Below are 72,089 nucleotides of genomic sequence, written 5' to 3'. Positions count from 1 at the left end.
TTAATAGAATCAGCCCATCTATATGTATACACAAGATTCTGCTCGATGACTGTTACAGCAATTCAGTAGAGCAACATAGGAGATTAAAACCTATCATGAAGGAAGTTGTAAAAAAGGAGATCATCAAATGACTAGATGTTGGGATCATATACCCGGTCTATGATAGTTCTTGGGTGAGCCTAGTACAATGTGTTCTAAACAAATGTGGAGTAACAATTGTAGCAAATGAGAAGAATGAACTTTTTCCCACAAGACCACAAGGAATAATCACTTCCCACTGCCATTTATAGATCAGATGCTGGACAAACTTGCTGGAAAACATTACTACTGCTTCTTATATTGGTATTTAGGCTACAACCAGATTGTTATATCATCGGAGGACTAAGAGAAAACCACATTCACCTGCCCTTATGAAATTTTTACTTTCAGAAAAATGTCATTTAGTCTATGCAATGCTCCAGTAACCTTCCAAAGGCGTATGATGTCCATCTTTTCAGATATGGTTGAGAAGACATTGGAAGTTTTCATGGATGATTTCTCAGTCTTTGGAGAGGCATATGAAAATTGTTTGCATAACTTAAAAGATGTGCTTAAAAAGTGTGAAGAGACAAACTTGGTACTCAATTGGCAAAAATGCCACTTTATGGTACAAGAAGGCATAGTTCTAGGTTATAGAGTGTTCAAGAATAGGATAGAGGTGGACAATGCAAAGATAGAGGTGATAGATAAATTGCCACCTCCAACTTCAGTCAAGGGTATTAGAAGTTTTATGGGACATGCTAGGTTCTACAGAAGGTTCATCAAAGACTTTTCCAAAATAGCTAAACATTTATGTATGTTGCTCGAGCATGATAGGCCTTTTAATTTTGATGAAGATTGTTTCAAAAGCCTTTAGTGAGTTAAAGAAAGCTCTAGTAACAGCACCAGTTGTTATAGTGCCAGATTAGAGTCTACCTTTTGAGTTGATGTGTGATTCTAGTAACTATTCTATTGGAGCAGTGCTGGGACAGAGAAAAAACATGATTTTTCGCTCCATTTACTATGCCAGCAAAACTCTTACTACTGCTCAGATCAACTACACCACTACTGAAAAAGAGTTACTAGCAGTGGTGTTTGCCTTTGATAAATTCAAAGCCTACTTGGTAGGCACCAAAGTAATAGTTTACACAGACCATGCAGCAATAAAATATCTGATTTCAAAGAAGGATGCCAAACCAAGATTGATAAGATGGATCCTATTATTACAAGAGTTTGATTTGGAGATCAAGGATAGAAAAAAGACTGAAAATTAAGTAGCATATCATCTCTCAAGGCTAGAAGTAGATGTTAGCACATTGACCAAACAAGACATCACTGAAACATTCCATGATAAGCAAGTGTTAATGCTACAGCATGCACAAATATTGCAGTAAGCTAGACTCCCATAGTATGCAGATTTTGCTAATTATTTGGTGAGTGGGTTGTTACCACCTGATTTCAATTATCAACAGAAGAAGAAATTTTTTCATGATGTTAAAAGCTACTAGTGGGATGATCCATATTTATACAAGTTATGGTCAGACCATATGATCTGAAGATGTGTGCCTGATGAAGAAATCTCACATATATTGCATTTATGCCATGTTGCAGCATATGGAGGACATTACAAAACAGCTGCAAAAGTTCTACAATCAAGCTATTACTGGCCCTCTATTTTTAAATATGCTTATGAGTTTGCTAAATGTTGTGACAGGTGCCAAAGAATAGGAAACATATCTCAAAGACATGAAATGCCATTAACAAGCATTTTGGAGGTGGAGATTTTTTATGTATAGAGGATAGACTTCATGGGCCCGTTCCCACCATCCTTTGGGAACTTATATATTTTAGTTGTTGTGGACTATGTGTCTAACTGGGTGAAGGCTGCAGCACTGACAACAAATGATGCCAAAGCAGTGGTGAACTTTCTTCAGAAAAATATCTTTTCATAGTTTGGAACTCCAAGAGCAATCATTAGTGATGAAGGTACTCACTTTTGCAATAAGATATTTGCTGCAGCATTGGCTAAGTATGGAATTAAGTATAAGATTGCTACAACATATCACTCACAATCCAATGGTCAAGAAGAAGTGTCCAGCGGAGGATTAAAAAGATTTTAGAGAAAGTGGTGAACCCCATCAGAAAGGACTGGTCATTGCATTTGTATGACTTTTTATAGGCCTACAGAACAGTATACAAGACACCAATTGACATGTCTCCATACAAAATCATTTATAGAAAAGCTTGTCACCTACCCCTTAAGCTAGAGCATAAAGCATATTGGGCATTAAAGCAACTAAACCTGGATATATATGCTGCAGCAGAACAGAGAAAACTTTAACTTTGTGAACTTGATGAATTAAGGTTGTTCTCCTATGAAAATGCAAGGATCTATAAGGAGAAAACAAAATAATGGCATGACAAGTACATTCAGTAAAAGAGCTTAATTCTAGGCCAACTAGTTTTGCTTTATAACTCAAGATTAAAGTTATTTCTACGTAAATTGAAATCTAAGTGGTCAGGACCTTTCAAGCTAGTTAGAATTCATCATCAAGGGGTTTTGGATCTTTTAGATGAAAGAACAGACCAAGATTCAAGGTTAATGGCCATAGAGTAAAACATTACATGGATTCTACTATAGACCACTCAAAAGAGGACTTGCTCCTCAAAGATTCCACATTGTGAGAAATCAAGGAAGGTCAGGCTGAAGGACCGAAAATCAAGCGTTGATTGGGAGGCAACCTAACAATTAGGGAAGTTATCTTGATTTCTTTTTCTTTTTCTTTAGACTTAGGTTATCGTGTTTTTCTTTATAATTTTCATGAATTTCTTTATTTTATTAACTAGTTTCCTTTTATGTCTATTAAAAAAAAAAGAGTAGTAAGAGGACATGAGACTCCCATGTTGATTGCTGCAGCATTGCACTTAACAAGACAGATAGATGGAGCTTTTCATTAAAATATGGAGTTTTACACCAGCATGTTGTAGCACGCAAGCTGATTGCTGCAGCACGCAAGCTGATTGCTGCAGCCCGCAAGCTGATTGCTGCAGCCTACTGATTACCGTTACAGTGATAAGGCGAGGGAAATTTCTTTTTACTGTTGAGGCTACAAAATGTTGACAGCTGGCGTGGTTAATATGGATCACGATTTTAAGGGATTACAATCCCTAAATTGTCGCATCACAATCCTTCTCCAATTCCAAATTAGAATTGTTTTAAATTTAAAATCCATATTTCGAAGTTTATCTCATTAAAATTGATTTCCTTCCTAAATTAATTTTTATAACATGTATAAATAAGAATTTCACTATGTAAATAAGGGACACCCTAATTTTATTTTATCTTTATCTTCCAGGAACCAAACCGATACTCTTACAACTCCTTGTAGCAACTGCACACTCATTCTCTTACAAGTACCTTCAACTTGCTCCAGCAATGCCTAAATACAATATCAAAGCACAACTTCTTAAGGACCCTTCCCACTTCCAGGGCTACAAGGCAGAAGGGAAATTTGAAGAACTTATAGAACCTAGAAAAATTTTGGAAGAAAAAGGCTTCTAATTTCCACTAAAGCCCTTAGGAATCGTTTAGACCATTCAAGCTATTGTAGCAAGACGAGGATGGGTAGACTTTTGTCAACATCGAATGGACCCTGTGGTGCCAATAGTGAAGGAATTCTATGCCAACATTCTAGGACAGGAACAAAAAACAATTTGGGTAAGTAACTCCCTCGTCCCTTTAGACCCACAAGTCAATAAAGCGTTTTACAACTTGCCCTTTGACGTAGAGTGTGAGTATTCCAAGCTGATTGCAAATATGACTGATAAAAGATGGAATAACATATTAAAAACCCTTACTGTAGAAGGGACATCATGGGCGAATGAGGAAGGTCGAGTGATCAATCGAATCGACTTAATCCTGTTGCTAAAGTGTGGGTCAAATTTTTAAAATCTAGATTATGTGATATTGGTGCTTTTATATGTCATTGTTCAGGGGCAACCAATTGATGTGGGAGCTATTATTGAAAGGGAAATTAGGGCTTGTGCCATGAAACAACATAAAACAGCAACCCTCTTGTTTCCATCTCTTATTACTAGCTTATGCTTAGTATTTGGGGTGTGGTCCACTGTTCAAGATAAGCACATTAAGAATGCAGGAGCTCTGAATGCTTGAACAATCAAAAAAATTATTGGAGAAACTACTGCAGCAAAACCAGAACCAGTTGATGTAACTAGTGCAAGAAGAGTTATTGGGGTGGAGAGAAGACTGCAAGAACTAAATGACAGTATTACCTAATGTGTTGCTATATAACAAAGAGAGAATAACATATTCTGGGCATACTTGATGCATTTGGAGAACAATCAGCATCAATTTTCTACATTTATGAAAAGCCAACACCTGGATTTGCCAGACTCTTTGTTACACAAGTTCAACTTTGGAGACCCAACAGCAGGGAGTGAGAAAGCTGTAACAGAACTAGATAATAAAGCTGAGCCAGACGAGGAAGGCCAGCCAGCACCAACAGAAGTAGAGGGTCTTGAGTCAGAAGCCCACAACTCACAAAAAATGAGAAAGCATGGGATTTAAGGGATAACAAAGTTGAGCCATCAAATATCACACCCCCAAGAAAAGAAGAAAGTATACCATTGGAGATGAGGATGATTTTGAAGCCGAGAAGGAACCACTAGTCCTAATCCCATCTTGTAAGGGTAAAGAAAAAGTCGAAAGTGAAGAGGACTCTGAGGATGTTTCAGCAGATATCAATGCAGAGTTAGAAGCAGCTGTTGAAAGGGTCACTCAAACACTTACAACAAAGAAGCGCCTCTTGCACATCATTGCTGAAATAACTACTAAGGAAGTTGCTGCAGCAAAATCTGCCTCAGCTGCAACCCTCTAACCTCCAACTCAATCTTCACCAAGACAACCAGCAAACATAGAGGGGCCACCTCTGGAGGTGTTGCAGCACCAAAAGAACCAGAGCACAAACGCACGAGATCCACTCAACCCACCTTTCTTGCTCCTACTTGTACTCCCTCAACCAGTCCAACGCCACGCCAAAAGAAATAGAAGTCTGCAGCCACACCTCAAGGTTCCTTTAAAGACTGTTTGAGGAATGCCACAAAAAAGAAGTGAATCTTATACTGCAGCAAAATAGATTACACCAGGGGAGTTCCCTTTACCAGCTCAATTTACTTTCTTTCCTGTCCAGAACTTCTCTTTTAGTTTTAATGCTTTTTACCACCATCTGCATGTGTAGTTTGATTGTTTTTGTGTGCATGTGAGGACATAACATCTTTCAAGTTTGAAGGGAGTTGTGCTAAGTTATATTATTGTGTTTAGAATATATTTTTGCAATGTGTGTGTAGTGTGGTATATAGCTCTGTTATCTAATTGTGAGTGGATCTAATAAAAGCCCAATGAGGATAACTTGAATGTTAATTTTAAAGTACCAAGTAGAACAATTCATGGACAAAGACTGAATTTTGTCATTACACATAAGCTTTGAGTAAGTCCTATGAGAATGTTGTAGCAAAAATCAGAGAACACAAAAAGGGCAGAAAAATCTCAAGTTTGGGGGAGGGGGAAGAAAAATAAACAAAATAGGTGCTTGCTGTTAAATAATTGTTGCTCTTATGGCTTAAGTTGTTGAGTAACCAGGGCTGAGTATGTACTCCATATGCATACTTGAGTCCAAAAGCAACAAGAGCTATGAGCATTGTTGTAGCAACTATAAAAAAATAAAAAGCCTTTTAGAGGAAGTCCTCTGTCTAAGATGTGGAAATAGTCAGGTCTATTCATGAGCCCCGTGTTTAGCCTTGAACTAAAGATGTCTATAAATATGACTATATTATACATATTGCTGCAGCAACTCTGATTTATGCATTTGTTAAGTAATTGAGTGTTATCATTACAACTGATTGATATTCACATGAAAAATCAATGATACATTGAAAAGAGTTTCTTGATAGATTAACATGTTTGCTAAATAGCACAGTTTGAGTTGACTTGTAACTATTGCCCCTAGATGTAAATATAATTTTGTTCTACCTCTGAATTTTATGCAATGTTTGTGTAATGTTATAGCACCTCTGAAATCTTATCAAAGTGGCACACATACACGCTGGACAGAATGAGACCTAAGTCTAGAACTTGAACTGCTATGGAAAATTTTGCATGATTAATAGTGTGATCTGAAGGTTGAAGAATCCTTACAAATTTGATGATAGAGCTAAGTTACTTATTGGATGATTGTGTGATTGTAGCGTTAGTGTTGTAGTCATTACTTGAGGACAAGTAATGGTTTAAGTTTAGGGGTGTGATAACTCTATGAAATGAGAGTTATCATGACATTTTTAGGCTTAAATCAAGACTACTTAGAGAGTAATTGATGTGTTTTAGTGCACTTTAATGATAGTTTGCATTACATTCATTTTAGTTTGAGTTTATTAAAGTTTATGTAATTTTTGAATAATTGTATGCCTAAAACATATGCTTAATTATAGGTAATTAGAAACTTAAATTTTATGGAAAGGATGTTGTTGCAATGGATTTATAAAGGACAAACAAACATGGCTATAGAAGAATTGGAGCAAGTCTGGAATAATAAAGATGTTGTAGCCATTGCTGTAGCAATCATCGAGCATTGACAGAAAAATTCGGGCAAGATATTCAGAATATTCTGATTTGTAGTTTTCTAATATGAAGATGTGCACCCTAAAGTTTTCAATTACCTTAATTTGCGATTATAAAAGGAGGCGTACATGAAAAAAAAAAGTCGTCAATCAAAATCAAAACAGAAAAGAGACAAAGAAGAAACAGAATTCCTTAGCAGAATCAATTGGAATTCGTTCTTTCTCATTCTTTTCTTGTTTAGTTGTATTTCATTGAGCATGAAGATGTATTCGATGGCTAAAACTTGGTTGTTTATTTACTTTTCATAAATTATGAACTAAATTTATTTGTGGTTGAGTGTTAAACTAGCTTGATGGTTAATTAACTGAATATCAATGTTACTGCATGTTTGCAATCACATTTTGCTTTGATAGTATTTATTTAAAGTCATTGTTTCGGCTGACCACCCATTTAATGATATAAGCTATGAAAGAGCCACAAAAGAGCCTATCATAGTAGAACATATCAAGGCAATACTTGGTCTTAAATTGAGTTTCCTCGATTAAGTTTAACTTGAGTCCTAAAAGGGTCATGCTTAATCTAAAATTAGTGATGAATTATAGGGATTCACCTTGTAGGGTAAAGAGAATTTGAACGTGTAATGTTATATCTTATATAGGTATAACAACTGGTCATTGTTAGGTTGCATAAAGATATAAGACATCCAACATGCTACCGTTGAGGATAAAGCTAGTTTCTGCCCAGTGCTGTAACAGATGATACAGCAATTGAGCTTAACATGCATAAAACAGTCAACACCATCAACAGAGTTTAAGCACTCAACTACTCAATTCCTAATGGTTTAACCTTTTTATTTAACGTGCAAATTCTATTCATTGCATTTTTATTGTGATTTTATTTTATTAAGTTATTTGGTCATATTAGTTGTATTGATTTAATTTAGAACATATATTGCACTGTTGAAATTTCTGTAGCAAGTCTGATAGCATCAATCCCTATGGATATAATTTTGATACTTATCCTTTTATTACTTGTTGTGTACACTTGCACATTGACACCATAGCAATTGAAGTAAAATCTACAACACCTAACAATGAAGCAGAGAAGAAAGAGATATATCAAGTACTGTATGCATCAACAATGACAAGTTTGATGTTCGCTATGATTTATACAAGACCAAACATTGCACAAAGCAGTGGAAGCGGTCAGTCAATTCATGGCAAATTCTAGTAGAGAGCATTGGAAAACTGTGAAAAGGATTTTGAGATACATCAGAGGAACCTTGGATATTGTATTTTGTTATGGAAGATAAGAATATATTGTCAAGGGCTGCGTGAATTCAAATTTTGTAGGAGACCTTAATAAAAGAAAATTCACTACTGGTTATGTGTTTACACTTGTAGAAGGAGTTATAAGCTAGGTTTCAAAATGATAGATTATTATGGCTTTATCTACCATAAAAGTAGAATACATGGCAGCTACACAAGCGTGCAAGGAAGCTATTTGTATACAAAGATTACTAGAAGAGCTTGGACACAAACAAAAGAAAATTTCTATGTTTTGTGATAGTCAGAGTGCCTTGAACATTGCAAGGAATCTAGCCTTTCATTTCAGGACAAAGCTTATAGTGGCACAATACCATTTCATTCAAGAAGTAGTGGAAAATAAAAGTGTGGATTTGCGGAAAATCCATACTAAGGAAAACCTAGCAGATGTTTTGACCAAGCTAATCAATGTTGACAATTTTATATAGCGTAGATCCTCGTGTGGCCTAGCAAAAACGTAAGTAATATGACAATGGTGAAACAGAAAGGATGGTGTGGAGATTGATTGATTCTCAATTAAATCTTCAAGTGGGAGAATTTTAGAGTAAAAAACAATAAAAAATAGTGTCTTTATGATCATGCGGCCTACCATTTTTAGTAGTGCCGCAATGTTTTAAAGAAAAAGAAAGAAAAAGATGGGCAGCCGCAATATTTGACTTTCAAGCAAATGTTTTTGCCTATAAATGCAAGCTCATTTAAGAGCTTTCCATTCAATTTGTGAGAGTGAGTTGAAAGTTTAAGAAATTTGAGAAATTATAAAGCTCTTGAGAGATTAGTGAGTGAAAGGTTGGGTGTATTGGGGTTCTAAATAGTGAGGCAAAAATATTACAATATTTGTAATTCTTATTTCACTAGTAAAGTTTAATCCCTTTGTCTTCGCTCGTGAAAGTAGGTTAAAAGTAAAACCACATAAATTTTGATGTCCTGTGTGATCATTATTTCCAATTTCACTTTAGTTGTATGTCTGCTTCACTAATTAATTTTCCTAACAAGAGAAAGGGTGGTAGAGAAAGTAAAGGCGCAAAAATTAAAAATTTGTAGGTGTAGTCGAAAAATGAAATCAAATGGGAAGGGGGGTTTAGGTGCCGTAACGATTGAGAATAAGATGAATACGTTGGATGAGCAGTAGCTGGAATAGTGCGTCCGTCTCTAGTTCTAAGACGTTGATAGCAAATTCATCCTAGTTCCATCACAGTTGGTAAGTGACTCGATGCTTTATAATGTCAATTCAAAACAATAAAGAATTTAAACTAGGATTTGAATGCTATTGCATTATTTAGTTCCATGTCTTTATATTTGATATTAAAGAGAAATTTGAATTTATGGTAAAATGGATATGATGGCAAGTAAAAGGCCTGAGCAAGAAGTTCATTATTTGTTGGTACCGATGATGTGAAGTAATCTCACATGCGACTTCAGCTGGTAGCATGGCACATGTAGCTCACATTCTAAACAACTATCAACTGGGACTTTGTCGTTGTGCATTTGGGATGTTGACAATTGGACAGTTGCCCGATTTTCTCTCAAACAGATTGATTGGGTTTGTGGGTGATGCGGTTGCAAGTTGCTTCATTGATTCTTTCTATTTTGATTTGGGAATTTACGGGGTTAAGGGTTTAATTATATTTGATTTTGATATAATTAAACGTCTAGTTAATAAAATTTTGGTTTAAAAATTTTTTATTTTATAATTTTTATATTTAAAAATTTATTTTATTTATATTTAACATATTAAATGTTGTCTACAAATACTCTTGTGATGTTATTAGAAATTAACAGTTGTTAATGGTAAAGTGGGTGGATTTCACACTTTATATTTGATAGGTAAAAAATTGAATAAATTTAAAATTTTATAATATTTTTAATAATGTAATAATCTTAAAGTAGACAACTGACAATATTCTTATAACAAAAAATAATCAACTTTACCAATTATATTTTTATTATATTTATATATTATGTGCACTATGCATTCGTATTATATATTTTTGGCATTTATTTAGGGTAAAATTGTAATTTTCTCATTTGGAGGCAAAAAAGTCATTTGCCCAATATTCTGTTAATTCTCTTAACAACGTATAGACAGAAGTGGATGGGTGCAAGATAATGTAATTTCAGGTGGAAATCAACCAAAAAGATATGTGTATTTTTGAAAAAAACATGAAAAATAGGTGGTCGGTGAATAATTGCCCATTCACTCATAAGTTATTAAAAGTATAAATCAATTAATATTTCCATAAATAAACAAATACAATAAATAAATGTTTATACATAATAAATAATCTATGTTGCTGTTGTCAGTATCGTCCGTCACCTGCATTAGAGATAGTCATCATCCACTCACATGATAGATACCATGTGGTCGATAATTTTGTGATCTACACAATGGTGATACTTACGTTGGCAATGAAGACTTCATTAAATAGCATGCACCGCCCAACAAAAACCTAGTTGAACAAAAACCTAGTTGTCGGACGCTGCTATGTGTAAAGGAAGTGGCAATGCCACTCCTTTGGCCTCCTTTTGATGGCAACGTTATGGTAGCCAGTGTATTTGAGGCGTGCGTGTTCTCCTCTGCCAACGACGACATAACTATTATGTAGGGAAGACAATTTGGAGTTTGATAGTGTCGGTGTTGTTGCTCTGGGAGTACTTTCGCTGGACGCTAGTGGCAACATTGGAGACGATGCCAACACCCGCGATGGCTGTGTTACTTGAGTTATTTTTTAAAAACTAAATTTCCAAATGTTAATAAATTACATTATCTAAGTGCATGGGTATTTTTAGAAATATGTTGTTACAATAAAAACAAAATTGGTAATACATATTATAATACCAGATTCTTCAAAATTTTGTTTTTTAAAACCTATTTCCAATAACTTCTAATGTTTATGAAATTCTAACTAAACAACCCAAGAAGGGGGTGAATTGAGTATTTAAAAAATATACAAATAAAATCACAAAACAATTAAAATCAACGCTTTAAGAAATTCAATGATAATAAATTTAAAAATACATAAATTTAAAGATATAAGAGAGAAGAAAACAAACACATGAATTTTTACGTGGTTCGGCAAAATTCGCCTACATCTATGGCTTGAGATTCCACTTTTTAAGCCTTCTAAGGCTTCAAGATTTTTACAATTGACTTCCAAAGTGTGAGTAAACCTTTACAAATAGAGATGAACACCCACACCTCTTTTCCCAAATGTTTTTTCACACTTACACTCACTCAATTTTGATATTGAAATGAAGTTTACAAGAATTACTCTCTACAAGAGTGTATAAACAAATGATAGCTCAATAATGACTCAATGTATGTAGATAATCAAAATGAAAGCTAAGGTATGTTCTATGAATTGGTTTTAGCTTATTTGAGATTGAAAAAGTTGTTAGATTTGAATTTGATTTGGGTTTTTATAGTTTAAACAATCAAATCAATCATTATTGAGTTTCTGGGGACTTGCCGGATCACCGCTAAAATGAGGCGGTTAGCCACTATGCTGATATGGCTAGTTATTGTTGCAAATTAGATTTGAAAATTTGGTCTAAGTGGTCCGCTAGTTTTTAGCTGGCTAGCCACTATCTATCTAGATAGGAAGCGGTTTGCCGCTTATTTTAAGTAGTTAGTCGCTACCTTCTGGTCTTCAAATGGTTAGCCGCTATTTGTGAAGTGGTTAGCCGCTACTATTTTGGATTTTATAGATTTACCTAAAAATTTTTAAAATTATACTATGACCCAAATTTGTTAAACATTTGTGAATAAGTCCATTTTTAGAATTTAAAAACAACACTTATTGATTTCAAAGTTCAAAACTTTTCAGTCTAGTCTAAGAATTTCAAAATCAATCAATTTGATAAAATGATTTATCTTTGTAAAAATAAAATCTTTAGTTTACAAAAAAGTGATAATTTGTTTAAAAACTACAATGGATATCGCGAGCTTTTAAAATGCTAGATTATACATAGATTAAATTATACTAGCTTTATAAGAATTATGCAATATAAATCACTTGAGCTAGTACCCTCATTGTTTGTCTTTGATCATACCGTTGTCCACTGAGTGTCTTGAGCTTGATTTCACTTGAATGATTTTTGCCCTTCAAGAACTTGTGAGATTGTGAACAATAAATTTATCATTTTATCCTTTTTACATATTGTTTGTTATCATCAAAATTAAAGATCGTATAGCCGTTTAGGGCAACAGTTTAGTATAAAAACAAATTATTTGAGAATTAAATTTTCAAACAATATATTTTAAAAAGCATTTACCGAGTGCTCGATTGTCAAATAAGTGATTATTTGACAAGTGAAGGCAATCCCAAACATGCTCAAAATCTAACATTAATTAAAAGAGTTTTAATTAGACTTTTATTTATTTACTTGAGTTATGAGAGTATAATTTTTCGGTTTCAATTGTATGTGCGTTGTTAGTTTTAGACAATGCGGAGGAGGTGGTCAAGTCACAGGAGATGTACCCATAATTTTTTTTCATTTCATTTTTTTCAAATAGATAATATCCAGAAGGATAGGCCTCCATTTTTCCTGCTTCATTAAGCTACATGTGTAAATAATATGCAAATAAAAATCGTCATCATCTAATCTTTCCAAAGAAATAGAAAGAGAGTTTCGAATGTTGCAGATCATCATTATGCTACACGTGGTAGCTCTTTGAATCGTTATAAATATATAAAATAGCAGAAGCATAATAAATAATTTCTCTTTGTTTGTTCAGTCTCATGCTCGATACTCTCGTGATGGATTCTTTGCGTCTGCGTGTGTTGGACTGCCCTTCTTCTTTCATCCATAATCGAATACAATTTAGGTTTCTTCACTTAAATAAATTATTTGTGAATCGAAGGATTTGTTCTCCTCTTCGTCATCAGCATTTAGGGCAATATCACAAACACTTATCCGGCGTCGTTTGTGGCGTTTCAACTGAAACAAGGTAATCGCTTTCTTTCTTTCTTTTCTTTTTTCTTCTTTTTTTTCCCTCAATATTTGATACGTGAGGCAGCTTCTTTTTTTTTTCTTTAAAAATCTGCATTAAATACGAAATAAATGTTTTAATTTCTTAATCTATAAGTATCCATTGAAATACTAAGTGAGTGAACATGCAAAATCTCAGTTAAGCTGATATCGTGTAGCTTTAGAAATTGGAAATTGGGATGATGAATTCTGTTCTATATGGAACAGTGAGGAAGAGAAGAAGAAGAAGAAAATGAAACCCAAGTCAGGACATGGTGGCAACGTGCGAATTAGTTTTCGTTTAGATCACCAAGTTGAGTTTGGTGAGCATGTCGTGATTTTAGGGTCAACAAAAGAATTGGGATCATGGAAGAAGAATGTGCCGATGAAATGGAGTGAGTGTGGATGGCTTTGTGATTTGGAGTTTAAAGGGGGCGAGTCTATTGAGTATAAGTTTGTGATCGTGAGGAATGACAAGAGTAAGGCGTGGGAAGCTGGGGCTAATCGCATCTTGAAACTGCCCAAAGGAGGGAGTTTTGAGATTGTTTGCCACTGGAATAAGACTGGGGAGGCTGTGGATCTTTTGCATTTGGAGGAGGATGATAATGGATCCGTAGTAACTGATGCTGCCCCAGATGCTCTTTTGGAAGTGGGGACAAGTCCATTTGTTGGGCAATGGCAAGGTAAATCTGCCTCATTTATGCGTGCAGATGACCATTGGAATCGGGAAATGGAAAGAAAATGGGATACATCTGGTCTTCAGGGGTTGACTCTAAAGTTAGTTGAAGGTGATCAGAGGGCACGAAATTGGTGGAGAAAGGTGATGCATTTGATTATGTTCTATCTTAAGAGAGATGGTAGTATGTAAGGTTGTTTTATTCTCTGTATTTGCATGGTTGCTAGATTTCATTGACTTCATGATCTGCAGCATTTAAATACTATTTTTTCGATGTTTTGCTTTTGTTACTCTGTGTGTAAAACAGAGGTTAAGTTCTTGCTTTGTTTGTCACTATAAAAAGTTGTAGCATATGTTTACCATGGTTTCATGGTAAAAGATGCAAGGTCAAAGAGGATGAAGAAGTGCATTGAACAATGCATAGGTGTGCTTTGGAAAGTAAGTGGTAATTTTATTTTGTTCTCTCATATTCTTCTCTGTCTGTCTCTATCAGAGTAACACTACATCTTTTTCATTTATATGTTTATTTTTCAACTTGGCAAAAGTTATACTTTCACATAAATTTCAGTGCCCTTCCTGGATTATGAGTTCATCTTTTGCTCAAAGCATACTTGCTCTATTTGTAGATAAACACAATGCTTATAGACCATTTTGTCAGCATACCCACTCTAGATTGGAGTTGCTGCTGACAAAGCATAATTTTGATGAGAACCTTGGGACACTTAGTCCTGGGAAACTATTTGAAAGCTTACAAGGTTGATTCTACAGGTGCTAAATGTTGGTACCCTTTGTATTCTAGTTGCATGCAATGTTCTAAGTTTCTGATCATTTTTGGAAGCAGAGCTCTTGATGATATTTCTGTGCATGTATAGTTCTTTTACTGGGCGTAGTGATGTTGGATACATGATTCATATTGTTTGTATTCTCTTCTATAATTTTAGATATTTTCCCTTTTGGTAACACATCAAGGGTTATCGTGGACTAGTTTGCATAGTGATGTTGGATATATGATTCGTGTTGTTTGCATTCTCTTCTATGGTTTTATATAGTTTCCCTTTTAGTAAGACATTACAGCTTATCGCGGACTATTTTGTTTTTCTCATTACTTAATTGACACGGTCCTATTTTTTTGGTGAAAGCTTGAAGTTGTGCGTGAGCTAATAGTCGAGAATCTGCAAAGTGATGAGCGGTTGGAGGCTCTCATATACTCTGCCATATACCTGAAGGTTTCTTGTCATCCTTTGTTTCTGCTTATTTTTGTAAACTCATTCTTCCATAGCCTCCTTAGATATTCTTCATGCAGTGGATTAACACTGGGAAAATTCCTTGCTTCGAAGACGGAGGTCATCATCGGCCAAACAGGCATGCTGAAATTTCAAGGCTTATATTCCGCGAATTGGAACGAATTTCCTGCAGGAAAGATGCTTCACCTCAGGTGTCTGCTGTTTTCATTGTCATGAATGGAAAAAAAACCATAATCTTCTAATTTTTTCTTCTCTCACTTCTTAAAACTCATATAACATTTCATTGAATCTTTTTTTTAGTATAAAAGTCTATTAGAGATGACACTATATGATATTGCATAAATTAGAGATTGCCAATTTCCCCCCTATTGAAATCAATATATACCACTTGCCCTCCCCATTTTCATAATATCCAATAACCCCTTTAGCACTATAATTTTACAAGTATTCCCCTTATTTTGAAATACACTTTTATTCATATTTATTATAAATTAATCAATCATATAAATTGAAATTAAAATTAAAAAATTTAAATACTAAAAATAAGAAAATACTTAATTTTAAATTAAAAAATAAGATTTTTTTGGGTACTTTTATTACCTTTTAAACATTCTTTCATATAATAAATGTATATTTTATATTTTTAAGATCAAATATCAAAAAATGACCCATATACCCCTCTTTTCCTTCAAATTTTTGTACTAAGGGTTATTGGGTATTATGAAAATAGTAAAGAGGTAAGTGATATATATTGATTTTAGTAAGGCTGAAACTGGCAATCTTCCTTAATTTAAATGAAACGCCACTTCAACCATGATACCATTGTGGTTACCACCTCAAGTGACCGAATCAGTTGAACTAAGTTTTATCCATAATGTTACATATCATTTGGGTTCCTGAGATTTCCCATGTTAAATTTTGTTTCTTATCAACGGTCTAGGAGCACAAATGAAATTTCTGATTCTAAGATTTAATGGAATAATAGCTCCCCCAATTTAATAATAAATGGGACAAAGAAACGGTAAGGACGATTTTATAAAGTACGATAAATTATGTTGTTGTTTAAAGAAATGTGGAAATCTCAGGGACCTAGATGATAAATTCTAACAGTTGACTTATCCTTCTTTTGGTTTACTTTCTTGTCGTTTCTTAATCTTAATCTTGAAGGTCTAACATGGTTCACTCTTTTGTGAGAGAGAGGATTTTGAGCTTCAACAATGTGTGAAGAACTGTATATTTTAAATTCTTCAAAACAAAATAATATATTAAAGTTTGAACTCCAATGTTTACTTTGAGACAAGTACACAGTTTAAGCATGCTTTGCTGGCGGGATTGACATGTTTTATTTGATCTGAAATTCATGATATGAATCAATGTTCAACAGGAAAACCAAAGCATCTGAAAATGTCATCTTAATATTAGGGCAAATTATGTTGACCTTTCATGCAGTATACCTAACTACATGTAGATCCTTGCTCTTTCAAAAGTTTCGATATCATCTCCTAAAGTAAGGCTTTTGTAGGACATTAAGAGCAATCGCAGGGGTTTCAGACAAATTTTGACATAAGAGGGCAATTTTTTTGTGATTTTTAAAACCGTGGTGTCCACTTACTGTCTGAAGGTCAGTGGGATTGCTGTAACATAATGGAGGAGAGAATTATGAAATGTCCAGATGTAAAGACAAGAAAACGTGAACAGAGGCATTAATTACAATATCTTAATTGTAACTTCAGATATTTTGTTATCTTGCACCTGTAATAATAAAGATTCATTCATGCTTTTCATAGAGATTGAAATAGAGGGATTTTTCTTTCATGCTTTCGTTTATGTTTTGATAACCTATTCTGTCATTTTTTCTCTTCTTTACTATGTTTATTTATGATGTTTAGGAAGTTCTTGTTATTCGAAAGATCCACCCATGTTTACCATCTTTTAAGGCTGAGTTTACTGCATCTGTTCCTCTAACTCGAATAAGAGATATTGCTCACCGGAATGATATCCCCCATGACCTGAAGGTAAATACCTCATAATGTCACTGTTATGAATTGTATTATTATTATTTTCGTAGGTTAAATGTAATCAGGTAAGGTAAGTGGTAACAGTTTTCTGTATTCCACAATCCAGCTAGAAATCAAGCATACAATACAGAACAAACTTCATCGAAATGCTGGGCCAGAAGACTTAGTTGCTACAGAAGCAATGCTTGCAAAAATTACCAAGAACCCAGGAGAATATAGTGAATCATTTGTGGAGCAATTCAAGATGTTCCATAGTGAACTCAAAGACTTTTTCAATGCTGGAAGGTCCGATTTATGACATTTTAAAACTTGTTTCATATTAGCGTTTTATCTTTTTGTCTTTTTTTGTTATTATTGTAGATCAATCTTCTCTCATTTTTATTATTTAAATGTTTTTTTCCCACTAATATGGGTGGTTAAATTTTTCGGAAGTTAGTTTCAGGTAATATGGTCGCTGACAGAGATATCTCTGCAATGCGAAGAAGCTTATATAACTTTTTACTCACTTTAAAATGATCTTTCTCAACAGCTCCATAAAATTGGAACATTACTAATTGAAGAACCAGTTAACATCCAGAACATTTGATTTGACTTAGTGAAGCAGCTTGACCTTTTTATGTCAGATTAAATTAAGCAGTGAAAAAATTGCCGGATAACTAAGGGAACAGCATAAATGAAGCTTCAAGTATTGAAGTCAACTTTGGTTTTTCTCTTGAAAGTGTTTCATCTTTGAAGCAACTTATGTTAGAAGCCAACCATGTTTCCCAAGAACTTATGCTAAAACCATAATGGACTACTGAACAACCTTAAACGACTATATTACTCTTCAAAGTAATTTTACTGCAGAATGATATACACTATCTAAACCACTTTGGTACTTTGGGTTTGATTTAACCAGTAGTTTCTGCTTCTGGATTTGTCAGAAAACTTTTCCTGAAGGTTAGAAGCCTACCTATTTTCATCTTCTGAACTTAGTATACCATTAGTGACAAGCATTTAAGATCTGGACTTGGAGAATTTTATTTAATTTCAAACTGCACTTGTTTGTGAGTAGGATATCTGGTGGAATAATTTCAATATCAGTTGATTATATATTTTGTGCTGTTGTAGCCTTGCTGAGCAACTTGATTCAATTAGAGAATCTCTGGATGAACAGGCTGCTTCAGCTCTCTCATCATTTTTGGAATGCAAAAAGGTAAGCCATTGCTTTTTGTTAGGCTGCATACAAGGCTTAAAAATGTGGCTTATGTGATTATGAATATTTAAGGTTAACTCTTAACTGAACTAGGCCTTGAAAAGCTAAAAGGTTTGGTAACTTTACAGATGCACAAGATTCCTAGCTTTTATATTGCTTTTTGATTGTTCTGCTGCTTTTGATTGTGACACATGAATTTTTTTTTTTTTTGATGTATTTCTTTTTCGTTCTTGATGTGACTTTCTTTAGACAAGAAATGTCTTGGTAGATTACTGCCATTTCAAGTAAGAATAATATTCAGGCTTCTGTGACTATGAGCTTAAAGGGTGTTGGTTAGCTATGGACTCCTGCCACTCTATTGTTTCTTGCTCAGAACCTGAATCTCCTTAACCAGCCAATTCGCTATTGCGTAATCCACTTTTGCAGTATATTGGAACATCCTTGAAGACTTTCTTTTTTGGTACATATTGATTGCAAAATATTCTCTGCACGACTCCAAATTTATCACATATTTCTTTATTCCTTTTGGTTTTGATTATCCATCTAAAGTAGCTTCGAAACAACTTTATGCTACTGTCCTACATAAGTTGTGAGAAATTAAATATTTGATGAATCATCTTAAACTTAACATACAGATAGGGATGATGTTTTATGTTGCAAATGTTAGGCCCCTGCATAGCATTGCTTTTGATAAGATCACATAAACTTCTTCACACAAACTTCTTCTATAATTTAGTATGTATAAAGTTTTGGATGGAACATTTGAAAAGTATATACTACTTGGTATAGAAATAATAGAATTTTAAGAGTACCCTCTAAATGATTTTATGGAATCTGACCATCAAAAGGATCACTGTCAAGTGTTCCCAAGGGAACAGCCCAACTAGTTTGGCCTTTTGTAATGGAAACTAGAAGTTAAGCATTGGAATCACCCTATACCCCAAATCCTTTGAAGGAGGATTAATTTAATCTAGGGTCTGGTGGGTGAGGTGATATGCATGGGTAACGTTAAAAGAAAAAAAAAGAAAAAAAAAAGAAAAAAGCCTAAAAGAATCGGCAGCAAAACTGTCGGTGCAATAACATGGTTTTTCTCACAACAGCAGTGGTGGTAGTAACAATGGTGACAGAAGCTCTAAACCTGACTGTGGCGCACTAAACATGTTGACATTGAATACCGACATTTCTAGTAGTATTGCTTATTGTCTTCGCATGCATGGTAAAATGAAATCTCAGTGGTTGACAGTGAGGTCATGACATTAAAGATCAGCAAGTTTTGGCTTGTTTGGCGTGAATGTTGTCTGATGTGCTTTTCTGCCATCGTTAGCAACAGCCATTGATGGCTATTGCCAACACTGCTCTTTTAGTAACTATTTGTAAATGATTAGTTAGTAAATATATGGGATCTACTGGAATGGTCCGATGGTGAATGAGACCTCTTCCAAAAAAAAAAGTATAAAATTTTAAAATATGCATATATTAGATGAATTAACATATAATAATAATTCAGTGTATAACTTCATTAATATTTGTATTCATAATATATAATGTTAAATAACCGTTGAATACAATATTAAATAAATTTAATGGTTATACATTATGAAACCTTATGATAAATATAATATTTTATAATATAAAATTACTTTTCTATTTTGATCATTACAAAACCAAATGCATATTTGCTGTTTTTAGGATGCCCAGCTTTTGAAGCAAAGTTAGGCAAAGATCCTTTTGATTTATTTGATAGTGATTGCTTTTATGGATAAGTGATTATTTAACCTACAATATTCCCTATTATCTCTTACATGACCATTGAATGTTCATCAAACTTCCAGTATTTGGTGGAATACTTCTATTATGTCAATGTCTATTGAATCATTTTTTTTTTTTTTGGGATAAGAAACTATAAATTGTATTAATGATGAAGAATTGTTACAAGGATGGAGCAGCTGTCCACTGAGAAAGCAGAATAATGTCAATTGAATCAATGTTATTAGCCGTAAATTTGAACTTTTTGGTATTTTCCGTTTCTTTGGATGATATATGGTTCAATTATTTGCTTCATTGGTTCTAACAGTGGCAGCTGCAGAATCTGCTGCTACGTTAGCCATTTTCTCAGTAGCGCAAGTTGGCACTCTGTTATTGTGTGACTTGTAAGGCATTCTGTAGACTGATCTAGTACTTTTAGTGCTGTACCAGGATGTATAGGAATCAATGATACTTAGGGGACATGTAACTATTCTTTCGGAAGCTATGATTGTTTCTTTTTATTTTATAATTTCAATATAAATTGACAAAAATTGAGTGCTCACCCTCAATAGCAGAGAAACCAAGTGCAAATTAATAAGAGAATAGTCCTCTTGTATGTGCAATGTTTGTGTAAAGATTATATGTAGTAGCTCATGTGTATGCTGACAGTTATATTTACAATCAGTTTTCTCATGGAACATACAACACAGTACATGAGATAATGTTATTGCTATTGAATTTTATGTTGTATGGGTATGGAACAGGGCGTTTTCATTTCCCATCTCATGGAAAACCCTTTTCGTTCTGCCTAGCACTATCCCTCCCTAGGGGAATACATATAAAAAAAGAAATATAGATTTTATTGCTCTTTCTTTTTTTTTTTTTAATTTTTTTCTTGGCCTTTTACTTTTCAAAGAGAAAAATGGCAGTAACATGGGATAATGTTATTGCCATAGAATATTATTTTCTTTTTCATTTTATTTTTGTTCTAAAAAAATCTGCATTAAATGATAATAATCATGTATATTTATTTCCAGTGTCTGGACAATTTAGAAGACTCAAGCAATATCTTGGAGTTAACTAAAACTATGCAATCTTTGGATGCTCTGAGGGAAGTAATCGTTAAGGGTCTTGAAAGTGGCCTTAGGAATGATGCTTCTGATGCTGCAATAGCCAGGCGACAAAAGGTGAGGTTATTTTGTACAAATATATATGTGTGCGTGTGAGTGTTTTATATTTTATTTGTGTTTTTTCCCACTTTTGACATCAGAGCTTCACATTGCACAAAGTCCTATTCTGCTGTTGGCAATTATGGTTTCGTTTCTTTTATTTTCTTTTTTTTAAAACTTTTTTATGGGTGGATTGTTCAACCAGTGGCGTCTTTGTGAGATTGGCCTTGAGGACTATTTGTTTGTGCTTCTAAGCAGGTATCTGTAATTCCTTGCATATCTTTGAGACTATTTGCTCTTGGGCCTGAATTGTTGTACGTCTAATAAAATTATCTTTAATTTTTTGGTGATTTTTTAAATGTATATCTCAGAAACTTTTAGATTTACTTCATTCCTTGGAAGCTTCGCAGAAAATTGTGTCATATGCTTTAGATAGAACTGGCTTATTATGTACAATCATATGGATACTGGTGAAGGAGTTCTTAATTTATATTTAAAAATAGCAGTTACAATTTGCTTGCAAAATTGCGGAAAGTTTTTGTATTTCCAAAACAATTACTATTATTATTTTTCATCAACTTGTTTTATGCTTCTCTATCTCCTAATGATTTTTATAATTGTTCTTTTAATCAACTTGTTTTGTGCTTCACACGTACGTAATAACTTATACAATGGTTCTCTTGTATGCATAACCTTATTTAGTTATTTCTCTGTCTTTTAGGCTGTCACTGATAGCCAGACTTCTTTTCCTCCTATTTTAGAATTTTATTTTTGGAATTAATTCATTGGTGTCATTTATTCTTAGATTCCTAAATGCACTTGAAACTAAGGGAGGGGCACATTGGCTTGCTGAGAATGTGGAATTGAAAAACATAAGTTCTTGGAATGACCCTCTTGGTATGTTAGTTGTGGGCATTCGTCATTTAGGTTTTTCTGCGTGGAAACCGGCAGAATGTGCTGCCATTGGAAATGAACTCTTTGCCTGGCAAGAGAAAGGTCTCTCTGAAAAAGAAGGTATCTTTGTCATAACTTTCACTGCAATAGTTGTCCAAACTTTCAAAGAATTAAAGGAATATCATTGCATGCATGGCCGTCTGTGTTCGTGATTTCCTGCTTTTTATAAAGGGAGTGAAGATGGCAAGATAATTTGGGCATTAAGGCTTAAAGCTACTCTAGACAGAGCAAGAAGGCTAACAGAGGAATACTCTGAAGCACTTCTGCAAATATTTCCCCAAAAAGTGCAGGTAAAATTAATTCTTTTTCTTTTTCTAGTGAAGGCCATGGTTCAATGTGCTGTGTGATAAAACTTGCATATAAGAGGTATACAGGGTACTGGACGGTAAGGATGTTGATAAAATTATTCTCTAGTGAAATGCTGGAATCCAAATTGACACAAATTAACTGGAATTCTGACAAAATGATTTTCTGGCTTCTCCAGCTGCTTGGTAAAGCTCTTGGAATTCCTGAGAACAGCGTAAGGACGTATACTGAAGCTGAGATTCGTGCTGGGTATGTTGCTCTTTTTTAAAAGTTTTGGAAATGTTAAATTCTGCTGAGGCCTTTTTTCTTTTTTTCTGTTTCTTTTTTTTTTTTAATGTTATCTGAAACAAGAATACTGATGAATGAATAATTCTTGTTCATACTTTCTCATTAACTTTGACAGAATATATACACTTAGAAAGCTAATTAAAAGGAAACTAAATAAAGAATCTCTAAATTATGTAAACTAATCCTACAATATCTCCCTAATATATGCTTTCTTGCTATGACTAAATCAAATAATAAAGGAAAAGATACACCCGAATATTTACAATTAATTGACTAAATCTCCAACACTCCCCCTCAAGCTTAGGAATAGATATTTTGCATTCCAAGCTTGCTGAGAAGCCTTTCATGAGTTGGTTTGGGTAGACTTTGGTGAGGATATCTGCTTCTTGTGCATGAGTAGAGATGTAGCATAAATCGATACCTCCTCCTTCGATTTCGTTCTTGATAAAACTTCGATCAATTCTGACATGTTTCATTCGATCATGTTGGACTGGATTGTTCACGATGCTGATGGCAGATTTGCTGTCACTATACAACTTAGTGGGAGAGCAAACTGTGATTTGCAAGTCCTGCATCAATCTTTCCAGCCATATAACCTCACACATTCCTTTTGCAATAGCTCGAAATTCAGCTTCGGCACTGCTCCTTGCCACAACTGTTTGTTTCTTACTCCTCCATGTAACCAAGTTACCCACCCCACAACTTGGTGCAATATCCTGAAGTTGACTTACAATCTTCACTTCCAGCCCAGTTTGCATCAACATATCCTTCGATACTCCTGCTCTCAGTTTTTAGAAACATTAGTCCTCTTCCTGGAGTTCCTTTGAGATACCTCAAAATATGATTTACAGCCTCTAGATGCTCTGGGTAGGTGAATGCATGTGTTGGCTCACCACACTCACAGCATATGCAATATCAGGCCGTGTGAAAGATAAGTAAATCAGTCTACCAACCAGGCGTTGGTATCTTCCTACATCCACTGAAGGCTCATTATCTTTAATCTTGCTTTTCCAATTCTTCTCGAGTGGAGTTCCTACTGGTTTGCACCCCAACTTCCCTGTTTCTTCTAGTAAGTTAAGAGTGTATTTTCTCTGAGAAATGAAAATACCCTCTTTACTTCTAGCAACCTCCATACCGAGGAAATATTTTAGAGGTCCTAGGTCTTTAACTTCAAATTCTTCCTTCAGTTGATTCTTGAGCTTGTGAATCTCAACATTATCATCACCTGTAAGTATGATGTCATCTACGTATACAATAAGAATGACCTTTTTTCCATTTTCTCCTTTCTTAACGAAGATAGTGTGATCAGCCTGCCCTTGAATGTACTTTAGCCGAGTGAGAGTTGGGCTAAATCTGGTGAACCATGCACGTGGGGATTGTTTCAAACCATATAATGATTTTTTCAATTTGCGAATTTATCTCGTTCTTTTTCAGACTGAAATCCTGGTGGAATCTTCATATACACTTCTTCATTAAGAGTTCCATTCAAGAAAGCATTCTTCACATCGAGTTAGTGTAGTTCCCAGTCTAGATTAACTACCAAGGACAAGAGGACCCGAATAGAGTTGAGTTTGGCCACTGGAGCAAATGTTTCTTCATAATCAATCCCATATGTTTGTGTTAGGGGTGGGCAATTTCGGATTTGGATCGGATTCGGATGAATCCGATCGGATTTCGGATAATTCAGATTGAAAAAAAATTCATCCGAATTCAATTCGGATTTTCATCCGATCCGAATCCGATCCGAATAATTCGGATCGGATGAAAATTCGGATTGAATTCGGATTCGGATTGGATCGGATGAGTTTGGATTTCGGATTCGGATTATATTTTGGATTCGGATTAATTCGGATTGAAATCGGATTTGGACCTTTGTCACAATTCCCACAAAAAAATTATGAAATCTATAATTAATGAAAACTTATTAACCATTAAAAAAAAAGAAAATGAAAACAAGCTAACAAACAACACAAAATAAACAATTAAACATTACTCCAAGTCTCCAAATAAATAAACAACACAAAATCACAAAATAAATATTATCATTATATCATCCAACAATAAAATAAACCAAAATAAAAATTATCATCCAAAACATTTAGATAGACTACAAGTTCCTCAAACCAAAAGTACAATAACATCAAATTAAACTCACAACACACTTTGATGAGTCCTTAACTTTTGCTTTCCTAACATAAGATCACAAACAATTATCATGTTACAATTGACTTAAAACCAAGCGTAAAACAATTATAAATATAATACCTTGAAACCAAAAGATTTATTAAATTTAAGAGTTACCTTACCTATTCAAATATCATGACGAATACTAGCACCCATCGTTATAACTTGTAATTGTTGAAGCTTGTGATTGTACATACTCTTTAAAATGAAAAAAAAAACATAATAACTTATAATTAGTGCATGAATAATATAAAAAATGTATTATAATAAATTTAAAAGGTATTCTATATAAAATGTAATATAAAAAAGTTACCCTCTTGTAACTCCATTTGATATATATGATCTTTCAACTCTTGGTTAAGGTCGTAGATAGGAATGGCAAAAAGTTTAGACTGCAACCAATTTTCAGTGCAAATCAATGCTTCAATCATAGTGGGAGTTAAAGAACTGCTATATTCATCAATGATACGACCCCCAGTGCTGAAGGCGGACTCCGAAGCCACAGTGGATATCGGAATTGCAAGGATATCACTTGCTATTTTCTGCAATATCGGATACTTCGACCCGTTCACCTTCCACCATAATAAAACATTTAGTTTATCATTACTAGGATCTTCAATCGGGTCAAGTAAGTATCTTTCCACCTCAGTCGTCACAAGCTTGCCCTCGTTTTCAATTAAAGCTTTCTTAGCATATCCAAGAAAAGGCCGAGCAACTCGTAAAGTATCATCACCATGTTCCATTATGTACCCTTGTTGCCGATCCGTGTCATCTATAAGGTGCGAAGAAGAACTAGAACCGCCACCACCACCACTGGCACTGCCACTACGAAAACTCTCACTAGGCAATGGTGGTGAGGAGTTCCATCCACTATATGCATTAAAAAGTGAATTCAACAAGCCTTTCATCACCGCGACCATTTCTTCAATCTTTGCACTATCATCGGAAAAAATCATACTAAAAATATGTTTAGTAAAATCCATTTTGCAGCGCGGATCAAGTATTGAGGCAATAATCAAGATTTTGTTGATTTTCTCCGTGCACTCCCAATATTTGTCATATTTTTCCCTCATACTAGAAGCCATCAAATGCACATAAACATCTTTGCTTTTTTCTAATGCACTCAATGAATTCTCGATTTAGCCAATTGTATCGTAACAAAGATTAGAAGTGACACTCAAAGAGGCTGAAAAAGTCAATGTAGCATCATAAAAGATCTTTAAAAACCTCACAATTCTTTCGGCATGTTCCCAATCTTGAAGCTCAGGTGGCCCCACCCTTTTTTTCCCGTTTTCTTCTTCTCTAAAGTATGCTTCATACGGTTTATCCACTTCCGCCATCCTCTCAAATGCCTCCCGAAATTTCAAAGCAGTCATCAACATCAAATAGGTGGAATTCCACCTAGTGATACAATCCAAAACCACAGTCCCATTAGGGCCTTTCACATGATCTACACATTGTTTAAATGCTTTTAATCTCGAAGTGGATGATCTTACATACTTCACAGCATTCCGAATACCGGCAACTGAGGCATGCAACTCTTTTAACCCCCCAGTGACAATCAAATTTAAAACATGTGCACAACAACGCACATGCATGTAATCACCCTGCAACACAAGTGCATCAACATTCTTCCACATAAGCATTTGGTTCTTCACATAATCAACAGCAACATCATTGCCCGACGCATTATCAACAGTTATTGCACACACCATCTCTATTCCCCATTCAAGCAAACAAGACTCAATCTTTTTGCCAATGGACTTCCCTTTATGGTCTTCAATCACGCTGAAACTAATAATCTTCCTATGTAAACACCAATCACTATCAATAAAGTGAGCTGTGATTACCATATAACTCATGTTCTGAACTAAAGTCCATATGTCAGTTGTAAGGGACACTCTATGCTTATTCTTACATATCAAACTCTTCAAAATTCCTTTTTCTTCCAAAAACATATCCATAACATCTCTACTAATAGTTCTCCGAGATGGCATAATAAATTGAGGAACAGCTACATTGCAAAAATGCCTAAACCCTTTGTTGTCAACAAAATTAAGCGGCAATTCGCCTAAGATAATCATTTTACTGACTGCCCTTCTACAAGCTTCTTGACTCCATCCTTTGGCTAAAACCATATTACTTGCATTTCCTTCACCACTCTTGGCTGCCAATTTTTGTTGTCTTTCATCTTGCTCTCGCTTCACGTTCAAGTATGCTTCACATACTTTTAAATGAGTTCCCATATTGCTAATCCCATCAAACCTAGGATGGCACTGATATATCTTGCCACAATAGTTGCACTTTGCTTTATATTGATTGTCCTCAAGTACAGTGTAATGATTCCATGTCTCAGATCTTTTCTTCATTGGTCGTCTCTGAGTTGGGTTCTTCCGCTTTGTATTTGTCTTTTCTGTGGGTACTTGTACACTTTCAACTTCATCATCATCATTGGAATTTGATTTTGAATGTCCAGTCATCTGAAAATACAAAAATCATATCAATCATCATTGTTCCGTAACTTCCGTTTATGAATTTTCAACTAAAAAATAAATAAAACTTTTGAGTTTTGACTATATATAATCTCTTCAGCCTAGCTTACTAGCTATACAAATTCATTTATCAAATTATTATTTGGAAATAAAGCAATTAATGACATTAACTTATCATAAAATAATTATATTACCACAATGTACGGTATGAAGTTGAATTTTTAATTTTAAAGAATTGATATTGTTCCTTAGTTTATTAATAATTAATAAACTAATGTTATAAATGAATAATCATACATTAAATATGATGTTTATTTAATAATTAAAAAATTTGAATTTTACATCAATATATATTCATGTCTTTCTCAACTAGTATTACAAATGAATAATCATACATTAGAAAAAATAAAAGGAAAAAACAGAATAATTCATGTCATGCTCACGGGTTTGGGGACAGCTAGCCGCTTGCTCTCGGGTTTGGGGGCATTTTGCAAGCAGCTAGTCGCTTGCCCCCAAGCGGCTAGCCACTTGCTCTCGGGTTTGGCTTTGGCTCCCACTAATTATAATATTGAGGTGTAATGACTTCAATTCTGCAGCTGCAACTCTTATGAAAAAATAAAAATACGGTTGTAGTCAAAGATAAGCAAAAGCAGTACCCTCTTCACATAATTCACAATCACCAATCAAAGTTTCCATTCATGGGTCGGGTTTAATTGCTTACCATGAATAAAGTTGCTACTTGCTAGGTGCTCGAGAAATAGTGGAAGTGGATTATCGGCGTTTGGCTTGGCAACTGGCCGGCGCTGGATGTGATCAGATTCAGTTCGGTGGTTGAAGAGGCAGTTGTCAGCTGGGTTTCAGCTGGGTTTCAGCTGGGTTTAAGTCGATTAATTGGGTTCTGTTCGCCTGGGTTTCAGTCGAAATCGGCTAGCTTCCAGTCGATTGGTGTCAGTGGGCCGGCGGGATCTGAGTTTTGGCGTGGTCATTACTCGGTAATGAGTTGAAGACAGATGACGGGATGAAGCATTGAAGCTGGTTTTGGCATTTTGCTTTTGCTCTGCTGCTCGTGCTCGTTGAGTCCTCTGTATTTTGTTAATGTCAGTTTGAGTGTTTGACAGTTTGAGACTTTGAGTTGGTGACTGTGCTCAGTGTGTTGTGAGCCTGTGACTGAGAGTGAGATGTAAGATCTGATCTGAGAGTGAACTAATTCGGATCATTTAGCACCCAAATGATTCATGACCCCATTTTAGCTTTTTTTTTTTTGTTGGATTTATACTACAGATCCGATCGGATGATTCGGATTGATCCGAATCCGATCCGATCCGAACCAAATCCGATCGGATCGCTCAAACTTCATCCAATCGGATTTGCCTTCAAATCCGAATCCGATCCGATGCCCACCCCTAGTTTGTGTGAAGCCTTGTGCCACTAACCGAGCTTTATATCTTTCTACCTCTCCATCTGCCTTATATTTCACTGTGAAAACCCATTTGCTTCCAACCACTTTCTTACCCTTTGGTAGGTCAACTACTTCCCAAATTCCATTATCATGCAGTGCTCTCATTTCCTCCTGCACAGCTTTCTCCCACTTTGGATCTTTGAAAGCCTCGTGGATATTCTTTGGAACTACCACACTATCGATCTTTGCTATAAAGACTCTAAATCCAGAAGATAACTTTGTGCAGGTTAGAAAATTGGAAATAGGATGTTTTGTGCATGTTCTTACCGCTTTCCGTATTGCAACCGGCAAGTCCAGGTCACTGCTCACTCCAGGATCTAGTTCTTGGTTCAATGATTGGTCTTGCTGAGAAGCTTTTGGCCTTCGAGAATAAACTTGAAGTGGTCTCTCATAAATTGCTTCTCTCTCTTGATCGTGATTTGAAATAGGACTAGGGATAGGAAATGGACTTGGACTTGAGTTTTCTGGAGGTGCTTGGACACTGACATTTCCTGGTTTTATTAGGGTAGAATTCATGGGCAAAAATGAGACATCTTGTGATATTGGAAGAGATATACTAGGATCCCAATGACCATCTTCATCAGAGTTCTCCCCCTGGAGATGGTTGTTGGGATAGAAGGGCTGATTTTCAAAAAACGTTACATCACATGAGACAAAAAATATTTTGAGAAAAGGAGAATAACATTTGTACCCTTTTTGGGATGGAGAATATCCGACAAATACACATTTAAGAGCCCTGGGATCAAGTTTGCTTTGGTTGGGTTGTTTATTATGGACAAACTGTGCAACCGAATATTTTTGGGGACACCGAGTTGAAAAAATTTATATTTGGAAAATGATCAAGAAGGACACTCAAAGGAGTTCTAAATTGAAGTGTTTTTTGGGGTAGACGATTAATTAAATATGTGGATGTGAGAATTGCCTCACCCCAATAGGAATTTGGAATAGAACTAGTGAACATTATTAATCAAGCAACTTCCAACAAATGTCGATTCTTTCTTTCGGCAACCCCATTTTGTTTTGGTGTGTTAACACAAGAACTTTGATGGTGTATCCCATTATTCCCCAAATATTGGCTAAATTCATTTGAGAAATACTCTCTTCCATTATCTGTTCTAAGGACATTTATATTGGATTGAAAAACATTTTGGACAAATTTGTGGAACTGTTGAAACCAGTAAAATGCCTCAGATTTATCTTTCATCAAGTACACCCAACACACCCTAGTATGGTCATCTATGAAAGTGACAAACCATTGAGTTCTAGTTAGATTGATTGTTCTGGATGGACCCCAAATATCACTATGAATCAACTGAAAAGGTCTTGAGGGTTTGTATACATGTGGCGGCTAATTGACTCTGGATTGTTTAGAAAGGACACAATGTTCCCATTGAAACGAAAAATGTTCTTTATTGACGAAAAGATTTGGATACAAAACTTTCATATAAGAAAAACTTGGATGCCCTAAGCGTTGATGCCATAACATAATATCAGAGTTTGAAACAACTGACATGGATATTTTATTTTGTGACTTAACTCTATTGGAATCCCCAACTCCCGAGAAGTAGTATAGACCATCTTTTTTCTCAGCAACGCCAATCATCTTCCCCGAAGAACGATCCTGAAATTCACAGCGAGAGGAGAAAAAAGTCACAACACAATTCATATCTTTTGTTAACTTACTAACTGACAAAAGATTATATGTCAATTTGGGCACATATAAAACTGATTTCAATATCATATTCGGTAAGCAAACCGTGCCCTTCCCAACTGTAGGTGACATTTTTCCATCCGCAACCCACACATTTATCCTGCTATTGCACTTGTCATAATCCTCAAGGACATTCATTGACCCAGTCATATGGTCAGAGGCCCCTGTATCTACAATCCAACAGCCCGCTGACTGTGACTTTGACAAGAAAGTTTGACTTATTTTACCTGTTTGTGCCATAGCTGCAGTAGGAATCTTTTGAGTTTTGACTCTCAGATCCCGTTGACACCTTAGTTTGATTGAGAAGCTGCCGTAGAATCTCCACTTGCTCTGTTGAGAAGTTAAATCCAGCAACTTTGCTTGAATCTGATTCCGCTATATTGGCTGATTTGGTTTGCTTGCGTTGCTTCTTCGGTTTCCAATCAGGTGGCTTGCCATGTAAGTCCCAACAAGTTTCACGAGTGTGATAGGGCTTCTTACAATAATCAGACTAGACCTTGTCTCTCGACTGAGATACATGGCCATCGTCTTGTTTGTTTGCTACAAGAGCCTCGCCTCGTGCTTCTAAGGAAGGAGTATCTTGGCTGGAAGGATTCATCATCACACGCTTCCTACTTTCTTCTCTCCTTACCTCAGCAAACGATTCTTGAAGGGTTGTAAAAGGCTTCATCCCGAGCAGTCTTCCACGTACTTCATCCAAATCCGGATTCAATCCCTGCAAAAAATCAAAAATACACTCTTTCTCAAGCAGTTTCTTATATTTTTCTGCATCAGTAGTACAGGACCATCCCATCTCATAAAAAAGATCAATTTCCTGCCACAACCCCATTAAGGAATTGTAATATTCAGTGACCATGGGACTTCCTTGTCTGGTGTTGCGAATCTTTGATCGAATCGCAAAACATTGAGATGTGTTTTCAAGATCGGAATAAATTTCTTGGACTGCCTCCCAAATCTTCTTTGCTGTCTTGTAAAACAGATAAGTTTGTCCAATACTTGGCTCCATAGAATTAATGAGCCAAGCTATGACAATCAAATTTTCTGCTTCCCAAGTGCTATAATTTGGTGCTGTGTCTGAAGGAGGTGTTATTGCCCCTGTCAAGTAGCCAACCTTCCCTCTACCCCTGATGACAAGAATAACGGATTGAAACCATTCTCGAAAATTCAGTCCGTTAAGCTTGTGCTGTGTAATTTGCAGAGAGTGGCTGTCAAAAGACGGTGTAGATGAGGATCAGGTTATGGATCCTACAGATGCTTGATCTGTTGCAGTGGAAGACACCTCTGAGGTCATATTTAGCAGTTCTCCAGAAAAAAAAATAATAATAAAATAAATAAATAAATAAAAAAACTGACTAGTTACCTAGCTCTGATACCATGAAACAAGAATACTGATGAATGAATAATTCTTGTTCATACTTTCTCATTAACTTTGACAGAATATATACACTTAGAAAGCTAATTAAAAAGGAAACTAAATAATCTCTAAATTATGTAAACTAATCCTACAATATCTCCCTAATATATGCTTTCTTGTTATGACTAAATCAAATAATAAAGGAAAATATACACCCACACCCAAATATTTACAATTAATTGACTAAATCTCCAACATTATCTATATCTTAAAAGTTTCTTTTTATTTATTTTTTAAATTGCTGAGGCTAATAGAAATTACATTAGAACTTTCTGATGTTGTAGACTTTATTTCTTTTTATATCGATAAAATATCTTGTTTCTTAAATGAAATATAAAGCTAAAATGTTTCGTGTCTAACTTTTGAATGGCGAATTTCGTCTGTAGGATAATTTTTCAGGTTTCAAAGCTTTGTACTCTTCTTCTGAAAGCTGTTAGAAGCACACTTGGCTCTCAGGGTTGGGATGTTCTTGTTCCAGGAGCTGCTGTTGGAAAGTTGGTTCAGGTACCTTAAATACTGTAGTATGGTTAATTTAATTTTTATCACCTTAGAGGTTACAAATGATTCAAGAGGAATGTAGTGGATCCAACCCAGAGTTATATCGAGGAATTGATATTAGCTGTCATATATGGATAATGATTTTATTCACGGATTTCTGCTGATGGTCTTTTTCGGTAAAGCTAATTGACAATCTTGGGTGAGAATTTATGTAAGTATCACTTTTGTTGGTGTAGAACCATTTTACAAAAAAGTAGGGGAAAACTCAGAGGAATCGGGGGCGGAAATCATTATCTTTATTTAGTAATCATCAAATGATTCAAGGTTTAATGGCCATGAACCCGAGAAAAGAGGAATAAGGAATTAGAAATCGTATTCCAACTCAAGCAAGGAAACGAAATTTAATAGAACTAGAATAAAGGAAAATAAAAGTAACTCCTAATTAATCCTAACTCATCTTACATCGGTTTTGTTGGAGAAAAATGGATAACTGTTTGAGAAATAGATCTTTATTCAAATTGCCAATAGATGAACCTGGATTCGTGGTAACTAAGCAGCTCTTCTGGGGTTGGAAGTTATCCTGTGACCTGCCTCTGACGGGACAGTTATTCTAATTGATTTTTAGGAATGGATTCTGGATCAGGTTTATATTCATGTCCCTATCCCAGAAAAAAAGCTGGAATGGGGACCCTACTTTGTGCCTTGAACGTGCCTAGATTTGATATAACTATGTTAATTTAATACTGTTTCATCCATTTTTATCTTTTTTAAAAACCACCAAACCCACACAACCAGCCTTACACATCTAACCTAAACATGTAGCTTTATCTCTTCTCTAAATTTCAGAGTTCATTTTGGGGTTTATGGTGAGTTTAAGTGTAATTTCAGAGTAGCTCTTTACTGAATTTTTTCATGTTGACACTAGCTTCTTCAAAATAATCATGTACGTGTGTGTGTCTGTTTTTTTTTTAATTCTTATATCTATTGGATTTTTTTTTTTTGTTTTATTAGTTTCATCCGTGGGTGTAAAGGTTTGATTGGAAATTTTTGAAATACAATTATATGAATTGAATTGAGAAAGTACTTGATTAATTAAATAAATTGATGATTTGGGTCCTTCTCTTTCTCCTGATATCTAATCAGCAATTTCTTCATGTTGGCGCAGTAGGATGAGATTCTTGACCCCCACCCTTTTAAAATGAAGAATGAGGATGGGGTGGCATCCTACTGTTAGAATATTGTGTTCTGATATTTCTAGCTTCTTTTCTCTTTGGAACTGCTTTCCGTTTTTTATTGCTGAATTTTCCCAGTGGCTGAAAAATGAAACAGTTTTTGTAATGAATTTTGAGAAACTGAGGCCATTTCTGTTGTGGATGCTTTATGCCCAAATGGTAAAAGTATTAATTATATATTTGTTGAAACATATAAATTGTTGGACATTATAAACCCTTTGTGAGACTCTTCATTTACTAAATTATTTTGACTTCATTTTGTCTGTTTTTATCCCCCACTCTGTTTTGTCCTCTGACTTCAGGTTGACAGAATTAGTCCTGGATCATTGTCGTCGTCTGGAGATGAACCTGTTATTCTTGCTGTTAGCAAGGCAGATGGAGATGAAGAGGTTCTGAACATCTACCAATAATATACCATAAGATTGTAAATATAAAAGTAAAGTACATGTGAATTTTAACAACTAATGATTGGCAGGTCGCAGCTGCTGGGAGTAACATATTGGGAGTTATACTTCTGCAAGAGCTGCCTCACTTATCTCACCTTGGTGTTAGGGCCCGGCAGGTAAGAATGTTCGTTCTGTGACATATCAAATAAGAATTTAATGTTGCAGTAGAAAAGTCTGTAAATACTGTTTTTTGAATGATTTCTTTGCAGGAGAAGGTTGTCTTTGTGACGTGTGAAGACGATGAAAAAGTGTCTGATATAGAAAGACTTGCTGGAAAATACGTGAGGTTATGATGTCTGTTATTTTCATGATATTGCATGAGATTTAGCTTCACTTTTATTCCATTCAGCAGTTCTCTGCCACCGTTAAATGTGTGTTTGTCTCTCTCCTTTTTTTTTTTGGGTTTTCATCTCTCCTTTTTTTCCCCTCCTCTCTTTCTTTTGGCTAAGAGATTGTGTATCATTTGATCTGATGTTTTGATAGTTAATGCTTTTGTAAAACTTTGCAGATTAGAAGCCTCCTCAACATGTGTGAACCTAAATCCATATATTACACATGGAAATGATGGCAATTTTGGTTTGAAAACTCTTTCTGGTAGCAGTTCATCAACTGTTCTAGATCGTGGAGTTCATGTCTCATCCTTCTCTGCTTCAAAAGCCCCTATGTTGAGTCAGGCACGAATTTTTTTCGCCCCATCTCTTTAGCTTTCTTCAATTCCAATTTTCCTCCCACTTCTTGTTATGCTCAATACTGAATATCTAAGTGATAAATGATGTTAGTTGCATCCAGGGTGTTTCCACTGGAGTTATACTGCTTGCAGATGCAGATGCAATGACTTCAGGTGCAAAGGCTGCAGCTTGTGGTCGTTTAGCTTCTTTATCAGCAGTTTCTGAAAAGGGTAAATCATTATTATCTTTTCTTTCCTATATGAAAATGTTATATTTTGATAAGATCTTTATTTGGAGTGCCAGAACATCACATTCATAAACTTGAACATTTGAACAATGACAATTATTTGCACCAGTGTTCGCACTCATAAAGACATGTATTGGTGTATATAGATATACTTTATGTGTAAAATTTATAAGATGCTAAGCACATTATTGGTATCTCTTTCAGAAGGTTACAAGATTTTAGCTGTTATACTGATTTGATTCTTCAGCCATTCAACAGAAACTGAGTCATATTTTATTAATGTTTCTGATTATTATATTGTATACACACAAACATAGAGCATACTCCTCTTGTCCCAAGTATTGTGAGTTGCTGTTGATACTTCCTGTTGTGTCAAACTGACACCATCCATATTTTTATACCAATAGTGTTTTAAGAATATTCATATTCATTAAAATGATTTGGCATCTTATCTTCCTTCTCTGTTACATGTGTAAAGAGTTGTCATGTCATCCACAGTGTTAATTCAACCGTGTCTTTTAAATTTTCATTTCTTTGAATTTTCAGTTTAGCTCCACCCAGTTTTTCTTAAGATCACACTTGATATGTCACAATATGTGCTTACTTAGGTTTCTGCTCTTCATTTATTAAGTTGGTTGGGAAACTGATTGAGCTAGAGCCAGATTTGTTTCTACCCCTTTATTATTAATATTATTATTATACATATATATGAACATATTGTGACATAACACATATACGACTATAATTCTGCAATGATATTTCCCCTTAACTGATGGCGCAGCTGGGCCATTAATTTATTTTTCTTCTCTTTTAGCTTGTTATTTTTCCTTTTATAGGATGATGTGTTTCTCTTTCAATTTAAGTGACCTAGTTATGATTAATGATTACATGCCATTGCACAGAAAGTTTGTGCCCATAATCTGAACTATTCAAACAAAATAGCAGCCCTCTAAAAAATGTGGAAAATTGGAAGTCTCATATGTAAATAACCTGGAAATTAATCCTATATAATGTATGGAGATGGCTTTGACTTAATGCTTGTGGAGGGTCACATATCTGAAATATGACAGTGACTAACACCAAGTTGTATATTAGAGTATAACTGAGGAAATAGCATAGATATTTGTAACACTGGGAGACTTATTTGGAAATAAGCTGGTGCATAGCAAATTCTATTGAATTGCCTTAATGTTGTTTTTGTAATTGATTTCTTGTGAATTTTGTTTTATTTCATGGCAGTGTACAGCGACCAAGGGGTGCCGGCTTCTTTTCTTGTACCTGCAGGAGTTGTTATACCTTTTGGTTCCATGCAGTTGGCTCTGGAGCAAAGCAAATGCATGGATACTTTTGTTTCTTTTCTAGAACAAATAGAAACAGCTGGACCAGAGGGTGGTGAGCTTGATAATCTTTGCTGTCAACTTCAGGAGCTGATATCTGCTCTTCAGCCTTCAGAAGACATTATTGAAAGCATAGAAAGAATATTTCCAGCCAACGCGCATTTGATTGTCCGTTCAAGTGCCAATGTTGAGGACTTGGCTGGAATGTCAGCTGCAGGACTTTATGAATCAATCCCTAATGTTAACCCTTCGAATCTAAGAGTTTTTCAAAATGCTGTTGCTCGAGTGTGGGCTTCGCTTTACACTCGCAGAGCAGTTTTAAGCCGTCGAGCTGCTGGTGTGTCTCAGAAAGATGCTACAATGGCAGTTCTTGTGCAAGAAATGCTTTCCCCAGATCTCTCATTTGTGCTTCATACCCTCAGCCCAACAGATCGTGACCATAACTCTGTAGAGGCTGAAATTGCCCCTGGACTTGGTGAAACTCTAGCTTCTGGTACCAGAGGCACACCGTGGCGTCTGTCTTCTGGGAAGTTTGATGGGCTGGTGAGGACACAGGCGTTTGCCAATTTCAGCGAAGAGATGCTTGTATCTGGTGCAGGTCCTGCTGATGGGGTAGTGATTCGCTTGACTGTAGATTATAGCAAGAAACCCTTAACAGTTGATCCAATTTTCCGTCGCCAGCTCGGTCAGCGCCTCTGTTCAGTTGGTTTCTTTCTTGAGAGGAAGTTTGGCTGCCCACAGGACGTAGAAGGATGCCTGGTTGGCAAGGATATCTATGCAGTCCAAACGCGTCCACAACCCCACTAAAATATTCACGCTTCCGAGACTGTTCTGTTCTAGTTTTTTCACTAGGGGCAGCGGCTTCGCTCAAACCAAGAGTCAGTGATCTTGTTAGTTGTTTGATTGTCAGATATTAATGGAGCTGGCTAAGTTACAGATACTGTAACATACAGATCCAACTTAGCCAGCTCCTGATTGGTTAGCTAGCTACCAAACAAAAACAATTGCATGCTTTTTCTCCATATGCAGGACAGGTGTGGTGCATGCATTGGGGGCGTATGTTACAGAATCTGTAACATAGCAACCTCCGATATTAATTAGTAAAAAGACATCCTGGCTTGTGCACCCTTTTTGCTGTTGCAGAAAAGTACGGCATGCAATTTATGTATTATTCACTTTGATGCGGCTTTTTGATGAAGAGCAAGAAACTGGAAGAAATCTTAATTGGATTAAAGTTTATAGGGTTAAGATAAGGGAAAAAAAATCTTACTAAAGACAATCTAAAATTTTATGTAAATTGAGTTATATGCATGAATCTATTTTGACTAAAAGTAAAAATATCATATATTTTGAATACGGTTTTAAGATTTTATCCATTCATCCATTCTAGTTTGAAAAACTTGTGGTATGTTTTTTAAAATCAATTGATATGACTTAACCATTCAAAGTGTCTTGCGGAACAATTTGAAATTGTTTGTGGAATTGACTCTTCATGTAATCTAATTCGTCAAAATTTACTAGTTTTTTTAATAGCTATCCCTTAAAGGATTATGATTTATTCTTTCTTGCTCTAGTAACAAAGAAGAGAAAAGGGTAAATGCAAGAAGTGAAAGGGATGTTGTCTCAGCAAAAATCGACTTTCAAAGTTTATTAAAATTAAATTTAAAAATATGCTGATAAAAATATTTTTTAAAACTTTTGACCCATGTCCAAAACGCCTTTTTTAACAGGATATCATTGGTAAAAAATGGCTAATGAAGACCATGTTTAAAAGAAGTTTTTAGGAATTGAGCAGAAACTTTTACCGAGTTTTTTCAAAACAAAAACTCATTTTCAAAAATTATTTTCCCTTGACCAATAACAAAAATCAGCCTTTTGTTGATGCTTTAAATATAAATTATACTTTTGTTAATTAGGCGAGATTTCTTAACTCAAAAGATAAATAAATAAAATTAAAAAAAAAAGAGAAAACGATTTATTTTTTAATTGCTTTTCGGTTGATATCTAAAATTTACTAAGTTTTTTATGTATGAAAGAGAATTTTTATTGCTCTTTTTTTCTTTTATGAATACAAAGGTAATCGTGTCAGCTTTTGCTTCACCATTAGAGTGTATAATATTTACTAAACTTCTCAAACTATTTCTATTTTTTTTAATTAAACTATCATGTATAATACATTTATAAACTCTTTGTATCTATCATTGCTTTAATGTGAACTATTTTTTTCTTCTTTTTTTAAATAATAACTCAACATCTATATTTATTAATTCACTGCTGGCTCTATTTGTTTATACCATTTTATCATCTTCTTGTTTACTATAATCTTTACACTTATTACAAAAGAATTTTTCAGTGTTTATTCTCTATATCCTAATTCAATTTTTTTAAATAAAAATAGTACAATTTTTACCAAAAATTGACGTAAAAGTTTCTAAACTATTTATTTCTATTTCTAACTGTGAGCTATCACTTGTTTTTTATTCACAACTATATTTGCTAAGAATACATATACTATCGTTATTTGATATTTTGTCTATATTAAATATTTCTTCTATGCCTGATACTTGTTCTTCTATATTGTAACTATTTATTTCTAATTGATTAACTCTTTTATTTTTTGGACAATATGGTTTAATATGTTCTTCTTTTCCACATAACAAATATTTACAAGTTTTATTACGTTTATATACTTTCTTCCCTTTTTCAAATACTTTCTTAATTTTTTGCTTATTATTTTTGTAATTTAAAAATATTTTCTTATAGAACTTTCCATTGTTTTGCCTATATGGTTGCTTATATTGTTTATAATGTTTCTTATCTATTTTACATTTTTTTATAGCTAAGATAATTTGGATAATTGTATCATAAAGTATCTACTTCATACATGTGTATACACATTTTTCTAAACTATTATTTTATTTGATTTCTATGTTTTTCTTATTCACAATATTCTCTAATTATTCCTATAACATATTTTATTACTAGTAGTAATGTAGCATACTAATTAACTCCTTCTGTTCTTTTTGTTTTAAACCAATTTATTAACTCGCGATGTAATCCTTCTCCTATTTTTTTTTTCAAGTAATTTACCTGCAAATTTTAGTAACAAATCTTAATAAAAAAGCCTTCCTATTTCATTCCAATATTTGTAAAAATAATTAGCGTATTCATCAAAGAATCTTAAGTCACAAATTTTTAATTGTTTTAATTTGCTTAATGATGTAAGATGGTCGTCCGTTTTGTACATATAATATACCACTTTAAAACTTTCGATAAGACGAACCAAACCTAAAAATTCCGCTTGTTTCCTATTTTTCCTATAGCTTTCAGGATTTTTATCTTTTTTTTTTTAGATATTGGATTTGAGTGTCATTTGTTTTGTATTCCTTATTTAAATTAGGAGAATTTTATTATAAAATAAAATTCCATTTGGCTAAATTGACGATATTTAGGGTTAGTATTAAAGCGTCCTAAAACCCTAATTCAATTCATTCGAACTTTTCAATAATATTTTTATTATTCAAAAACTTAGTTTCTCGTAATTATCATTCTTTTTATGTTTCTGCATCGTCACTGAATTACATCATCCTTTTCATCTACTCCTAATATTAGCTTGGTCATTAGGTCTATAATACTAATTATTGTAATGTTTGTGCCGAAGCTATATAATTTCTTCTTTTTTATTCATCTTCATCCAATCTCATCATCCTAAGTATGTTTGTTTTTCTCTCACTTCTAAAGTACTTTCTAAGTATATTAATTTATAATTTGGATCTACTATTAGTATTAAAGCTTCCATTAAATGTCTAAGTAAACTTCTTTGCCATTAATTTAAATATTTGTTTCTATTCTTCTGGCGCATGTCCTTCTAATTCTACTATTAATATGTCTTTATCTTATGGTAGTACTTTCCAATTTTTTTATTTTGTTTTAGCTTTAAAGACTCTTTCAGCTTTTATGTATTTTTCATTACTTTCTAGAACTCTTCGTTTTTCTAACTATTTTTCTACATTAGATGGTTCAACTATTGGTTCTAATATAGGTCTAGGATTGCTAGTTTCTCTTATCTAAGGTTTCATATCTTCTTCTCTTACTAATATTTCACGTTCTTGTCCTAAATAATAAATTTAGTCAATTCCTAAATTTGCAAAGTTTAAATTCTTTGTAAGTTCTATATCTACATGTAATCTGTTAATTTATCATTATTACATAATTCTTCAAATATTTCTTCTTTCAAATATTTTTTAGGATTATTGAATATTAATTTTATTATTTTATCTCTATTATTAATTAATGTTTCATGTTTGCCTATATCTAAATTTTCTACAATTGCCATATGTATCTCTATTTCCTCATTTTTCTCTAACTCTGGATTATTTATTCTTCTATAATTACTAAATCTCTATGTAACTTGATTATGTATATTTACTTATGTGTAACTAGTTTATGTTACTTCTAACATATTATCTTCTTTTAATCCATTCTAATCCATTTGATTCTCTTGTAATTAATTTCTTTAGTACTATCATTTCTACATATTGGCTTTTAAAACAATCTATTATATTTTACTTTCAAGTCTAAACTTTTTATGATATTTATTGTATAATTTTCCTAGAAAAAATGTTGTAATCCTAAGGTTCTTTTATTCAGCATTCATATTATATCCTATGGCTTGTACAGATAACTTAATGTGTTTATAAAATCCATTAATATTTATGTCTATATTAGGTATACAACTTATTGCTAATACTTTATTTTTAAATCTATTTATGTACTAGCTATTTGTGCTTGTTCATGGTCATAAAATCTACTATCATATAAGTACAAATGTTGTTTTGAATCTAAACCTTCTCTTGCTTGGCTAAGAATTCTAATTACTATTATACCGGTGTGTATATTTGTGTAGGTTTCCTTTCTAAGGTAATCTTTTCCTATTGGACTAATTAATGTTGATCATTCTTGTTGTGCAAATTTTAATGTACTCGCAAGCGCACGAATCTATTGTAGTATAGATCTATGGTGACGAGTGTCGATCCCACGAGGAGGTGGATTTTAATTGTGTATAGAATTAATTTAGTAAATGGGTTGTTGGATTTATGGTGGAAATGATTTGGTATATGCTAAAACTTAAATTAAAATGGCGAGAATAAATTCTAAAATTGGAATTGCAATGGCGAGAATAAATTGAAGATAATTCTATTGAAATGACGTACTTGGGTATCTGGATCCGTATCAACATGCATCATGGGCTAAATAATCCGTATTAATGCCAATTAAATCATGAGGGGGGAATCCACACCTCATGAACCACGCTCTAATCAATATGGTGCTAAGGGCTTATCGTGCCAAATAATAATAACCTTGTACCAGAGGGCCGGTGAAACCAAGGCGGTACTAGACAAGATTAGTATTATTTGTCGACGAGAAGTCAAAACATCCACAAAAACTAGAGGGGAAGAGAAAATAAATTTACCAAATTAAGCCCATGACACATGTTGAGACTTCACCTTCAACCCAAGCTTGAAAGAAAATTAGCCACTCATAATTGAACTAGGGGCAAAATGGGAATTTATTAAAATACAAAAAAAATACAAGATGGAGAGGGAATTACAAAAAATGGATCCCAAAAATGGATTCAGAGATATCAAATTAGGGGGGGGAGGCCCCCTTTTTATAGATACATGGAGTAAATCATGGCCATCGGATTAAAAACAGTTTGGACGCTCAGGATTGCGCCACGTCATCAGTCAACAGTCCACGGTTTGACCACGCGGATGAACAGTAACACGGTTTGACCCGACTTTGAACAGTAACGCGGTTTGACCCGGATGAACAGTAACGCGGTTTGGTTGAAAATAATCCTGTGTGATGCATGCACCGTACGCGAGATTTTTCGTCCACTGATATGCTGCCACGTCACCATCAACAGTACATAAGAATTTTAGTCCAACAGGATCGCGACACCTCATCAGTCAATGCCACATCATCGGTCAATGCCACGTCATCATCCGTCTATGTGAACAGTGTCGTGAATAGTAACGTATACAGTACCGTACACGTGAATAGTACCGTACATGTGAATAGTGCCATTTTTCCTTTTATGCTCCTCCTAAGGTTTTCGACCGTCCTGAGTTCAAAAGTGATGTCCGTTTTGCCGTCTGATCCTCCTTTATTGTGAAATGACTATAATGCCCCTAAAATACATAAAATACTTAATTAAAATAAAACACATGTAATTAAATCACAAGAAGGTTAAATATATAAAAGTAAGGGTTGTTAGTAAGACTTAAAATGTAAAATGACGGTTTTCTCCTTTATAAATATGCATTTTCTAACACTCAACAATTCTCATCTATTTACTACTACTAATTTAGCTTCATACATGTAGACGTATAGATTATTGTTCATCTTTCAAGTATGGTGAGAATAAGCAGCCTTAAGAAAAGTAGCAATGTGATAACCACCCCAAATATCAACAGGCAACATTTCAAAAGATGATGAGCTAGAAATTTTACTCAAAGAAAACGGTAATCTAGTTTGCTTAGCCAAAGGGAAAATTAAACAACTGTTGGTACTGTTCATGTTACTGTTCACTGATATTGTTAATTTGATACTATTAATGACATTGTTCATCCAATAGCAACTATGAAATTTCGTCAAGACGTGCGCGAAGCACTGTCCTTAAGACTAATTTCCACTCCTCTAGGAAGATTTTTCGATGTAAAAATGATAGAAATAATACAGATTGGGCTCAGGATTCAATAGCGGCATTATTGTGAGATTACACTATAAGCACAATAGTTTTGAACATAGAAAAAGAAATTAATGAAGAAAATATAAGATAGAAGGAGATGTAATTGTGGTTGTACTTTAAAAGACTTTGTATGTCTCCTTTATATAGAGAAACCTTCTATAATCCTTTTCCTAATTCAATTTGAATTAGTCACCCACTTTCCTTATTTTATTTGAATTAGTCATCTATGTGTCTTATAATTTAATTTAATTTTGAATAATCCAAATCACATCTAGATTTAACTTATTCAACTCTAATTTAAAATTAAATCAAATAGAAAAGTGATTGTTCTCACTTCCCTCTAATATAGGACATTAGTATTTTGAAATACTAAGAAAGTTCCAACAATCCCCTACATATTTCAAAACACTTCAATTTTCTTCATAAAGTTTAATGCATATAAATTGGTGCCTTTTAGGCTATCAACCGGCCATTGAACAACTAACCATGTCTCAGTGTTTTGTTATTTTGTGGTTTGGCACTTTAATGGCCTTATGTTTCTTAGAATAAATTTGTGCTCTAGAGATGGCCATCTAGCTCTCATAGAAACCGACCCAATTCCACACTCATGTAGGTGAACCTCTATCAAGTGTATCATATAGTTTATGTTAACATGTATATGTCTATAGTATTGATTTTGATGATAACAAACTATATATGTTTTTGATTAAAATGTTGGAGTTTTCATTGATAAACAATTTCTTAAAAGCTGTATAATATTTCTAAATATGTTCATGAAATATGGATAATTGTTAACTTAATCAGAAAATCATTCCCTGTAAAATTATGTTAAAATTGTGATTCTGAAAGCAAACGGTGAACCGTTAGCTTTGAAACAGTTAACCGATAATCTCTCTTCCCTTATCTTTTTACATTTTGGTTGATTTATTTATTATTATTTTAAATTCATTTAAAGATTTGCATTAAGTTTTGTTCAAGCATTGCATAATTTTTAGAAACCCAATTCACCCCCCTTTTGGGTTGCTTAGATAGTATTTCATTTTGTATCAGAACAAGGTTCTCTTGTTAGGACTTAACCGTCTAGAGTAAAAGATCCATGGCAACCCAAAATGACTCTACCCTTAGGGAAGGACAATCCACTTCTAGGCCACCATTCTTTGATGGTAATGACTACCCATATTGGAAAACTAGGATGAGAATTTATTTGTAAGCCTTAGATTATGAAATTTGGGAAGTTGTTTGTGATGGTCCATTCATGCCTATGACTAAAAATGAAGTAAAAGATGATATTCCAAGACCTTCAAGTCAACGGAGTGAGTTAGAAAAGAAAAAATGTCTTTAAACTCGAACGCAATGAACGCTTTGTTTTGTGCTCTTGATAAAAAAAAATTCATAAAGTATCTAGCTGTGAGAGTGCTTAAGAAATATGTAATAAACTTGAGGTTGTCTATGAAGCGACAAATCAAGTTAAAGAGTCTAAAATCGGTAGATACACTCGTCAATATGAAATGTTCGAAATAGAACAAAATGAAAGTGTGTATCCTATGTATACACGATTTACAGACATAGTCCACACCCTGGAGCCCTAGGAAAGTTTTTTTCAAATAGCAAGAAAGTTAAGAAAATCATTAGGTCACTTCCAAAAGAATGGAGACCTAAGAGGACTACTATTGAAGAAGCAAAAAATTTAAATACTCTACCTACTGATGATTTAATTGACTCTCTCATTTCATATGAAGAAGACTTGACATCAGAAAAAAGGGCATGAGGAGAATAAGAAAAATATTGCTCTCAATGCTTCAAAACATAAGAGTGGTGAGGAAAGGGTTTGGTCGCTAAACCCCGGTACGATGCTAACTAGAAGATTCAGAAAATTCTACAAGAAAACTAGTGAGTGGAGAAAGTTCAGAAACTTCAAGAATCAAAATGAGAAGAAGGAGCCAATTAATTGCTATGAATGCAAAAGGCCTGAACATATATGGTCAGAATGTCCTATTCTCAACAAGCTAAAAAAGAAAGCAATGGTAGTCATATAGGATGATAGCGATGAGGAAATAAGTGACGATGAAGAGCATTAAGAGATGGCAAATCTAGCTCTCATGGCAATTGGGGAAGAATCATTTGATGAACTTGATGAGGTAAGTGATCTTCCAACATATGATGAGTTACATAATGCTTTTAAAAAATTGTATGACGAATGGATAAAAATTGGTAAAAAGAATGCATGCCTTAAAAAGAAAATGGTAGAACTTACAAATGAAAAGGATGCCCTAGAAAAATGCAATGATTCTTTGAATGAGAAGATAAAATAATTAGAGTTAGAGAATAAAATGTTACCTGATAAGGTTGCATCTTTTAAAGGTAAACAAAGTACTTCATATGAGTATGAAAAATCAAATGTAGATGAATTGATAAAAGAGAATGAAGTGCTTACGAAGAAGAATAATGAGCTAAATGAAATTATGCTAAAATTCACAAATGGCAAAAGATGTTGGATAACTTGCTTAATTCACAAAACCGTATGTTTGACAAAAGAGGTATTGACTATAAGCCAAATTTGAAATAAAAGTATTATAAAAATTACTTTGAGAAGAGTACCTCCATTAACAATCATGTTGTATGTTATTATTGTAATCAAGATGGTCACATGAAAAATAGATGTCCAATGAAAATAAATGTATATTATGGTGTGAAATGTGTTTGGGTTCTAAAAGGAACCATTGCTAACACTTAAGGACCCAAGAAGTTTTAGGTACCTAAAATTTAGAAACTTTTTCTGCAGGGATCAAAGAAAAGGAAAAATAAGTGGTACTTGGACAATGGATGTTCAAGACACATGACAGGGAATTACTCTTGGTTTTTAAGTTTTACCAAGATCGAGTGGAAACATTTCCTTTGGAGATAATTCAAAAGGAAAGATCATTGGTATTGGAAATATCGGTAATGTATCCTCTACTTTTATTGAAAATGTGTGTTTAGTTGAAAACTTGAAACACAATTTGCTTAGCATTAGTCAATTATGTGATAAGAGTTATAAAGTTGTTTGATAAGACTAGATGTGTTATTGAGAATGCATGTGATGGCAAGATTTTATTTGTAGGAAATAGATGTGTTAATGTTTATACCATTGATATAGATTGTGCATTTACACATGATAAATGTTTTTCTGTATTACATGATGATGGTTGGTTATGGCATAGAAGACTAGGACATGCAAACATGGATTTAATTTCAAAGATTTCCAAAAATGATTTAATTAAAGGTCTTCCAAAAATCAGTTTTCAAAAAGACAGCATTTATGAGGAATTTCAATTTGGTAAACAAATCAAAACCTTTTTTAAAAGAAAAACTCATATTTCTACTTTAAAACCTCTTCAACTACTTCACATATACTTATTTGGACCTTCAAGGTATGCTAGCTTGAGTGGGAAGTATTATGCTTTTGTAATTGTTGATGATTTTTCAAGATATACATGGGTATTATTCTTAGCTAATAAGGATGATGCTCTTGATGCGTTTAAAGTGTTTTGTAAGAAAATTCAAAATGAAAAAGGGTATAGTATTCCATGCATTAAGAGTGATCATGGAGGAGAGTTTGAAAATCATGCATTTGAAACCTTTTGCAATAATTTAGGCATTGTGCATCAATTTTCATCACCTAGAACTCCACAACAAAATGGAGTTGTTGAGTGAAAGAATATGTTGATTCAAGAAATGGCTAGGACTATGTTGAATGAAAATTCTTTGCCTAACTATTTTTGGGCTGAGGCCGTCAATACTATTTGTTATGTTTCAAATTGTGTGTTAATTAGACCTCATCTTAATAAAACTCTCTATGAGCTTTGGAAAGGTAGAAAACCCAACATTGGTTATTTCAAAAGTTTTGGATGTAAATGTTTTATTTTGAACACAAAAGATAATCTTGGCAAATTTGATCCAAAATCTGATGTTGGCATCTTTCTTATGTATTCAAACTCAAGTAAAGCCTATAGAGTTTATAACAAAAGAACTCTAATTGTGGAAGAGTCTATACATGTTACATTTGATTAATCTAATCCCTCCTCTACGGAGAAAGTTGTTGTTGATAATGATGCAGATGAAGAACTACAAGAAAAGTCATCAAAGGATAACCAAAAGGATGCACCACATGGAAATCAAGAGGAGCAATATGAAGAAACAAATGCAGAGAAAAATGAATGTACTTGTCAATCGCTTCCCAATGAGTAAATGTATGTTTTTTCTCATCATGAAGTCTTAATCTTAGGAGATCCCTCACGAGAAGTAACAACTAGATCATCATTTAGAAATACTTGTGAACATGTTGCATTCATATCTCAAGTTGAACCAAAATTGTTTGCGGATGCGAAAAATGATGAATCTTGGATTTTGGCAATGCAAGAGGAGTTGAATCAATTTGAGAGAAACAATGTGTAGGAATTAGTTCCTAAACAGAACATAAATCCATTATAGGCACTAAATGGGTATTTAGAAAAAAAAATGGATGAATCCGGTGTGGTTGTAAAGAATAAAGCTAGATTAGTGGCTCAAGGTTACAACCAAGAAGAGGGAATTGATTTTAATGAAACATTTGCACCTCTAGTTAGACTAGAATCCATTAGGATGCTCTTAACCTTTGCATGTCATAAATATTTCATTTTATTTCAAATGGATGTCAAAAATACTTTTTTAAATGGTTATATTATAGAGAAGGGTATGTGAAACTATCCCCTGATTTTGAAAATGAAAAAATTTCAGATCATATTTATAAGTTGTCAAAAGCATTGTATGGATTAAAACAAACACCTAGAGTACGGTATGATAGGCTTAAAATTTTCTTATTAGATAATGGTTTTTCGATGGGTAAAACAAATACTACTCTCTTGTTAAGTATAAGAACCAAGATATACTTATTATTGAAATTTATATTGATGATATTATCTTTGGTTCTACTAATGAATTGTTGTGTAAAGAATTTTCATCTTGTATAAGTAAAGAATTTGAGATGAGTATGATGAGAGAGTTGAAGTACTTCCTTGGGCTGCAAATAAAACAAAATGAGGAAGGAATTATCATAAATCAAGTCAAGTATGTGAAAGACCTACTCGAGAGATTTGGCATTGATGACTTAAAGAACAAGAGCACTCCAATGAGCAGAACAATCAAGCTTGACAAAGATGAAAAAGGCAAACAAGTTGATATCAAAATGTATCGAGGTATGATCGGCTCTTTACTTTACTTAACCGCTATTAGACCTGATATCATGTTTAGTGTATGTTTGTGTGCAAGAATTCAATCATGTCCCAAGGAATTTCATTTACTTGCTGTGAAAAGAATTTTTCGTTATTTGAGTGGAACTATAGATCTTGGCCTTCAGTATCCTAGAGGAACTCATATAGATTTAACTTGTTATTCGGATGTAGATTTTGCCAGTTACAAAGTCGATAGGAAAAGTACTAGTGGAACTTGCCATTTACTAAGTCATTCACTTGTTTCGTGGTTTAGTAAGAAACTAAATTCAGTTGTACTCTTAACCACCGAGGCTGAATATATTGCCTTAAGTAGTTGTTGTGCACAAGCCCTTTGGATGAAACAAACACTTAGAGACTATAACATTAATCTTGAACAAATTCCTATCAAGTGTGATAAAAATGTGCTATAAATCTATCAAAGAATCTCATTCAACACTCTAGAACCAAGCATATAGAAATTAGTCATCATTTCTTGAGAGATCATGTTAAAAAATGAGATATTGCATCAGAGTTTATCTCTACGGAAAAACAACTTGCCGATATATTTAGAAAACCTCTTTGCAAAGATCAATTTTTAAAAATTCGGCATGAACTTGGGATGATGAAATTTTAACATTAATATCTCTAATCATGTTATTGAGACTATCAAGATTAATTGATTGATGATTTTTTATGTTTATTTAGTGTTTGAGCATGATATATAAGTGATGTTTTTGAATTATTAATTGTTGAATACTTATGAATTGATTGTTTGAAAACATGTGAGTTCATGCACCATGCATTAAACTGGCCCTTAAAACATTTTGGATCAATGAAATGATCTTGAAATGTATTATTTGTTGGCCAAAAATTAAAATAAATGTGCGAAATCATAGTCAAAATAAACGGCTAACCATTTTGCAATAAACAGGTTACCGTTTAATCCAGAAACTAGGAAATAATGTCTGCAAATTATCGACAAACCGTTTGTTGAAAACGGTACACCAATTAAAAACAGAGAGATCACTGGAATTTTACTCTTTCACTGTTCATGACTATCGGTTAACCATTTTCTATTAAGTGCTCTCTGGAATTTATTGGTTCGCTGATTCATGTGGAATTTTACAGAAAATTGTTCCAAGGATTTCTTCTTCAGCTTCATTTACCCTCTCATTGTTTTCTCCATAACCGAGAAAGCCAAGCTTTCTCTCTCTCAAATTCTTTATTTTTCTTGATTTTTCCTGTCAAATTACTCCGATATAAACATTTCTAAACATCATTAGACTACTTTTACCGATTCAAAACAACAAATCAAGGCCCAAATCTAAAATTCCCAAATCAAAACCCTAAGGACAACCAAACGAGTTTCTTCAATTTTGGCCGGATTTTTGTTCTCTTTTGACTAAATTGAGCCTCCCAATCATATCCTCTAATCTTAAATATATCTTTAATCAGTTCCATTCTCTTTATCTTCATTTTTTTTCAAAAATTCCCCATTTCCTCAAGAGTATCCATGGCGGAATCATCTAGACGGACTCAGAAGAGAAAAGGTGCTCCCAGTAGGAATCCAATACCACCACGGGAAACCTCTGAATTCGAAAGAATCCACTTTCTCACAGCTCCGATGACCAACCGCTTCATGGGACGAAAGGTACTCGATTCTTATTATATAGATTTGGAGGATTTTAGAGAGTTAATTTTATGCAGTAAAAGTTTAGAAACATGCTACTACCTTGGGAGTCTGCTATAGATTTTAATGACCGGGTATATTCTAATCTAGTCTGTGTTTTCTACTCGAACATGGAAATTTCCGCAACTAGATTAGATATGATAGTTACTCATGTTGGGGGTGCTCCTATTGAATTTGATGTTAAGGACTTAACCAATATCCTAGGAATTCTGAATGCTGATCATAAGATTTATAAATCTAGGGACGCCCTCTCGTTTGCTGACTTTGCTCATAATGATAGTGTTCAAAACATTTGTCGGCGTTGAGATCTTACATGTGATATTTGTGCTATTCCTTTCCGGTCACAATTATAGTGTTTGCAAGTTCGAATCCTCCACATTATTTTACAACATATTATCACTTATAGGAAGGGTCATTCGGATGAGGTAACGAGGTTGGATGTCGGGTTATTGGATAGTCTTATTACGGAGAGACCGATTAACCTTGGGTATGTCATTTTGAGGCACATGTTGAGTACTCCTGCGTTTAACCACCGTTTGCTCCCATATGATAATATTATTTCGAAGATACTACGACACTTTCAAGTGCCTCGTTGGGATACCGTTTATACGGAGACTAAACGGATTGGTCCAGAAGCTATGACGAGCATTGGCTTTTCTCGGAAGAACGGTGAATAGATCAAGACTTCAAATTCTAATAACCAAGACACTCTTGTTGCTTCAGAAGATGATCGCATGCTTAATGATGTTTATTCTCCCGATTAGTTTCCCGATTTTAGGCTAGGAGCTCATCCTTCACCTCATCTTCGTAGGTCTGTATCCCAGCCTCCAGCCTATTTTGACATTGAGGAGCGTGAGATGGACACTTATCACCCTCCAGTTCTAGAGCCGTCACCAGCTCCAGAGCAGCTACCAGCTTCGGATACCCTGCAGAAGTTGGTTGATGATGTTCGCAGACTTTCCGAGCAGCAGCAGATCCTCGACAAAATGGATACTCTCTCCATGCAACAATAGTAGCTCCAATCCCAATTTCAGACCTTTCAGCAGTAGTGTATAGACTAGCAATTCGAACTCATTGTTGGACAGTGACACATCCTTTGATATTTTGGATACGACCTTGGTAGTTCCTCTTTGCCGCCTCCTTCTTAGTTTCTGACTCTATTTTTCACATATACATTTCATGTTATGTTTATATGTGTGTTTTGACATATGTCTTACTTTTTGGATTACATAATTATTTCTTGATGATTTTGATGATGGATGGCTATATGTGTGTTGCTTAATGAATTGCATAAGTTGTTGGCTTGTGATAATTGTTTAAACTTATATAGAAGTGTTTTAACCATATTTTGTATTTGAGGATATGTTCATTTTCAAGGGGAGACTTTGTCGAAATTTTTGCTCGCACAAAATGGGTAATATCTTCGTCTCGCTATTTTTAATAATCATGTTCAAATTGTACTTTTCTACCTTTTCTTTTTTATGATGAAGGGGGAGATAAATATGATATGTTTTTGAAAAATTTATTTTGGCTAAAAATTGATTTGGTTAAAAATTTGATTGGCCATACATTTAGGGGGAGTAAAAATGTTGGAAAGTTTGTCATCATCAAAAAGGGGGAGATTGTTAACATATATGTCTATAGTATTGATTTTGATGATAACAAACTTTATATGTTTTTGATGAAAATGTTGGAGTTTTCATTGATAAACAATTTCTTAAAAGTCGTATAATATTTCTAAATATGTTCATGAAATATGGATAATTGTTAACTTTAATCGGAAAATCATTCCCTTCAAAATTCTATTAAAATTGTGATTCTGGAAGTAAACGGTGAACCATTAGCTTTCAAATGGTTAACCGATAATTTTCAGAGAGAGATAAATCCTTAAGCTTGAACCGTTGAGCAAAAACGGATAAGGCTAGTGTGTTTTGCAAGTTACTAGAATTAAACAGCGAATCGTTTATATCAATCGGTTAACCAATAATTTCCAGAATGGAATTTTGTGCTAGTCTTGAACCATTTTAACGAAAACAGATAAGCTTATTTTGTTTTGCAGGTTACTAAAAATAACCGGCGAACCGTTTACTTCAAATGACTAACCGATAATTTCCAGAATGTCATTCCATGCTAAGCTTAAACTGTTTAGTAAGAGCGAATAGCCAAATTTTATTTTTCAGGTCTCTAGAAATTAACGGCGAACCGATAGTGGCAAACAGTCAACCATTTATTTAAATTTCAGCTCAATGGTCACTTGGACCAGTAAAAACGATTAACCGATAACTGTTAACGGTGATCCGATTTCGGGCAGAAAGTCAATAACGGCTATTTTTAAGCTCCAACTATAAATAAGCTCAATCAAATTCAAACAAGGGTTGATCACAACGTTATCATTGAGCTTGTAATCGAGAATACAATATTCATTGAGCTTTAAATTTGTTCTTGTTTCATTTATTCACACATTGAGGATATATTTGTAATCATATATTTTGTGTGAGAGAAAAACACTTTTGTAATCTTTGTTTTGAATGATTGTAAGTTTGGGATACACTTGGGTAAAGAGATTGTGGATAATCTCTTGGTGTAAAGGTTGATTGACACCTATGAAGTCAATTGTAAGTGTTCTTGCAACCTTGGAGGCTTGACTAGTGGAATTCTCAAGCCTAGTGAGCTTAGAGGCGTGGACAAAGGCAAGGTTGGCCGAACCATGTAAAAATATATGTGTTTGAATCTCTCTTCCCTTATCTTTTTACATTTTGGTTGATTTATTTATTATTGTTTTAAATTCGTTTAAAGATTTGCATTAAATTTTGTTCAAGCATTGCATAATTTTTAGAAACTCAATTCACCCCCCTCTTAGATTGCTTAGATAGTAATTTAGTTTTGAGACACTACCATACAATATGTTGGCATTAAAAACTTAAATAAATAAATCAATAGTGCCATAAGACAACAAGTGACTTGTTATTGCCCTTATGAGCCTATATCATGGGAACTCTAATCACATAGGTAAGATTACCATCACTCTAGTCTTTTCTTTTAGACAGAAGTCTCATCCCCTTCAACGTAATTACACTAACCTTATATCTGGTTGTTTAGTAAATAAATTGGCCAAATTTGACTTTAACAGCACAATCTAGGCTAAGGACCTCATATTCGAGCAACTGCACAAGAATATTATATCTCAAATGAATTTATTTGCTTTTCCTATTTTATATCTTATCTTTTTCCCTTGATAATATCAGCTTGGCAATCACAATATAATCACACATAAATAGAAGGATAAACATTAATGGGAAGATTTACTAAGAAGTTTCTTAACCACTCAACCTGAGTATATACCTTCTCTTAGGCAACTAGCTCGGACTCCATGGTAGAACGAGCTAAACGCATTCGTTTGGAAGATTTCTAAGACACACTCCTCCATCAAGTGTAAATTTATAACCACTAGTGGGTTTGATTTCATCTTATCCTGAAATTGAATTTGCATTACTATACCCTTCTAGCACAGATGGAGATTTACTATAGTTAAGTCCAGAATAAATAGTGTGTCTTAAATATTTTATAAGTCTATCTATGGTAATCAAACATCAGGCATGTACTATTCATCAAGTATATTAGGCTACTAATGATTTTGACATATTTCAATTGATCAATACTATGTTCTAGGTTTTTCTTAAGGCCGATATTTGCATCATATCATGTAATGATTGATTTCCCATCATAATAACTAAACCTTCTCAACATAATGTTCTTGTGACAACATGCGACCATAACTAATCTTAGTGATTTTGATGCCTAATATAACATCAGCTTCTCCCATATTTTTCAAATCAAAATTAGAAGCCAACATCTTCTTAATCTCATTTGCATATCTATTTAATACTAATACTTTATCAAACTTCTCATGCCACTGTTTTGGTGCTTGTTTTAAGCCATATAATGACTTAAACCAATTTATATACCATTTGCTCAGTACATGGAACTACACAACCGTCTAGTTGACATTTGTAGATTTCCACATCTAGGTCTACTTTCAGATAAGCAGTTTTGACATCCATCTAATAAATGTGTCAATTCTTAATTGCAACTAGTGCAATCAAATCTCTAATGGATGCAATTTGTATTAAAAGAGCATAGGTATCAAAATAATTTATGTCTTTCTTTTATGAGAACCCTTTCACAACTTATATTGCCTTATATTTATCAATTGATCCATCAAATTTCAATTTTCTTTGAAAATTTTATTTCCACCCAAAACGTTCTGTATCTAAAAGCAAAACAACTAATTTTCATACATGACTGCTTATTTTGGAATCTAACTCACTGTTGATTGCCTCTCTCCATAGAGGTGCATCTCGAGAAGTCATACTTCTTTGAAAGCCTGAGGATCATTCTTGGTAAAGAAAAACATAGAAGTCTCCAGTAAAACTAGTGATCATTCTCATCTATTTACTTCTCCTATGTTCAAGATCTGAACACTCAAAAGGATCACTAATTGACTCTTTCCAGGATAAGTAACCAATGTTAGCTTTCTTAATAAAATAGATTTAAAGAATCAGCATTCTTGGACTTAATGATGGTATCTGCCTCAAATGAATGTCCTTCATTTTGAAGAACCAACATATAAGTAACACTATTATGGGCATAGACCCTTTAAGATTAGGTTTTAAGAACTTTGCAAGGCACCCCCACACTTTGATAATGATAAGTAAGATTTATAGCCTCTCCACAACTCATAAGATGTCTTCCTATTTTCTTATAGGATATTCTAGTTTCTTACAATAATAAAAGATCATAAGCAATATGTTTGCGTATTGTAATTGAAGCAATAATCAAAACTCATAAAATTGGTCTTAAGAATCTTGGAAACATGAACCAATATTACTTTCTGAAAGTCCAAAATAAGAATAGTAATTGTTGGTACTGTTCATGTCACTATTCATTAGTACTGTTCATCCAATACTATTTTGAAATAGGGAAAATATCCACCGTCCACCAATTTTTTCAAAAATACATAATTTTTTTTTCTGGAATCCACCTAAAGTTACATTTTGTTTCACTTTTCCACTTCAGTTTGGAATCCATTAAGAAAACTAACAGAAACTTTAAAAAATGACCATTTTACCCCCAAAACGAAAATTACAATTTCACCCTAAAAATGCCAAAAATAATAAGATTTAATGATGAATATCATTATTGGTACGTTAATGAAGTACAAAAAAATCTTAACTATTAGAGATTATAACTCAATGAATAATAAAACTCTACTTATCTTAAATTCAATTGATGGTTTGCGAGATTGAGCTATTTTTAATACTACTGTTATAATTTAGCATTCTAATTACAAACATATTTTTTAAAAAAACTCTGCATTTGATGGTTATGGAATTAATTTCTTTATTAACCGATGAGGAAAATAATTAGATTTATTTTTGGTAATTTTTAGGGTGAAATTATATTTTCGTTTTGGGGGGTAAAATGGTCATTTTTTTAAGTTTCTGTTAGTTTTCTTAACGGATTCCAAACAGAAGTGGAAAAATGAAACAAAATGTAACTTTAGGTGGACGATGGAACTTTAGCAAAAAAAGAAAAAGAAAAAGAATTGTGTATTTTTGAAAACTTTGGAAAAAATGGGTGGATGATGGATATTTTCCCTTTGAAATACCATTAAAATTTCAACAGGAAGTGATTAGTGTTAAAAATTATATGTTTATTAAGGAGTAAAAATGTTATTATGTGCTTATAATATAATTTACATTTGTAATTATGTAACATATTATGAACTTTTAATTGTTTTTCTAAATATTTGATTTTGTGTATTTTTGTGTGTTTATTAAGTAAAATTAATAATTTCACACAACTTAAGGCTCCAAATAAATGTACGGATGTCAAATTTAGATTTCGGAAGTCCGAGAAATTATATTATTGTGGAGGAGGATCCATCACTTTTGTTGTAAATTTATAAGTTTTTACCACTGTAAATATGGTAATTGTGAAATTATAAGTTTTTACTATGTTAGGTATTGTAATTGTTAGTGGAATGTGTTGGATGTGCTTGAGTGGATTAGGTTAGATTTATATTTTGTTAGTGAGACAAATGTAAGGCTAAGATGTAATTTTTTTATTTATTCGCGCGGTGTGGATTAATCTTGTATTAGTATAAATAGAGAGGGAAACACACCTCTCCACACATTTTCTTCTATTCTTTCCCCTCAAATTCTTCTTCTCATCTCTCTTTGTAATATATTTTTAATAAATAAAATTAGTTTTATTTCAATTTTCAAATACTATTTTTTATGTATTTTTTAATTTTAATAATTTCCTTTATTTCAAATATGTTTAGGTAAATACTAATAGTTAAGGGAAGGTGAAACTCTAAATAAAAAAATATGACTTAATCAAATTCTATTTTTAATTATATAAAATAAATTATTTTCTATTTAATTTTATCCATATTTTACATTTTGAAATTTTGATTTATTGTAGACAAACATAAGAGTTTGGCACAATGAATTCTTTATATCTTAGTATAAAGTATGGTAAAATGATATTTTGATTTATTGTAGACAAGTTAAGTTTTGTCACATTAAGTACTTAATCCATAATAAAATTAATGGAAAAATAATTGTAATTTATACAATTAATCTTTTAAGTAATAAAATAAAAATAAAAAGAATTTATTAAATTATATTTATTACTAACAGTGGGTCCATAACCCTAACTAATTTAATTTCATAATTTTCTCAAATTAAAATTCATATATTTAAATTTTTATTTTTTTCATTTTTTTAGATAAACTCAAATAAACAAATTAAATTCATTTTCTGTGAATCGACCTTGCACTCACCGAGTTATAGTATAATTAGGCACTCTTATATTTGTGAGTAAATTGAACACTTTTAAGTCGTGCCAAGTTTTTGGCGCCGTTGCCGGGGAGAAATATTTATTTTATTTTATTTTATCTTTTTTTTAAACTTTTTGTGTGAATTTTCATTTACCCCCTTTTTCTTTTCTTAAAGTTTGTTCTACTCTTCAAATCATTCAGAATTTCAATTTCACCCCAAAGATCTTTGCTTCAAGCCCATTCTTCTCATAATTACAGTTTGACCACAAAATTACAAAAGGTTTTTGAATAGGTCCCAAGCCAATATTTCCCATAATTCTCAAATTCGGACCTACAATTTGAACTTCTTTGGACCTTATTTGGACTTAATAAAAAGAATATTGACTTTATAAATTACTACGAATGCCCATTAGTTTGAATTAATCACTTAATTGGTTGGTAATTTTTAAAATTTGAAAAAAAAAAGTTTACACTTTGAGATAATTATTTATTTTCTTTCTTTCTTTCTTTCCTTTTTTTTTATTTCTACAATTTAATTTTCTCATTTATTTTATTTTGCTTTTTGGCATTTACTTTGTTTATATGTTTATTTTAATATTTATTTAGTTATTTTAATTTCAGTTAGTTAATTTTCAGTTTATTTATTTTTATTTTGCATTTTTTTCTTATACATTTATCTTGTTTAATTTTCATTTTTTTCAATTTGTGCAATTTTTTTTATGTTATTCATTTGTTTGTATGTCATCTTTAGAACATAATTTCACACACTCACATCATCATCATCATTATTGCATGAGACGTTGGTCTCGAGTTTTAAGTGGCAGGTTAATTCGTAGATTTCAATCACCGCCACCAATCATAGACGAGATCCAAGACGAAAACATTTTGGGCCAACTTAATCCTCTAATTGATCAGGGAGACAATCAATCTCAACATGATCAGAATCAACCAAGAACTTTGAGAGACTACATGAATCCAATGAGAACTGGAGCACCATCGTGTATAATATTTCCTCCAAAAAAATCTCGATTCAACTTCAAACCAAGTATTATCCAACTTTTACCAATATTTCATAGTTTAGAATTTGAGAATCCATAACTGTATCTAAGAGATTTTGAGGAAGTTTGTAATACATACACGGAGCAAAATTGTGGCATAAACATAATTAGATTAAAGCTTTTTCCTTTTTCATTAAAAGATAAAGTTAAAACTTGGCTACAAAACCTTAGATTTGGATTAATAAGAACTTGAAAATACATGCAAGAATAGTTTTTGAAAAAATTCTTTGTACCTCATAGAACTAATTCTTTTAAAAGGCAAATCAATTCTTTCACTCAAAAAAATGGAGAAACATTATACCAATGTTGGGATATATTTAAAGAATTGCTTAACATATGTCCACACCATGGTTTTGAAACTTGGCGATTGGTCACTTATTTCTATGAGGGCTTAACTCCCAAAAGTAGACAAGTTGTAGAATGATGTGTAATGGTGAATTTAGAGATAAAAATCCTGAAAATGCACTAGATTACCTTGACCAACTAGTTGAAAATGCTCAACATTGAGATATTGTTGGCACTTTTAAATTGACAAATAAACCACAACCATCTCCATCTAGTGGAGAAATCTATAACCTTAGGAAAGATCATGATTTACAAGCAAAATTTACATCCTTGGTTAGGAAGGTTGAAGCTTTGGAGAATAAAAAGAGTGATCAAGTAAAATTTATTCAAGAAATTGCATGTGATATTTATAATTCTAATGATTATTTCACTCAAGATTGTCCTACTTTGCCTGCACTTAAACAATGTTTGCATGATCAAGCTAATGCCATTAACACTTTTAACAATCCAAATCCCTATTAATAAACTTATAATCTTGGTTGGAGAAATGATCCAAATTTTAATTGGAGGAATAATAATAATGCACAATCTTCTCAAGCACCACTTCCACAAAATTTTCAAAATGCTCAGCCCTATGCATTCTATGTTCCACCACCATGGAAAAATTTGGAAGATACAATGCATTCATTTATTAGGAAGCAAGATGGTATTAACAATAAAAATGCACAAACCTTTTATGATTTGAAAGACACTCTTGCTAAAATTTCTTCTGCACTCACAATTCAAGAAAAAAGAAAATTTCCAACTTAACTACAACCAAATCTTAAGATTCAACAAAATTCACGCATAGACCAAGTCAAGTCAGTTATAACTCTTCGTAGTCGTAAGATTATTGATAGACCTATTCTTAAAACTTGTGAAGATAAAGACAATGAAAATTCAAAGGGTAAGGAAAGACTAAATAAACTCACACCTAGTGAAGAAATAACTATTATTCCATCTAAACTACCATTTCCGCATGCATTGAATAAACCAAGTATATCAAACCACTCTTCTGAAATTTACGAAATCTTTAAGCAAGTGAAAGTTAACATTCCTTTGTTGGATGCAATGAAGCAGGTACCTTCATATGCCAAATTTTTAAAGGACTTATGCATTGTCAAGAGGAAATTGAAGGTAAGAAAGAGTGTTTTCATGGCTGAACAAGTAAGTACCATTATGTCTACTAATAATAAGTTGAAATATAAAAATCCTAGTTGTCCAAGTATTTCTTGTATTATTGGAGATCACAAAATTGAGCATGCTTTGTTAGACCTTGGTGCTAGTGTTAATTTGCTTCCATATTTAGTTTATCTTCAACTTAATCTTGGTGAATTAAAATCAACTTTAACTACACTTTTGCTTGTCGATAGATCAATTAAAGCACCAAAAGGAATAGTGGAAGATGTTTTAGTACAAATTGATAAATTTATATACCCTGTAGATTTTATTGTCTTAGAAATTGAACCCGTTGTGAATAATTATAAACCAATTTATGTAATTTTGGGTCGACCATTTTTAGCAACTGCTAATGCTTTGATTAATTGTAGGAATGATTTAATGAATTTGTCATTTCGAAATATGACTCTGGAATTGAATGTTTTCAACATGTGTAGGCAACCTAATGAAGAAAATGAGAATGAAGATGAGATTGATGAACAAAAGGAATTGCTTAAATCTTATATAGAAGAGACTATTCAAAAAGGGAATTTGTTTACACTTAGTGAAATTTTTTTGGTTAATTCAATTGAATCAAATAAGCAACTTGAACATGATACTTCTAATATAAATTTGTTGCTTGATTCTTGTTAGATTTTACAAAATGATGATGGGAAATCAAAATTTGTCGAGCTTGGAATCATTGAAAAGACTGAACAACAAGAAGCACCTAAATTAGAATTGAAACCTTTGCCGGAGGATTGAAGTATGCTTATCTTGGAGAATAACAAACTTATCTTGTTGTGATTTCTTCTACCCTATCAAGCGACCAAAAAGGTAAGTTACTATTTGTTCTTAAAAAGTATAAAAATGCAATTGGATGGACTTTAAATGATATTAAAGGTATTAATCCTTTAATTTACACACATTGAATCAATTTAGAAGAAAATGCTAAAACATGTCAACAACCTCAAAGAAGATTAAACCCACACATGAAAGAAGTAGGAAAAACAGAAGTTCTTAAATTACTTGATGCAGGAATTATCTATCTCATCTCTGATAGTAAGTGGGTAAGTCCTACACAAGTAGTGCCTGAAAAATCTGGAATCACTGTTCTTAAAAATGAAAATGATGAATTAATTCCAACACGAATTACATCTAGTTGGCGCATGTGCATTGATTATAGAAAGTTAAATGAAGCCATTAGAAAAGATCATTTTCCATTACCATTTCTTGACCAAATCTTAAAAAGAGTAGCCGGACATCCTTACTACTACTTTTTAGATGAATATTCAGGTTATCATCAAATTCGTATAGCACTTGAAAACCAAGAAAATACCACATTTACATGTCCCTTTGGAACATTTGTATTTACAAGAATGACATTTGGACTTTGTAATGCTCCTGCAACATTTCAAAGATGCATGCTAGTATTTTCAGTGATATAGTTGAATATTGTTTAGAGGTCTTTGTGGATGATTTGACTGTGTTTGGGAATTCTTTTGATGATTGCCTTGATAATTTGGAAAAAGTTTAAAAAAGATGTGTTGAAAAAGAAATTGAGAAAAACGCCATTACATGGTTACTTCTAGAATTGTTTTAGGTCATGTTGTATCTGTTAAACAAATTGAAGTTGACAAAAAAAAATTAAAATCATATCTAAATTGCCACAACAAAAAACAGTTAAAGATGTGCGATTTTTTTAGGACATGCAGGATTTTATAGGAGGTTTATAAAAAACTTTAGCGCCATATCTAAACCACTTTGTAACATCTTATTAAAAAATGCATCATTTAAATGGACTGATGATTGTCAAAAGTTTTTTGAGAAAATAATTTGTCTTTTGACATCTACACCCATTATGCAATCTCCTGATTGGTCTTTGTCTTTTGAATTAATGGGATGCAAATGATTTTGTTGTTGGTGCTATTTTAGGACAAAGAAGGGATGGTAAGTCGTTTGTGATTTATTATGCGAGTAAGACTTTGGATAGTACTCAAATGAATTATTCGACAACTGAAAAATAATTACTTGCTGTGGTGTTTGCATTAAACAAATTTTGTTCATATTTGCTTGGTTATCAAACTGTTGTTTTTGTTGACCACGTTGTTGTAAGATATTTGATGACTAAACAAGAGGCTAAACCAAGATTAATTCGTTAGATTTTATTACTTCAAGAATTTGACCTCACCATCAAAGATAAAAAGAGTGTCGAAAATGTCGTTGCTGATCATTTATCAAGACTCACATATGAATTATGCACTAACATAACACCTATCAATGACTCATTCCCGAATGAATTTTTATTTTCTATTACTTCAATAACATGGTATGATAACATTATTAATTTTCTTGTTGCATGTAAAATGCCTTTGTAATGGAATATCCAAGAGAAGAAGAAATTCTTGGTTGAAGTAAAGAAATTTTATTGGGATGATCCTTACTTGTTCAAATATTACCCTGATTAGATTTTTCGGCGATGCATTCCTGATAATTTTGTAATGTGGATTTTATTAGCCTACCATATTCAAAGACACATATGAATTTTGCAAAACTTGTGAAAATTGTCAAAAATTGGGATCAATTACTAAAAGAAACATGATGCCTTAAATCTTATACTTGAGATTGAGATATTTGACTGTTGGGGAATTGATTTCATGAGTCCATTTCCACCATCTTTTGGATTTGTGTACATATTAGTTGCAGTTGATTATGTCTCAAAATGGATTGAAGCAATTTTTTGTCGAAATAATGATAGCAGAACTGTGGTTAAATTTTTAAAAGAAAGCATTTTAAGTTGATTTAGAATCCTTCGAGCCATTATCAATGATGGAGATAAGCACTTTTGTAATAAATCATTTGAGTCTTTAATGAAGTAATATGGTATTACACATAAAGTTGCTACCCCTTTATCATCATTGACATGACTTAAAAGTGTATTACTCTCAAGTATAAAAGTGTCTAGTTATAATATAACCCGGTGAGTTCGGGGTCGAACCACAGGGAATTTAAAATTTAATTGTCAATTTGTTAAACAAAGAAATTCAATTGTGAGAAAATAAATTATTTAAAATCGATTTAAAAATAAACTAAGGTTACGGGATTCACTCTCTATATTCAAACTATAATTTTAATACTTTGTCATTTTTTATATTTTATCTTACTTTTACCAGTTAATTATTATATCATTTAATTCTCAACTAACTAGGTGTGTGAATAAGCATAGAATCAAGTACCTAATGTGCCACACTATATTAATGTGTCGACATTATGTCAAAATATCATACAGATCCAAAGAAAATTATAAATTAACATGACATAAAAATAACCAGAAAAGAATAAAATAAACTTAAAACTCACTTGAGAAAGAAATTTATTTTATGATTTGAAACTTTGAGCTTCACCCTTCATTTCAGCTTAGTAAAATTAGTCACTCATGTTGAAAGAAAACAAAATACTCTTTTTTATTTGACAAACTTTTGGAATATATTAAAAGAAAACTAATACAGAAGAAAACAATAAATGAAAAGAAAGAAATCCTCAGCTGAACTCTCTCTCTCTCAGCTTTCGAATACTCAACTCTCTAGCTTGCTTGGCTCTCCCCCAACTTCCTGCATCTCCTTGCCTTTTATAGGTACGAAATGCATTATCTTTATTTATTTTATTATTATTTAATTAATATATATTATATATTAATTGAAATGTGTGATGGTTAGGAGGCGTGATGGCCTCTTGACCATCACCTACACGATTGCCCAATTGTTGTTTTTTTATTTTTGATTTATTTTTATTTTTTAATTACATCTCCTCAATAATTCTTTCCAATTGGCTCCAGCAATTCTTCTTTGTTCCCACTTCCAGTTCCAACTCTTTTTTTATTCCTAAAAAAAATATTTATAAGATAAAAATTAACATATTGCGAATTAATTTAACATAAAAATATATTTGGGGAGTATTAAGATAATTTAGAAATAACGAGCGCATTAATCGACATAATAAATTAAAAACTAATAATTTTATCCTTATTAAATGTACACTTTTTAGTGTCAATCACACCCCCCAACCAGCTTATTGCTAGGCCTTAGCAATTTAAGCGATAAAAATTTAGCGAAATTTCAAAACCAAATTGAAATCTTTTTTTTTTAAAACAAAAATTGTGTTTACTTCTTTCATTAGATTAATGACAACAATCAAATAAAAGTATAAGCATTATCTTTAGCTTAAGAAAAATCACACCACATAAAGCAGTTAGGTAAAATCATGTAAAATGATCAATTATCAAAACTACATTAATCAAGCCACTTTTAAGAATCATATGTCAAACCCCAAAACCTCATGGTTAAGAGTGACTCTCTCGAAAGAAAGTATACCCCAGAAAAATTGTCACTCTATAAAGTAGTAGATTGAGAAAATAGTAAAACAATGTCGCACGCTCTTACCAAGATGAAAGAATAATGCCCATAGCTTAGAAATAAAATAATCTCAAGTCCAAGGAATTATTAGCAAAAATTATTTCTATTTTTATGCATCACCTCATCTTTTAGTCCATATTACCAGCTTTTACTTTATACTATAGTTTCCTAAAATGAAGAAGGACTTTAATTAGGATGTAACTTCGGCTAGGGTCATGGTTAACAAAAAAGGGTAATAGGAAAACAAAAATATATGCTTGAAAAATAGGAGACTTTTTTAGAGATTATAAGGTGTTTTTTTTTGGAATTTTTTTCATTCTTTATTTATTTATATATATAAATATCTTTTTTTTATAGCACCATTATCAAGAATACATAATCATCCCTATTTTCAAACATAATTGAATGGTGGTAAACATAAAACATAAAGTGATACTCTACATTGGAGTGAGACAAGATAATAGGTTATCAAAGAAAACAATTTTTTTTTTGAAATGCTCAAAGGGATTAACTATGGATAGTTTATAATATGGTTGGCTAGAAAGGCTGAAACGGATCAAAGATTGCCTTCTGTCATCTTTTAGGACTCTAAACAATCTTTCGTATCCACTAGTTCAATAGACTTTTAGATGCGGCTGCACAAACTTTTCTTTTTTTCTTTTTTTTTTTACTTTAAAGAAAATATAAAGATCTTTTACAATAAATTGTGAAGCTGTATAGGCAACCAGGGTTACTCTCCAAGGATAATAGACTCAAAAACTCGCTTGAACTATTCATAACATGTGCATTCTTCCAAATGGCTTAATTAATTTCACTCATCAAATTTCTCAATTTACGTTTCAATATGCAAAGGGGAAAACATAGTGTAACATAACTCAAGGCCAAAGGTAATACAAATACAAAAATTTGAAAATCATCATGTTATCCAATGTTAAAAGATCACACCGACACAAATTTTTATCCAAAGTTAGTCTTTGCAACAAAAATTAGTAAAAACATCACCAGGACTGAGACATTCCACAATTGTCAATTATTCCATCCCCCTAACCTGAAGGAGATACTGTCTTCAATGTCTTACAATAAAAGAGTAGAGTTTAGAAGACATCACTTGATCACTGTTGGAAAATATTTACAAATGGAGAGTTAAATCTAATTGAAACTTTTTACGAGGGTTACTGCCATCATCATCAGTTGCCCAATCAAACGCCAAATTCATGGGATCTGATTATACTTTGTAAGCTTGCAAAAGATCAAGTAACTCTTTAGCAGTAGGAGCACAAATAAAATGTTTTTTTGCTAAGGGTGGAATGAAATAATTTTTAATTACATGATTAAGAAATGCTATTAAGTCATCATAAAAGTTGTTTACATTTAACAAACCGATAAGTTTTTTATGGATATTTAAATGGGCCCAAGAAGAAAATGTAATTAGCGCCTCCAAAGTTGCAAGATCTCCTGGCAATAAAATGAATGCATCAGCATGATTTAACATTTTAGATATTCTTTCTTGCATACCTGAGAGAACTAATTCTTCTCCAGTTGGTGGGTCTGGTAGACATCCTAAAGGTTTTAAGTCTTTTGGAATAATACCTAGCACTTAGCTTCCTCGAACGAAAGCAGCTTCAAAGACAAGCTTTGATAACCCACGGTCACCTCCTCCATATACAAGATGTAGTTTTCTCTCTACTATAGCACGACCAAGATCTATGGTTGCCTGAACGAATTCCTTATACTTTTAATAGTGAAATCCAGAAAGCACACAAATGTTCTTAAGTTGTTTGTGTGAGGTACAATTTTCTTAAATATAGTAGAATTTATTTTTAAGCTAACAAGCCCCTTGAGTTTATAATATTTAATTTTAAGGAATGATGACTTAAGCAATGATATAAGAAATGATGACGTAATCGATGACATAAGCAATGAGGTAAAAAGAAGTGCAGAGAAAGTTAAAGAATTCTAGAATTTAGTAAGTTATTTATGGAGGTTAATATCAACTATTGATCAAGAGTTATGGTGGCAAACTCCTAGCCATCCATTAGCCTTAAAGAAATCCTATAAATACCCCCACCACCTCTCATTTGCAAGGCAACCTAGAAATTTCATTCCCTTATATTCTAAGTCATAATAACAAGAGTAGAGGAATCCGTAGCTTAGAAAGGTTTAGAGAAATCAAGATCAAGAGGTAAGTAACACTTCAACTGCAATGTAAGGACAAATTTTTTTTCATACTTAAGTTCAGTTTTAACAATTCCTTTACATTATGTTGGCTATTATAGTGTGATTAGTTATATCTTTATATGGCCGGCCCTGCCGCCTAATATGTGATGTTATGGTGGGCTCTGCCGCCTAATACGTGATGCTATGGTCGGCTCTGCCGCCTAATATGTGATGTTATAGTCGGCTCTGCCGCCTAATATGTGATACTTATACTTAATTATGCTATGGTCGGCTATGCCGCCTATACTAAAGACTTTTGTTTTTTTTAGATAATGTTGTGTGTTGATTTTGTTATGCATCGCAGAATTTCAAATGTTATAAGTTGCATTGGATGCATGCATATCATGGACTACATTATGAAGAAGACGTTTCAGAAAATGAATTTATGAAAAATAGGTGGTTGTACTACCAGGTGGCAAAGTTCTAAGGAAGGCAAGCCCTCAAAGCTAAGTTGAAAGAAATAATCTGGGGTCGGCAATACGTAACGCCCAAAAGATCGACTAATGAGGCCCAGGGGCATATTGTTTAAAGAGTAAATGTGTCAGCCTTGTAGTGCAACATACCTAGGGCCCAAATAAAGTTTTTTTAGTATTTTCTAAGTTTATTTTAAGAACTTATTATGATCATCCATATGCATCATAATTTATACATTCATCAAAGTGTTATCTTACTGGGCACTAGCTCATTAAGTCCTTACATTGCAGGTAACGATGAGTAGGGCAGGCTGACGCCAAGTCCTAACCAAGACGAAGTGCATATGGGCATAATCGACCTTGGGATTTTATGATGGGCTCAGGGTTGTGTTAATAAAAATAAGTATCTTGGCTTTATGTAATAATTAAGTTTTTAAATAAACTAAGAAATCTCTATATGACTTTTACTTTTCTATAAGAAAGTTTTTGTTGGATTGTGCTAAACTTTTAGAATTCGTATTCGTATTAAGAGTAACTGTGTTTTTTTAAGCAATTTTAAGTAAATAATATAGTGGAGTGTTACAGTTTACTTGAAGTTACTGCCATTAGAACAATTCTAAAAAGAAACAATTTGTGAGTGCTTGAAAAAGAGTTTCTATTTAAGGATCTTAGTGACGGAACACAATGATACACATCTGTAAATGGGGTGCTGTGTTTGTCAAATGACGCGTGAAGCTTTTGGCTCAATAATTCAAAGGGAAACAATGAAAAGAAAAAGAAAACAGTGATTAGATATAAAATTACACAAAAGCCAAGAATAATAATAATAATAATAATATGCAAAAGATAAAATAAAACGATATTTACTGGTAGTTGTGATTGTGGCTCACATGTTCCTCTGGTTTTACATCCAGTAACGGCTTGAACGCTCTTTATGGGTCGAGGATAAGCTTCCCATCCAGTTTTCTTATAAACTGGCAAACATCGTCTTTTAGAGTCAGATTTCCAAGACTAAACTGTGCACTTTCCTATTGGAACAACTTCCATAAATCATGAATTTCACGTTGAACATATCCGCTCGGATGCGTCTCAAGAGATTGTAAGATATCATCCAACGATTGTTTACTCATACCATCCTTAACGAAATTGATTTTGTCTTCACGATTTACAGAAAACCATTCCTAAAGTCTTACAATGTGGTTTGTTGCAAACAAATCTTACACAGTGAGGACATTTAGAGCCAAGTCGCTTAGCTCTTCTTTTATTAGCAAATGTACTTTTACCAAAACCAAGTATGTAGGAAATAAATGGATCAGAAAAACTCACCTGCCAGTCGGACCTTTGCTTCAATTAACCAACGAATATCAGCAAGAATCACATTGATCATTAACAAACGTAGTCGTTAACACCGAGTTTTGTAAATCTTCTTAAGAGCATTTTGAGGCAGAGAAGGAAAACGTTGATGCAATTTACATTGTATTTCTTCCATGCTTGACTTTGAGGGTTCAGTTATTGTGGGAAACTGAGAATACCGACTTAAAAAGTTACGGAGTACTGTTATTCGCCATTTATATGGGAGAATCAATCAAAACAAAACGCATCAAATCTACAAAATCAAATCAAAAGTGAAGAAGAACAAAAAAATAAAACACATAAGGAATATAACTCACCTTTGTCATTTTATTGAATTTACCTCCAGTTCCAATTGCAGATTATAAATATCATCCTCTATTTCTTTGAGTTGTCTTTTTAGATCTTTAACGTGAGATACTAACTCTAGTGGTTGTAAATCTCAAATATGATGTGATTTACAAAATCAGAGCAAATTTCTCAAGTGAAATTTTACATGTAAAAGTTCTCTAAGATGTTTGACAATGAAACTTCTCATGGAGGCACTCATGACAAATATAAAATATTTGGTGAGCTAAAACACAATTGTCAAACAACACAATTAAAAACAATGTAATGCACTCCATTCAAGACATAGGGAAAATAAAAGAAAAATCAAACAATTCAAACGATGAAGTAACAATAAAACAAATTCACAAAAAGTTAAAACAAAAGGCTTAATCAAAATTTGGTGGGTCACTCAAATTGATTTCGGTGTCTGCTTCATGTGGTTGGTATTTGAGATATGATTTCAATCTTTGACCATTAACTTTAAATGTGACACCATCCTTTGGATTATCAATTTTTACGGCTCTATATGGATACGCATTTTTTACAATAAATGGACCATTCTAGTTTGATTTTAACTTCCCTAGAAACAAATAAAGACGAAATTATAAAACAACACTTTTTGACCAATTTCAAACATTTTCCGAAAAATTCTTTTGTTATAAAAAACTTTAGTTCTTGCCTTAATAATTTTGGAATTCTCATATGCATCATTCCTTAATTCCTCAAGTTTATTCAATTGTAATTTACGCACATTACCACCATCATCAAGATTTAAATTAAAAGGTTTAATGGCCCAAAATGATTTATGTTCAAGTTCAACTGATAAGTGGCAAGGTCTTCCATAAACAAGCCGATAGGGTGACATTCCTAAAGATGTTTTAAAAATAGTACAATATGCCTAAAGTGCATTAGTTAGTCGAATAGACCAATGTTTATGGTTTGGATTAACTGTCTTTTCTAAAATTTATTTTATCTCCCTATTTGCTAATTCAACTTGACCACTTGTTTGAGGGTGATAAATGGTAGCAACTTTATTTCATAGTTCTTCATTAAGGACTCAAATAACTTATTACAAAAATGCTTACCTCTATCACTAATAATGGCTCGAGGTATTACAAATCTGCTCAAAAGATTTTCTTTTAAAAAGCGGATCACAATCTTGTGATCATTGTGCCGACAAGGAATCGCCTCGATCTATTTTGAAACATAATCAACAGCAACCAAAATATATATAAATCTAAATGATGATGGAAAAAGCACCATAAAATCAATTCTCTAACAATCAAATATTTCAATGACAAGAATACAGTTTAAAGGCATTATGTTTCGCTTTGAAATGGACCCTGCCATTTGACAATTCTTACACAATCTGCAGAATACATGTGAATCTTTAAATAATGTAGGCCAATAAAATCTACACTGCAATATTTTGCAGCTGTCTTTTTTGAAGAAAAATGGCCACCGCATACTCCAAAATGACAAAATTGAATGACCTTACTTACCTCGTCGTCTGGTATGCATTTTCAAAGAATTTGATCATAACAGTATGTGAACAGGTATGGATCATCCCAATAAAAACTTTTCACTTCTGTTAAGAATTTCTTCTTGTCTTGGAAACTCCAGTCACATGGCATTTCACTTGTTGCAAAATAATTAAAAATATTAGCATACCAATGCATTTTATTTGTAGAAAATAAAAATTCATTAGGGAAAGAATTATTGATGGGTGTTGTTTCAATTGAAAACTCATTTGTAAGTCTTGAAAGATGATCTGCAACAACATTTTCGGTGCCCTTTTCATCCTTGATTGTCAAGTTAAATTTTTGAAGTAGCAAAATCCATCGTATCAACCTTGGTTTGACATCCTGTTTCTACATTAAATATATCACAGCAGCATGATCAGAATAAACAATAGTAGATGAACCAATTAAATGCAAATGAAATTTATCCAATGCAAATATTACAGCAAGTAGTTCTTTCTCAATTGTAGTGTAATTCATTTGAGCATTATTCAAAGTTCTACTTGTATAATAGATGGCAAATGGCTTACCTTCCTTTCTTTATCCCAAAACAGCACCAACGACATAATCACTAGCATCACACATTAGCTCAAAAGGCAAAGACCAATGAGGGGGTTGCATTATTGGGGCTGATTTCAAAAGAGTAGTTATTTTTTCAAAAGCTTGTTAACAATCTATAGTCCATTCAAAATGTGTGTCTTTTATTAGGAGGTTACAAAGTGGTCTAGATATGGCAGTAAAGTCTTTTATAAACCTCCTATAAAATCATGCATGTCCTAAAAAAGAACAGACTTCTTTAATTGTCTTTGGTGAGGGTAATTTTGGAATGACTTCAACTTTGGCTTTGTCAACTTTAATTCATTTTAGAGACACAACATGGCCCAAGACAATTCCAGAAGTGGTTATGAAATGACATTTTTCCCAATTTAAAACTAGTCCTTTTTCTTTGCACCTTTCTAAAACTCTTTCTAGATTATCGAGACATGTATCAAAAGAATTACCAAATACATTTAAATCATTCATAAAAACCTCTAGCCAATTTTTGACCATGTCACTAAAAATGCTTAGCATGTACCTTTGAAATGTTGAAGGAGCATTACAAAGTCAAAAAGGCATTCTCCTAAATGAAATGTTCCAAATGGACATGTGAATGTTGTCTTTTCCTAGTCTTCTAAGGTTATAGAGATTTGATAATAACCAGAGTAGCCATCAAGAAAGCAGTAGTAGGGATGTCCAGCTACTCTCTCTAGAATTTGGTCTAGGAATGGAAGGGAAAAATGATCTTTTCTAGTGGCATCATTTAATTTTCTGTAATCAATGCACATGCGCCAACTAGATGGAATTCGTATTGGGATTGGTTCACCTTTTCATTTTTTACAATGGCTATTCTAGATTTCTTTGGTACTACTTGTGCTGGACTTACCCATTTACTATCAGAGATAAGATAGATAATTCCTACATCTAGTAGTTTAAGGACCTCAATCTTTACCACTTCTTTCATATGAGGGTTTAGTCTTCTTTGTGGTTGACGGGTTATTTTGGCATTTTCCTCTAAATGTATTCGGTGTGTGCAGATTAAAGGATTAATGCCGTTTATGTCTTTTAAGGTCCAACCAAATGCAATTTTATGCCTTTTTAGTACAGACAACAACTTACTTTCTTGATCATGCGTGAGTTGGGAAGAAATTACCACCAAATATGTCTGCTGCTATCCAAGATAGGCATACTTCAATTCTTTCGGTAAGGGCTTTAATTCGAGCACTGGTGCTTCCTCTTCGTTTGGTTCTTTAAGTTGTACTGTTTCTTCAAAGTTCGATTGGTCATCGTCACCTGTAAGTACATGCATAGAATCAAGTGTAGGGCATATGTTAGCAGTATCACAATCTAATTCCTTACTTGATTTAAAAGAACCAGCAATACAAATTTCCACAGATTTTGTAGAATTCTCATTCTGAATGCGTTTCTCAATGATTGGCTCGATGAGATCAATCTCCTCATTCTCATTAATATCATCTTCTTGGTGATGAGGTTGTTTACACATCTTGAACACATTAAGTTCCAATGTCATGTTGCTGAAAGATAAATTCATTAAATCATTCCTGCAATTAATCAGGGCATTAGCAGTAGCTAAAAATGGTTGACCCATTATAACATGAATTTGTTTGCATTCATTAGCAATTGGTTTCGTTTCTAAAATAATAAAATCCACAGGGTATATGAATTTATTGACTCGGACTAATACATCTTCAATTATTCATTTTGGAACCTTAATTGATCTATCAGCAAGTAAAAGAGTGGTAGAAGTTGGTTTTAACTCACCGAGATTGAGTTGTTAGTACACTAAGTAAGGAAGCAAATTAACACTGACTCCAAGATCAAGTAAAGAATGTCTAATTTTATGATCTCCAATAATGCAAGAAATAGTTGGATAACCAGGATCCTTGTATTTCAAAGCACTATTTGCAACACCCCAAAACTAACACGTGCGGAGCATGTGAAGAAGGATGTTATTTACAAATCGTAATCCTTACTCATAAATTTCAAACTGAAATACCTCAA

General features: G+C 33.2%; 1 protein-coding gene across 2 annotated transcripts; it reads left to right on the top strand.

Annotated features, from left to right (window-relative positions):
• Positions 1–12,419: 12,419 nt before the first annotated feature.
• On the top strand, positions 12,420–37,411 carry LOC18032810 (phosphoglucan, water dikinase, chloroplastic). 2 transcript variants are annotated; one of them, XM_024189166.1, is made up of 19 exons: positions 12,420–12,925; positions 13,174–13,765; positions 14,761–14,847; positions 14,925–15,056; positions 16,755–16,880; positions 16,990–17,168; positions 17,994–18,078; positions 20,862–21,011; positions 21,199–21,251; positions 21,799–22,007; positions 22,119–22,237; positions 22,432–22,502; positions 32,188–32,305; positions 33,834–33,920; positions 34,007–34,093; positions 34,187–34,263; positions 34,486–34,651; positions 34,757–34,875; positions 36,132–36,221. In XM_024189166.1, the coding sequence occupies exons 1-18, from the start codon at positions 12,717–12,719 to the stop codon at positions 34,868–34,870; spliced, it is 2,661 nt and encodes an 886-aa protein (XP_024044934.1). In that variant the 5' UTR covers positions 12,420–12,716; the 3' UTR covers positions 34,871–34,875; positions 36,132–36,221. The 2 variants fall into 2 exon arrangements, with proteins under 2 accessions (XP_024044934.1, XP_006421072.2); XM_006421009.2 differs by having other exon boundaries at positions 12,423–12,925; positions 34,767–34,875; positions 36,132–37,411.
• Positions 37,412–72,089: the final 34,678 nt, after the last annotated feature.

The sequence above is a fragment of the Citrus clementina genome, unplaced genomic scaffold (genome assembly GCF_000493195.1).
Source record: "Citrus clementina cultivar Clemenules unplaced genomic scaffold, Citrus_clementina_v1.0 scaffold_9, whole genome shotgun sequence".
Taxonomy (NCBI): domain Eukaryota; kingdom Viridiplantae; phylum Streptophyta; class Magnoliopsida; order Sapindales; family Rutaceae; genus Citrus; species Citrus x clementina.
The sequence above is the reverse complement of the archived record's forward strand: the minus strand, read 5'-3'. Positions and strand labels throughout refer to the sequence as shown.

Bases quoted from the DNA above. Each gene is read 5' to 3' on its own strand.
- LOC18032810 (XM_006421009.2), top strand. From the start codon at position 12,717: ATGCTCGATACTCTCGTGATGGATTCTTTGCGTCTGCGTGTGTTGGAC. The intron at 21,252-21,798 runs GTATCTGTAATT...ATTTATTCTTAG, and splicing joins TTGTTTGTGCTTCTAAGCAG to ATTCCTAAATGCACTTGAAA. The intron at 22,008-22,118 runs GTATCTTTGTCA...CTTTTTATAAAG, and splicing joins AGGTCTCTCTGAAAAAGAAG to GGAGTGAAGATGGCAAGATA.